Source organism: Lynx canadensis, chromosome C1, assembly GCF_007474595.2.
Source record: "Lynx canadensis isolate LIC74 chromosome C1, mLynCan4.pri.v2, whole genome shotgun sequence".
In the NCBI taxonomy this organism is placed as follows: Eukaryota; Metazoa; Chordata; class Mammalia; order Carnivora; family Felidae; genus Lynx; species Lynx canadensis.
The window spans coordinates 23,868,040-23,929,224 of NC_044310.1; the positions used below are offsets into that span (position 1 = coordinate 23,868,040).

The window sequence follows — 61,185 nt, forward strand, 5'->3', positions numbered from 1 at the left end:
CTCTTTCCCAGGCTTTTCATCCTCCTCAGATTATTTCTCTGTCCTTTGCTCTCCACATTCTACCTGCTTGTCCCCAGAGAAAGGCCACAACACAGTCACCAAAAGCAAACTCAGTCTGTTCTGGCTCCCGATCTCAAAGCTCCTGGCCACCCACACACCAAATTCTAGATGCTGGTCTATTTCTTTCCCTCTCTTTCTGAGTCCAATCAATTGCCAAGCATCTCTATTTTTTTCTTCAAAACATTTCTCACTTCCGCCTCCTTCTTCTTTCCCATCTTTCCTCTTGTCACTCTAGACCAGGTCTGATCCAGGTTTAATGGCTAATTCCAATCCATCGTGAATACTGCAGCCCATGTAAAAAAAGATCACTTTTTAAGCATGCCAGATGTGCTCCTTCCACCCGCTCCCATCTCCTTCAAAGTCCCTTTAAGGCCTGTTCTGTGAGATGTTGAGGACATTCAAGGCCTCCCATCTCATTTTATTTTTTATTTATTTATTTTTTAAGTTTATTTATCTTTGAGAGAGACGGACAGAGTGTAAGCGAGGGAGGGGCAGAGAGAGAGGGAGACACAGAATCCGAGGCAGCTCCAGGCTCCGAGCTGTCAGCACAGAGCCCAACGTGGGGCTCAAACCCACGAACCGTAAGATCATGACCTGAGCCGAAGTCAGATGCTTAACTGACTGAGCCACCCAGGCGCCACCCCCCCCCCCCCCCCCCGCCATATCTCATTTTCTAGATTTGACTTTCACTCCGTGCATGCCTCACCCACACCCATCTCCTCTTTGCCTTTTCTGCTACCTCCCCCTGGAACACCATTTCCTCCGTTCTCTCCTCTATTCAGATTCAATCCATCCTCTAAGGTCTGGCTCAAAACTCAACTCATTCCTGAGGCCAGCCCCGCCCACTCCGGTCCAAGGTTATCGCTTCCTCCAAGTTTCTTTGGATGATGATGTGGTGGTGGGCATGGAGGGCCGCGGGTGGGAGGAGCTGGTCAATTGCCTGCCACACTCCTGCCTGTACCTTCTTCACCTTGTACCTAAGGGCAGATTTGCTATCTCCCACACCCTCCTGAATAACACAGCATAGTGTCACCGTGTCACAGTGGTTTGGAGCTGGACGGGCTTGTGTTCAAATCCTAATCTTTCCCACTGGTTGCAAGGCCTTAGCAGGTGACCCAACCTCTTCAAGTCTCGCTTTCCTCATCTGAAAAGCAGAGGTCACAGTGGCCTCATAGAATTATCGGAGAGATTAAATGAGAATGTGTGCACATGGCTTTGCACAGCGCCTGGCACCCAGTCTACATTCAATAAAAGGTAGAGATTATTATAGTCCCTGGCACCCTGCAGTCCCAACATTACTTATGCAGCCCTGCTCATTTGCATAGCCAAACAGGAATTTCCATAGACTGTGATATTTTACTATAGGTATATCTGCTTTCAAAACAGCTCTCTTTTTCCAACTTTCCATTTTTATAAATGGCACCACTCTTCCAAAGTCTCTCCCAGACTCCAACGTTGGCAGTGGACTCAGCTTTTTCTGCGCTTTCATGGGCCAAACCCGTTGGCACTTAACCATGAGCTGTCTCTAGAATGTCTTAACTCCCCACCGGGACTGTAAATGCTCTGAGAACAGAAACTCTCTCCTGCTGCCTTGATATCTAGTACACTGGCAAAGAGCAAGGATTAGATATATATTTGCTTTCTGACAAGATGCTATCAATGAGTCAATTTACAGGCGCAGGTGTCAAGGAAGAACTACAACAATCTGAAACAAGGATGAGATATTCTGTGATTATGTTTTTTTAAATGTTTATTTATTTTTGAGAGACAGAGCGTGAGAGGAGCAGAGAGAGAGGGAGACACAGAATCTAAAGCAGGGTCCAGGCTCTGAGCTGTCAGCACAGAGCCCGATGCGGGGCTCGAAGCCACGAACCTGAGATCATGACCTGAGCCGAAGTCGGAGGCTTAACCGACTGAGCCACCCAGGCGCCCCTGTGATTATGTTTTATTCTCTCTTTCCTCTTTCTCTACTCCATGAATTCCTCCTACTCATTCCTTAAGACCCAAATCAATATCCTCTTTTCTGAGATCTGCCATAAGCATTATTTCCTCTCTTTCTTTCACTTATACTACGTATTTAATTGCATAGAGTTTTACCAATTTTTTAATCTAATGTTTAATTGAAAAAAAATGTAAATGACATAGAAAGGAATAAAGTGACAATGAAATTTTATTCTCCTATTCCTATTTCCCAGAGGTAACAACTGGGAACACTTTGTTGGGTATCCCTCCAGATCTTTTCCTGTTGCACTGAGAATTAATATCCTAGCCTAAGACAGAATATGAAAATAAGCTTTTAAAAATAAGTGTGTTTCGGGGCGCCTCTCATCTCCCATCCTTCTAATTGTGTTTTTTGGCTTGATTTTTTTGTGTGTGTTTTTTTTTTTTTCAAAAATTTTAAATGTTTATTTACATTTGAGAGACAGAGAGAGACAGAGCGCAGTTGGTGGGCGGGGACAGAGAGAGAGAGGGAGACACAGAATCGGAAGCAGGCTCCAGGCTCTGAGCTGTCAGCACAGAGCCTGACACACACGGGGCTCAAACTCACAAGCCATGAGATCATGACCTGAGCCGAAGTTGGGCTCTTAACCAACTGAGCCACCCAGGTGCCCCTGGCCTGATTTACTTTAAAAAAATTTTTTTTTTAATTAATTTATTTATTTGGAGAGAGAGAGAGAGAGAGAGAGAGAGAGAGAGAGAGAGAGACAGCACAAGTGGGGAAGGGGCACAGAGAGAGGAAGACAGAAATCCCAAGCAGTCTCCGCACTGCCAGCATAGGGCCCCATGCCGGGCTCAATCCCACAAACTGCGAGATCATGACCTGAGCTGAAACCAAGAGTTGGAAACTTAACAGACTGAGCCATCCAGGCGCCCCTTGATTTATTGTTCAATAATAAACAGGTTTACTTTGAAAAGTATGCATCTCACCTTTAAATGGTTGATCTACCAGTCAGGGCCTCAGCAGAAAACTGAAACTCAGTTTCAGATGATTCAAGAAACTTCAATGAAGGGACTATTCATGAAATGTGGGCACAGTTGGGGGAAATGAAGAGGGGGGTTGAGGTCATCGGAAACTGCCAACAGAAGCAAGTTATTATCATGCTTGCTTGAAAAGACAAGGGAGGGCGTGTGGAAAAAGAGAAGAAAAGACAAGGGGAAGGAAATGGGAGTTTTGTGAACCCAGTGAGACCCTGCGCCATGGCAAAGGGGCTGCTGACAGGAGCTGTTGTCTTGGAAGGAAGCAGTCACTGCCAGAAAATAAGAAAATAGAGCACAGAGCGGAGGAAAACCTCAAACTCTCTCTCTCTCCCTGCATGCCAGTCTCTTGCCAGTGCCTCCCACTGGCAGAACCCAAGAGAGCAATGAGTCCAGGTGATACGGTCCACGGAGCTTGCCTTCCCAGGGCACAGAGCAAACAAGGGCAGAGAATGAATGAGCGTGGGCCACACAGGCAAGGCACCAAGTCCATCAGTTACCAACCACCTTGTAGTCAAGCCATGTCACCTCAGTTATCTCTCCAACTGGAACCTCCACTGTGACGTTAGCCACCACCAGTGTTTTTCATGCGAGACGGTAAGGAAGTAGGGGAGAAGGAGAAACGATGAATGTAAGATATCCATAGTAGCTACAGACCCTGCCTCAGCAGGTGGCCAGGAGGGCTAAATGGTACTCACGGCTGCCTTCTTCCATTATCTATTCCATGTTCCTTACTTCTGCAAGCACATTGGCTGGAGGAGATTCTCTGCTTGATGGCATGACATACACCTTCATTTCCACAGGATTCAAGCGTTTAGTGTTCCTGTCTTTACCGCTTTGCTATAATTTTACATTGATGGTTATTAGGAATGGAAGTACTAAGAGGTATTCTGGTGAATCCCCTGGGAGTGGACAGAGTTCGCCTTGCCCCTGTTGGTAGCAGCAACCTAATTCCCGCTAGATAATCAGGACCAATCACCCTAGCCAATACCCCTTTTCTGCCATTGGCTGAATAGATGAGGAACCCAAAATGAACAGGGGGAAGTCTCAGCTTCCAATTTAACGCAACCAGATTAATGTCTGTTCCCTGACAGAAGCATTCCTTGGGAAATAGGACCTCCAAACCCAGTGAATCCAAGTTGCAGGAACAAAAAGTAAAAATTCTTTTTTTTTTTATGTTTATTTATTTTTGAGAGCGAAATAGAGAGAGCACAAGCGGGGCGAGGGCAGGGAGAGAGGGAGACACAGAATCTCAAGCAGGCTCCAGGCTCCGAGCTGTCAGCGCAGAGCCCGACGCGGGGCTCGAACCCACAAACTGTGAGATCGTGACCTAAGCCAAAGTCAGAGGCTTAACCGACTGAGCCACTCAGGCACCCCCCAAAAACAAAAATTCTATGGGTGAGTTGTTAAGTATAAATGTGAGAAAGCTCACTCCCATTTCCACTCTGGACCCCTGGATTCTGACCATAAAGAAGATGTCACCATATATTGGTTGCTTATTTAAGGCATATACCATTTCCTTTGACATCACCTTAACTTCGCAGGTTACTATTTCCTAGATGGCATTCCCAGAAATCACCTGGCTGTGGTTTGCTAAGCTATTTCTATGCCATCCAGAATTTGTCTTAAGGTGTGACATCTGAATTGGACATTTTTGCTGGTGGGTGGTCTTACCATCTCTTGATGAAAAGGATATTTGGGTTATTTGAGAACACCTTGTATCTTCCTTACCCAAACAAACAAAGCCAAGAAAATAAAAAATGCTCTTGTTCTATAAGGATCTTTTTAGATTCTCCAGGCAAATCCCACCTAAGATACTTGGCTTTTGCCACACTCTTTAGTGCCTAATTGTCACTTATATCTCAGCTCTCATTGTCTCACCCCATCTACTAGAGAACATGTCCACTATGCCTATATCAGCCATTTTCACAGAGATGTTTTAGATATGACAACCTGGTAATTCTGTGACATTCATAAAGTGTGATATGCTCTGTAACACATCAAGAAGGTGTCAAGCAGGCCCGGGGTTGAAGTCAAGGAAGAAAGCTAATGACCCCCCGTGCTTCCCATTTCACATTTTGATCTGATAACTTAGATTAAACTGAGAAGCAGTTTGGGATGAAAGGAAGAGTTGGATTTGTTCAAAATTGTAGGAGAAACACCCTCATTATAATAACCATTTCATACATTTAAGTAAGTATCTGTTTCTTGGAGTCAGTCTCTACACCTAGTTTATAAGTCTAAGAGCTTGGACTCCAAAATCAGACAACCCCAAGTTCCAAACTTTAACTCACCACTTATGTAATCTGGACAAATTATTTAAACTCTCTAACCTCAGTTTCTTCCTCTCTGTAAAGTGAGCATAACTGTACAGTCCTTTCTTTTAGACTTAAAGGCTTACACAGAGCCTGGCATATATTAAGTTAATCAGTAATTGTGATTTGGAGTAGGAATGTACTAGGTATTATATGCTGGACCCTAGGGTGAGTGAAATATTTTAGAAGTCTCTGTGTGTAACAGGGAGATTTACCAAGAGGAAAAGACTCCAACCTAAGTTTCCTTTCGATTGGTTTTTTAGAAGATTAGGTCATTTCCCCTCCCTCCTCCTGCTATCCCCACTCCCAAAGACTTGATAAGCTTTAAGAAAGCAAGCACAGGGGTACCTGGTTGGCTCAGTTGGTTGAGCATCTGACTCTTGATTCTGGCTCAGGTCATGATTCCAGGGTCGTGGGACTGAGCCCCGTGTCTGGCTGGCATTGGGCTGAGGCGTGGAGCCCTCTCCCCCATGCACACTCTCTCTCTCTTTCTCAAAAAAAAAAAAAAAAAAAAAAAAAGGGGGCGCCTGGGTGGCGCAGTCGGTTAAGCGTCCGACTTCAGCCAGGTCACGATCTCGCGGTCCGGGAGTTCGAGCCCCGCGTCAGGCTCTGGGCTGATGGCTCAGAGCCTGGAGCCTGTTTCCGATTCTGTGTCTCCCTCTCTCTCTGTCCCTCCCCCGTTCATGCTCTGTCTCTCTCTGTCCCAAAAATAAATAAACGTTGAAAAAAAAATTAAAAAAAAAAAGTAAGCACAATTGCTTAACGTGAGAGTTATCATGGCAACTTAATATCATAGCAATTTAAAATTAAAATTAGGGGCGCCTGGGTGGTTCAGTTGGTTAAGCCTCCAACTTCAGCTCAGGTCATGATCTCACGGTCAGTGAGTTCAAGCCTGCTGTCAGGCTCTGTGCTGACAGCTCAGAGCCTGGACCCTGCTTCCGATTCTGTGTCTTCCTCTCTCTCTGCCCCACTCCTGCTCATTCTCTCTCTCTGTCTCTCAAAAAAAAAATAAACATTTAAAAAATTAAATTTTTCAAATTAAATTACAATTAAAACTTAAAAAAATATAATCGTTTGGAAACGAAAAACTCATTTAGGTCAACTTAATGACAGAAATAAATTCTGTTTTTATGGGTTGTAAATGTTTTTGTAGCCGTTGATATATGATGGCTAATACCATCATATAATTACTGAATTAAATATAATTACGCCCAGGTCATCTGGCTGGCACAGTAGGTGGAGCGTGCGACTCTTGATCTCAGAGTCCTGAGTTCAAGCCCCACGTTGGGGGTAGGGATTCCTTTAAAACAAATAAAAACTTCAAAACATAAGTATTCAATATAATTATGCCCAAGTTTATAGAACTAGAGGACAAAATATAATTTTAGGGGCTTATGATCATATCCTTGTATTTTATTCCTAAATTAGTCCCACTTATGGTGTAGTGCTTAAAAATTTGAATCTAATTACCTGGGTTCAAATCCCTGAGAACCTTGAGGAAGTGGCATAACCTCCCTGTGCTTTTATTTTTTCAACTTTAACACAGGAATGACAACACCGGCTTCGTAGGACTGCTGTGAGAATAAACTGAACACATGTATTGTTGGCTATCATGGCTTTTTTTCTGTGATTCTGAGTTCCTAATAAGAAGTTAATCGTGGAGAGAAGTAAAACAGTTTCTCCTATCAAAAAAGGTATCTGAAAGTCATAAGTGCTCTAGTGAGCTTGTGTCAAGGGAAAAATCTGATCCCATGGGTAGTAAACCACTACCCAAAGAAACAGACCAACTGTGCCACTCAGGAATCCATTTTATTCACGACTACCCTAGAGGTTAGGGACAAACCTAGCAAGTCAGCTTATTGGAGCAGAGAATCAACTGACTGGTCCCATCCTTCGACTAATAGAATTTTTCAGGACTCCATAAAAAAGCTTAAGGTAGGGGCGCCTGCCTGGCTCAGTTGGTGGAGCATATGACTCGATCTTGGGGTTGTAAATTCAAGCCCCACGTTGGGTGTGGAGCCTACAAAAAAAAAAAAATGCTTAAAGCAGGCACCAAGCTTCTTTAGCACACTGTCCCCCTGGGCTGTGGCCTCACGGATAGTTGGATCTAAGTTGTCTCAAACAGTTTCCCAAGTAGGTCTTTTCCATTACTCAAGGAGTAGCGATTTTTCCCTCCACTGTGCCTTCTCATCCAGTTAGAGGAGAACAGAGGTGTTCAACCAGCATGCTTTGTGCTTTTCGACACTGAATATATTATCAGGTTCAGAGTTACAGCTCAACAGATTATTATTAAGACTGATCCAAGGAGATTAGGGAGAGGCAGTTGAAAGTTGGACAGGCCCCTGAATTATGTTATTCTGTGCCGAAAAACCTTGAATACCTTACCCACACAAATTCAAAAAGCTTGTATTACAAAAAACAAAAACAAAACAAAAAACTGATTTATTTTTTTACAGGACACATACCTCTAAGATCCAGCCATGCTGAACTCACTAAGTTTTCCCTCTCCTCTAAGCCTCTCAGTGCCTGGGATGCCCTTCCATAGCCCTTCACCTAGTTGACTCCTAAGGTCCTTCAAGGTCAACTTAAATGACATCTCCTCCAGGAAGCATTCTTAACCCCTCAGACTGGGGACTGTCCTCTGCGTTCTCATGGCATCTTGTACTTACCCCATTCTAGCATTTACCACACTGATAGGCAATCACCAGTTTTCTTGTCCGTCCCCCACTATCAGCAACCTGAGGACAGGAACCCAAATCTTATTCACCATTATATCCCTAACATCTAGCACAGTTCCTGACATATAGCAGATACTCAAAAACTATTTGTTGAATATTTAGGGTGATAGCCTCTTTGTCTTGCACTTCTGTTCTTCCCCCAGTTTTTCATTTTTTTTCATTTTTTTAATGTTTATTCATGTTTTGAGAGAGAGAGAGAGAGAGAGAGAGAGAGAGAGACAGAGCACAAACAGGGGAGTGGCAGAGAGAGAGGGAGACACACAGTCAGAAGCAGGCTCCAGGCTCCGATCTGTCAGCACAGAGCCCGACGCGGGGCTCGAACCCACGAACTACGAGATCGTGACCTGGCCGAAGTCAGCAGCTCAACCGACTACGCCACCCAGGCGCCCCGACCCCCAGTTTTTCCACAACAGCCAGGGAAAATTTGGCTCCACAGCCTGCACAGCTATACAGGATTCTGATCCCACCCACCTCACCCCATCTCACTTCTATAACTACTCTCTGTGCCCACTCTATTCTCCAGCCATATGGCCTTTCTTCTGTTCCTAGAATTCACTCAACCAGTTCCTGACTCAGGGCCCCTGCACCTGCTGCTCCTTTTTTCCAGAGTGTTCTTCCTGCTATGGCCAGCTTCTTCTCTCTCATCAGGACCCTCTCAGAGAGACCTTCCTGAACTATCCCCACATAAAGTGTCCAACTCCACCCCTTCTCAGTCACTCTTTCACAGTATCTGGTGCCATTGTCTTTCTTTTCTTTTTTTTTTTTTTAATTTTTTTTTTCAAATTTTATTTATTTTTGGGACAGAGAGAGACAGAGCATGAACGGGGGAGGAGCAGAGAGAGAGGGAGACACAGAATCGGAAACAGGCTCCAGGCTCTGAGCCATCAGCCCAGAGCCCGACACGGGGCTCGAACTCACGGAGCGCGAGATCGTGACCTGGCTGAAGTCGGACGCTTAACCGACTGCGCCACCCAGGCGCCCCGCCATTGTCTTTCTAAAATGTATTTTGGGGCGTCTGGGTGGCTCAGTCAGTCAAGTATCTGACTCTTGATTTCAACTGAGGTCATGATCTCACGGTTCATGAGATCAAGCCCTGCATCGAGCTCTACACTGACAGCACAGAGCCTGCTTGGGATTCTCGCTCCCTCCCTCTCTCTCTGCCCCTCCCGTGCTGGTGCTCTCTCTCTCTCTCTCTCAAAATAAATAAATAAACATTTTTTAAAAACCCTTATTTTGACCTGGTTAGTGTACTTGGTGATTATCTGCCTCCCCACTTTAGAAAGCACTACCGGGGGTCCCTGGGTGCCTCAGTAGGTTAAGCGTCTGAATCTTGATCTCAGCTCGTCATGGTCTCAGGGTCGTGAGTTCAAGCCTCACATTGGGCTCTGTGCTGGGCGTGAAACCTACTAAAAAAAATAAATAAATAAGTACCACCAAAGCAGGGATCTGTCTATTTTGTTCACCACTTACCTCAACACAACGCTTGGCATCTATTAGGTAGGTATTTAATAAATATTTATTGAATGGATGAATGCATTTATGCACAAATTCCATACTTGAAGGAGTTGCTTTGGGTGGGTGTGTCTACCCTTGTTCTGACAGAGCCATCATTACTCAAAAATATTGCAGGTGTCATCTTTTAGAATTGACTTCAGGATCACTTTAAAAGTTATACAAGAAAATCATATTCACTACTCTGTCTTTACACCTTTTTCTTTAAAAATCTTTCTCTCCAACTCAATTTCTTTTTTCTTTTCTTTTTTTTTTTAGAGTTTAATTTATTTTTGAGAGAGACAGAGACAGAGTATGAGCGGGGGAGGGATGGAGAAAGAGGGAGACACAGAATCCACAAAGTAGGCTCCAGGCTTTGTGAGCTGTCAGCACAGAGCCCAATGCAGGGCTCGAACTGAGGAACTGTGCAATCATGACCTGAGCCGAAGTCAGACACTTAACCGACTGAGCCACCCAGTTGCCCCTCTTTTCTTTTTTTTAAAGTAGGCTCCATGCCCAAAGCGGGCTTGAACTCATGACCCTGAGATCAAGAGTCACATGCTCTACTGACTGAGCCAGCCAGGGGCCCCTCCCCAACTTGATTTCTATCTTATTCAGTAACTTTGGCTCTGAATTATTTGTTTCCCCAAATTACAGTCATCCGCAAGAATAAAAAGTTGTCACCTTTGAAAATATTCCAAAGAATGGACTTTAGGCTCTGAAGACAAATTTGAAAAGAGGAATTCAAAACTTCTCATTTCAATGTGTAAGTTCTAGAATGTTGTGTTGGTTTCAAGCGACGACCTTATTTTACATTGAAACTCTTTACACTGGGACAATAGTATTTTCACCCCTGGATTGGTTTTGCATTTTAGTTGTTTTTGAAACAGTTCCATTTTTTTTAAATTTTTTTTTAACGTTTTTATTTATTTTTGGGACAGAGAGAGACAGAGCATGAACGGGGGAGGGGCAGAGAGAGAGGGAGACACAGAATCGGAAACAGGCTCCAGGCTCTGAGCCATCAGCCCAGAGCCTGACTCGGGGCTCGAACTCACGGACCGCGAGATCGTGACCTGGCTGAAGTCGGACGCCTAACCGACTGCGCCACCCAGGCGCCCCGAAACAGTTCCATTTTAAAGAATGCCTTTCTAGGGGAAAAAAAAAATCCAATGGGTTTTAGGTTAAAAGGCAGCCTAGGGTCTAAAAAAAATCACTTCTTTCTTTCCTACAAAAATCTCTCCAACCCAGTATTTCACTATTCCTCAAACATCTCACACCTTCTCACCAGTGCTTCCTGTTTTTCCTTCTGACTAGAATGGACCTTTCGTGCCCCAAGCCACGCCCTAGCAAAAAAATGTTTAATGTTTATTTTTTGAGAGACAGAGACAGAGTGGGAGCAGGGGAGGGGCAGAGAGAGAGGAAGACACAGAATCCAAAGCAGGCTCCAGGCTCTGAGCCGTCAGCACAGAGCCCAATGTGGGACTCGAACTCGCAGACCATGAGATCATGCATGACCTGAGCCAAAGTTGGACACTTAATCGACTGAGCCACACAGGCGCCCCAGCCCAAGCAAAATTTTATTCTTTTTGGGCCCAACTCAAATGATTGCCTTCCAGATGTAAGACGCCTGTCAGATTTTTTTATTTTATTTTTTTAATGTTTATTTATTTTTGAGAGACAAGAGTGCGAGCGGGGGAGGGGCAGAGAGAGAGGGAGACACAGAATCCGAAGCAGGCTCCAGGCTCTGAGCTGTCAGCACAGAGCCCGACGCGGGGCTCGAACTCAGGGACTGTGAGATCATGACCTGAGCCAAAGTCAGCCGCTCAACTGACTGAGCCACTCAGGCACCCCAGCCCTAGCAAAATTTTATTCTTTTTGGGCCCAACTCAAACGATTCTCTTCCAGATGTAAGACTCCTGTCAGATTTAATCCCATCATCCTCTGATCTCCCAAACCACCTAGGTATAAGCTCTGAGTCAGAGCTTCTCCATAATTCTAACTCAGCACCTAGCACAGTGTCTGACACATGGTAGGTGCTCAAAATATATTAATTGAATGAGTGCTTCTCTATTATCTAGCACATAATATCTAGTTATTTCTCTCCCACAAGACTGTCAATTTCTTCAACAGTAAGGATCTTACTCTCCTTCATCTTTTATCTCTTTGTTGACAGGAACAGGGCAAAGGTGAGCCCTGAAGAAGTTATCATTTATCTTGCTAAAATTCCAAAGTTTCCATTCACTTACTCCCAGCGCAGCCAGGATCAAGGTAGATTTCCTGCTTTGTTTTTATCTTCCCTTTGGTCCCCAAACACTGCTGACGGCGGAAGAGAGTCTCTAGGTTCTGAAGCTTATTCCCCTCCCCCACCCCAAGCCTGGGCCAGACTGACTGGATCCGGACATAATGTCCCTTAGGTCTAGGTGTCTCCAACTCCCATGTGAACTTCCTTCTCTCCCTCCTGTTCTTTCCCCACCTGTTTCAACCAATCAGTCCCTCTAGAACTGGGTCACGAACTCCGATGTTTAGTCTGGTGGGGAGCAAAAATGCCCAGGAAGTTAGAGGCAGTGCCCTCTAAAGGCAGAACCTAATTATTGCTTGAAGAAATACGAACCCAAGGTTCCCAGAACATCTGATGTTTCAAGAAAAACTAGAAACCCAGAAATTTTTTTAAAAATGTGAACTCTCCCAATGTTTAAGTACCAGCATCTCTTTCATTTGTCGTGGTGGTGGTGGTGGTGGTGCCGGAACCCGGGATCAAATTTCATTTTTTAAAATTAGGCAGGCCAATTAAAATATACACACAGGCCAAATGTAACCTGTGAGTCACTGGTTTCCTTCTGGACTCTAGATCTGTGGCCACGTCACCTCACTGCTCTCTGTAGGCATTCTATTTCCTCACTTGAGCGTCAAGACACCTTTTGAGCCTCATCTGCCATTTTTCATGTACGCTCCCCCTCCCCCGCTCAGTCTAGGTCATAGGATGTGACTTAACTAAACCAGGGACCCATGCCAAGGTTTGTAATGCTTTAATGTCTCTGTACGTGCTGTTGCTATTTCTATTTATCGAGCCAACAAATCTTCATTGATCGGCCAGTCCAGCCCAGCACTCCGCTGGGTGCTAGGGACATAACCTTAAACACCACAGGCAAAATTCTTGCCGTCATGGGGCTTACATTCAAGCGGCAGAGGTAGACATTACTCAATCACACAAAGTAAATTTAAAATGTGACAGGTTTTAGGAATGAGCCATGAGAACATGTAACAACAAGGGCTAATCTGACCTGCCATGGGGATCTGGAAAGGCTTTCTTAAAGAAGTGATATTTTCATATATCTGAAATTATAGCACCCAAGGAAAAGAGGTAGTAGGGAAGGGAGGGGCTGGGTTGGGGGCAGGAGAACAGTGATTGAAGTTTTAGAATAAGGAACCAGAAAGAGTGCATTCTGGGGAAGGCAGGAACTGAGGAACTGAAAAAGGCCAGGGTCACTGAGCACAGGAACTGAGGAGAAAGGCATGAGATGAGGCAAGAAAGCCAGGCGGCATTAGCCATGTGGGCAGGGTGGAGCCAGGCGTGTTAAGGGTTCTGGTCTTTAATCCTGAGGGCAATGGGAAGTCGCTGAAAAGATTTTACAAAGGGGGGCAGGGGAGAGAGACAGACAGGCAGGCAGGCAGACATGATCAGATCCGCATTTTGAAAATATTATGCTGGCTTCTGGGTAGAGAATAGAGAAAGGATCTAGAAGTTCAAATGAGGGGGGCGCTGGGTGGCTCAGTTGGTTGAGCGTCCGACTTTGGCTCAGGTCATGATCTCATGGCTGGCTCGTGAGTTCGAGCCTGGTTCAAATGAGGCATTACAGCATCTCAGATGGAGACAGAGGTGGTGGAGATAGAGAAAAAAGGATGGGATTTGCAATATTTTTGAGGTAATATTTAGGCATGTGTATGGTGGGGGTGAGGCAGTGGAGAGCAGTTACGGATGGCTCCCAGATTTCCAGCTGTGCAGTAAGTTAGGGGCGCTGTTCTCGAAGATGGGGGGCACTGGAGGAGGAGCAGGTTGGTGGTAAAGAAAGGCAACGGGGAGAATGGCAGTTTAATTATTTTGCAGATATTTACTTTGTCAACATACATTTATCCAATGCCTGCTCTGTTCCAGCCTCTGTCTGTGTAAACAAAGACAGAAATGTTTCCTGCCCATAAGCTGCTAGCCTTCTAGTTGGGGGGACAGGTAGGAAAAAAAAAAAGATGATTATAATTCAAATATCATATAGGCCTCACAAGCCTGTGGACTCCAACAAAGCCACAGGAACAGCAATCATCATTCTGAGTTCCCGTTGTTGACCCTGCAAAGTCCCCTTTAAGTATTGTTGGGACACTTCTAGGGACTTTTCACAAGTGGCTGTCAGATAAAGCAGTGGGTTAAGTTATGAGGCACACTAACCCTGCTCTGATCCCCCACTGTCCTTACCAAATGAGGCACCGTCTGTGGGAATGCCAAGAGCACCCTGGGACTAGAACGAGGCAAGCAAGGAGGAGCATGGCCTTGAGAAGGAATGCCTCCTTAAGATTTTCTGGCCCTGGGCTTCCAAGGTGCTGGATCAGGCCTGGTCCTGGAAAAAGGAGCTTATTAACGTTAAGTCATCTGGGCCCTGAAGCAGAGCTGCTAGGAGCTTCGGTTTGAATTCTGTTGGGAACACGTGGGGTTGGAGGGGGTCTCTGACACAGCCAGACAAGGACGTGCCAGGGGTGCAACTGGCTATCTAGATTTGGAACTCAGAATCTACATTCCAGAACCATGAATATGGAAAAGGGAGAATAGGCACAGGGACCAAGCTCACCTAAACAACCAACATTTAAATGCCCCGCCCCCACTCCACCTGGCAACTTCCCAAAGATCCAACTTCCTTAATTCATGTCTGTAGTTGGTCAATCACCCTTTCCTGTGCATTCCTACAGCTCTTTGTAGTCCTCTACTGTAACACTTCTCACTCTACACAGTAACCCTGGTTTTATTTGTCTCCTTCACTCGGCAGCGAGCTCCTTGAGGGCATGGAATTCTCTTATTCCATGTTCAATCCCATGCCATTTTCATCTACCACAGGCAAAGGCCAAAAATATGGGGGGATGATACTCAGAATTGATTGAGGAGGAGGGAGAAGAGAATGCTGTCTCCCCTGCTGCTTGGTACAGTCTTTTTAGGCCATTTCTAGAAATATTGATATTTCTAGATATATTGATACTAGTGCACAAAAATGCTGTCCAATGATGGTCGTTGCATTGTGATTTGCCATACTGAAAAGGTGGAATCACCTTTCCACATTTCCAAATACAGGCACCAGACTTAAATTTCTATCAGAAGGGAACTGGTTAAGGGCGCCAGGATGGCTAAGTCAGTTAAGCGTCCAACTCTTGATTTCGACTGAGGTCATGATCTCATGGTTGTGAGACTGAACCCCACGTCATGCTCTGCACTGACAGCATGGAGCCTGCTTGGGATTCTCTCCCTCCCTCTCTCTCTTTCTGCCCCACCCCTGCTTTCTCTCTCTCAAATAAAACTTAACCAGTTCCTTTCTTCTTCTTTTTTTTTTAAGAGGTAATCGATGATATACGAAGCAGCCATGAAAAGTGAAACAGATGTATATATGCTGAGAAGGGAAGATGAATATTTAAAATCAAGTACTAAAACTGTTCGTGTAGAATGCTGTAATTTGTGTTTAAAACAAAAAATAGGGGTGCCTGGGTGGCTCAGTCGGTTGAGTGTCTGACTTCGGCTCAGGTCATGATCTCACAATTCGTGAGTTCGAGCCCCACGTCGGGCTCTGTGCTGACAGCTTGGGGCCTGGAGCCTGCTTCAGATTCTGTGTCTACCTCTCTCTCTGCCCCTCCCCTGCTCATGGTCTGTCTCTCTCTCTCTCTCAAAAATAAATGAACATTTTTTTAAATTAAAAAAAATAAAAGAAAAAATATAGACTTGCATATAGCTGTATTAAAATGTCTAGAATGCTACACAAGCAACCATTGGACAATGCCCTTTGGAGACGGGGAGTCAAGGCAATGGGCAAGGTTATGGGGGGAATTTTACTTTTCACTATGCCTATCTTACGGTTGGATTTTTCTTAAAACTAGAAATATATAAATTTAAATATATAAATTTAAATCTATATATTTTTATAAATACATATTTAAAATATATATTTTTAAGATTTTAAGTAATCTCTACACCCATCATGGGGCTTCAACTCACAACCCTGAGATCAAGAGTCACATGCCCTAGCAACCGAGGCAACCAGGTGCTCCGAGCATGTATTTTTGTAGGAAAAAAAAGAAAATCTTAGAAAAAAAGTTTTTTAACGTATCTTGGTCTTTCTTTCTCTTCCACTCTCCACATATTAGGCACCAAGTAAGGTGTTTAAGATTGAACAGATGAACTACACTCTTGGAAGAGAAACTCTCCTGTTCAGGGCTGGAGTCCTTCCCCCAGGCACTGGCTGCAAAGCAGGGGAGGTAGGCAGGGCTTGCGGATCACCCATTGGTGGAGATCACACAGCAGGCAGCTACAGGCAAACTTCCATCTTTCCCAACCCATCTCCATTAGAGACTCACACAAAAGTGAAAGTCATCAATAAGGTACTCAATAAATGTGTGTAGTAATAATAACAATGGTCGCTATCACCTCTCAAGCACCTACTAATCGCCAGCAGGGTCTGAGTGCTTTAATCCTCACAGCCTGGAGGTAGGCATTGTTCAGACTCCTGTTTTATCAAAGAGGAGGGAGCAGAGGCTGAGGAAAGGTAAGTAATGTGCTCAAGCATCCAGCAGTCAAGAAGAGCCTAAATCCATCTGAATCACTATGCTGTCAATTACTCCTGCATTCTACACCATAGTAACTGGATCAGGGGAGGAAATAGGGTAAAAGTTACTTGGTCTTTTTGGAAACTCCCCCTCCAAAATACAGTCTAGTCATACTCAGTGAAAATGAGACGAGATTCTAGAAAGCAGGCCTTTCAGATCCACAACCAACATGAAGCACCCCAAACTCTTCACTGGGCACTAAATGACCATTATTTCTTTCGCTCATAAGTTCTGCTGTCAGGAGGTTTACACTGGTATTTGTCCCCAACAATTCTGCAAGGTAGATATCCTTACCTCCACTTTATAGAGGAGGAAACTAAGACACAGACAGGTTGTGCTTTTCCTAATGACATACAGTGAGGACAAGGCATTGCTAGGTTTGAATCTGTCTGCCTCACTCCAAAGTCAGTTCTTTCCACAAGGCTATACTGTTAGTACCTTCAGGTGAACCCGGGGGGGACGATGTGATATTGTGGTCAACACAAAATCAGCTCCAGACCTCTGGGCTTTCAGGACAGGAATTACCCTTCTGGCCCCCGGAGAACCCCACCCCCACCCCCCAAAGCTCCTGCCACCAGCCCTACCCCCCACCCCAGTAGAAGGCTGCTGTATCACTTACTTTGTAAGTACATCACAGCCTCACAACCTATTGCCTCAGAGATTACCTTTTGTGTGTCTCACCTGGAAGAAGAGTTCAAATCTCCCTACAACCCCACCCTTTTCAAGTTAAGGTTTGGCAGCCATCTGGAAAAACTGGTGATTCTGGTCTTAGAAACCCACAGATACCACTACCCAGCTCCTTCTCAGACACTTCTTTATCAAAGTTTTATTAGCCTCAGCTCAAGGTACCTCTATCTGGGCATCTCATTACAGAGCAAGGACACTTTAGCCATTTGTAAAACCACCCCCACCCAAGCAGGATTTTCAAGGACAGCAGCAGAAATGACTTGCAAGAGAGCTATAAATCCATCTTGCCCCCTCTCCCCTCCTCCATGCATTTGCTCTCTCAACCTATTTCTTCAGTCTGCAACTGGTTTACTCCTATTCCTTAAACACATCTCTGACATTTTCATCTTGAATGTTCCATTTGTTCATACTTCCCTTTGCCTGGAACTCATTCTCTCCTGGCCGAAATCTATCTCCTGCCTTGAAGTCCAATCTCACTTAATAGTCACGTATCTTTTGGCACTGGTCACATTACATTCTTTATTACAATTACTCAAAAACATTTTTTCTCCTACCTATAAACTATACCTACGCGAATTCAAAGTCAAATACTGCCGGTAGAGGGAAATACAGAATACATACGTGATGGTTTATGGAGATATTTGTGTTTGTTCTCATTTCTGTGGATAATTTCTTTTCCCCACCCCCAAGAAAGTAGTCAGGCCTTAAATGCTCCCTACTTGAAGGCTTCTAAGTTTCAGATCCAAAAATCAACAGTTTTGAGCAACACAGAAGACAATGTTCAGAAATGGTTTTGAAAAGCACAGTCTTGGGGCGCCTGGGTGGCGCAGTCGGCTAAGCGTCCGACTTCAGCCAGGTCACGATCTCGCGGTCCGTGAGTTCGAGCCCCGCGTCGGGCTCTGGGCTGATGGCTCAGAGCCTGGAGCTTGCTTCCGATTCTGTGTCTCCCTCTCTCTCTGCCCCTCCCCCGTTCATGCTCTGTCTCTCTCTGTCCCAAAAATAAATAAATGTTGAAAAAAAAAATTTAAAAAAAAAAGAAAAGCACAGTCTTACTAGGGGAACTGATCCAAAAGGAAAAGGGAGGAGAGTCCTTTGAATGGGGGAAGCAAAAATCTGTGGAGGGAAAGAAAGGTTAGAGAAAGCACCAGGTTTTGAACCAGTTCATGTTAGAGACCTATGCTCATTTGCATATAGCATCCAAAGATGAGAAGACTGCTGTGGGAGACTGTGCACTATATATATATATATATATATATATATATATATATATATATACACATACACACACACACACACACCCTGGACTCGAGGACAGTGGCAAGGGTCTTTCTGAGCAAAGCTGGAACCATCCACTGTGAAGGGTCCAACAGAAGCAAGGGCATTAGCACTCATATCAATAGAAGGAGCCATCCTAGTGATACAACCATCACGGATTAAGGACCTGGCCTCTTGCTCACTTTTTTGCGGAAGAAACACTGAACTCAGCAGAAAGCAGCCCTATATGTAAAGAGTTAAAATGCTTCGTCTTTTAAGGCGACTTCTCAGACCAACAATGGCTAACGTTTTAGAGCCTACTATACTGGAAAACGGGACACGACTTCTGGGGTTCCCTGTCTCGGTCGGGCGCCCTTTTCCTTGCTAGATTTCAGTTTTCCAATCTAGTTCAAGTTCTCCAGTCTTCCCACTGACCCGTCCTTCCTGCAAGCCCCTCATCTCTGAGTCAGGACTCTCCCTGAATCGTCCCTTCTTCACCCCTAGTTTCCCCCGTGCCCTGTCTCTCCCCCCCAACCCCGTCCCCGTTCCGGCAGTCTCTCCCCTCTCTGCCTGCCCAAACCGCCTCCATTCCCTCTCCTTTCCCTCCCGCGACCCCCCCACTCGGGTCTCCTTACATTTCAGTGAGCCCCCCTCTCCGCCCCACTTTTCCCCCCACTCCACCGCCACGGAGCACAACCCCCCCGCCCCCCAGCTCAGCCGTTGGCGGGGGCGTGGCCCCGCGAGTAACAGGTCTCCCGCCCCACACTCCGCGGGCCCGCGCGCAGACAAAGACATTCCACAGCCCCCGCCCCTCCGCGCACTCGGCCAGAGGGGGAGGAGACACGTGTCCCGCTAGCGCCGAGTCACGTGGAAAAGAAAACGAACGAAGCCCGCGGCCACTTGCGCACGCGCACAAGGCTCTGGCCTGGCGGGCTCTGAGGGAAAAGGGGAGCGGGGAGGCGACTTCTTCGGGCTCCGCGGCGGTGCGCAGGCGCCGTAGCCCGACTGGAGACTTTGTTCTCCGCGGAGAGACCCAAGGGCGGTGCCGGTGGCTGACTGCGCACGCGCGCCGCCTCATTTCCGGTGCTCTCTTTCGCTGGGTCGCTCGGGTCGGCTTCGGTCGCTGTCGCTCCCGCTCTCCCACCCCCGCCAACCGCCGCTTGGGCCTCTGCCGCTGCCGCGTTGCTTCCTCGATTCCTCGATCGTACATCCGCCCCAATGCAGCGCCGGGACGACCCCGCCGCGCGCATGAGCCGGTCCTCAGGCCGCAGCGGCTCCATGGACCCCTCCGGTGCCCACCCCTCGGTGCGTCAGGCGCCGTCTCGGCAGCCACCGCTGCCTCACCGATCCCGGGGAGGCGGAGGGGGATCCCGGGGGGGCGCCCGGGCCTCGCCCGCCACGCAGCCACCACCGCTGCTGCCGCCCTCGGCCACCGGTCCCGACGCGACAGTGGGCGGTCCAGCGCCGACCCCGCTGCTGCCCCCCTCAGCCACTGCCTCCGTCAAGATGGAGCCGGAGAACAAGTACCTGCCCGAACTTATGGCCGAGAAGGATTCGCTCGACCCGTCCTTCACTCACGCCATGCAGCTACTGACGGCAGGTAAGCCGGGTCCCTCTGGGTCGCCTGGCCACTCGGGGGCATGGGTGGCAGTGGCTTTGTTCCTCCCGCTTCCCGCCCCCTCGGGGCCAAGGCAGTCGTGAACTCCTCTTCTCTTATCCTCATCCTGGGGGGATGATGGGGATCCTGGATTCCGCACCTGTCCCGGCCCACGGTGTGAGGGAGAATTTCTAGGCTGCAGTGGAGGCCCGAAGGGGACTTGGCGATCTCTTAGCGCAAAGATCTTGATGGATAGCGCTGCGCTCCCCGCCCCTTTGCCGACCCTTCCCCCTCCCACTTCTTGCAGCTGCCCTGCCCTCCGAGTGTTCAGATTCTTCCAGAAATGAACCTTTACCTCCCCCTACCCTAAAGGGAAAGCTTTCTTCCTTGCGGGTGGAGGTAGACGCCTCTACTGAGGGTGTAGGAGGCGAAGCCGGCCCGAGCGGGGAGGGACCGTGGGAGGGAGGGCCGAGGTGAAATGGGGTGAGGCCGGAGTGCCCTGTCCAGCGCGCCGCGGTCGCTGGGGCCGGGTGGGACTTAGCGGTAACAGGAGCTTAAGTTGCTCGGAGGCAGAAGCAACCTGTGGGAATCGGAGCTTGAGGTTTTCCGAATCAGATTTCCCACTTCGGCAGGTAAAGTGGTGATTGCTACAGAGCCGGAAGGTTGGACCCCTTTATTTTACAACGTGGGGTGTCCACCAGAAGGGGGAAAAATAACTCCAGTGAAATGGGATAGGAGGAGGTAAAGGGTGGTGTGCAGGACTTTCTCCAACAAGATGGACAAAATTGAGAGAAATGGCAGGATGCTCGTACCTGAAAGATTTGGGTCTTTTGTTTTATTTTTTATTTTTTGCTTCAGTAGTGGAATAGATTAGAAATAATAGTCTTTGTTCGCTGTCTGTAGACCCACGCTCCTTTCCTGCCCTGGCCAATCACCTGGTCCCTCTGGTTTCTCCCGAAAGCCGTCTGTTTCGCCCTCACTTCTAGTTACAACGTTGTTTTAATAAGTATTTATGATACCTGAATTTTATTAATCAAGTAGAAAGTTGCAGTCTTCAACACTAAATGAGTAGGTGGACTCTTTGGCAAGGCTGATAGAATGAACAGATAGTTACGAAAAGATCATTTCCCTCCCCTTTGTTCTCTAGCACACTACATTGGTGAGGGGTCCTTACTTTTTAACTCAATGAACAAAGCTGGCTGTGGTCAGGAATAACATTTAGATGAACTGCTTACGTTTTCAACTTGATGCTTTGCTGTTTTTGTAACATAGATTGTTTGAAACATTACTGCTCATTGTGTGCCTCTGGCAATCTTTTTGAAGGCCAGGAATGCTTTTTTTATCTTTATATTTTTCATGCTGTCTTGCATATAACAAACACCAGGTGTTTGAATCGGAAAGCAAGCACATGGGCAGATTTAGGAATGTCAGGCTAAATTCTGAAAGGTTGACTGGTAGTCTAATTTTTATTTTCTCTAATCTTTAAGCAGTCCATATTAAATGCAAGAGAATAACAAACTTTAGAACTTTTAGGTGTTGGCTTGGGTTTGAAATTCTGACCCTTAACTAGTTACCTACTCTTGGGAAGCTTTCTGAACCTCGGTAACTTTATCTGTAAAGTGGGATGGTGAGTTGAGAGAATTAAATGACATGTAAAAGCACTAGCACCATTCCCTTTGGTCTGTAATCAGGTAATGACTTGTCACCACAGTTTTCTTCTAGTTGTAAATCCAGGGTACTGAATATGGTATGAAAGCAAGATATTTTTTGCTTAACCACAGCAAATGTCTAGTATAATGTTTGTCTTTTAAGTAAAAGATGGTTTCTTAGGTTGATCATCAAAAACTGTTGATCATTAAAAGTTACTTACAGGGGTGCCTGGCTGGCTCAGTCGGTAGAGCATGGGAATCTGGATCTTGGGATTGTAAATTGGGTGTAGAGATTCCTTAAAAATAAAAATATTTTTAGAAACAGTTACAGTTTTCACTCTTCTCTCACTGCTTAAATTCTGTTATAAGAGAGTGCTCTTCAATCTTATTTTTCACTTGGACATTTTGGTGTCTGTCTTTTTTCTTTCTTTTCTTTCTTTCTTTCTTTCTTTCTTTCTTTCTTTTCTTTTCTTTCTCTTTCTTTCGTTTTAAAATCAACTTGAAATTTTAATTGGAGAATTGGGGTTGAGGTAATGCCAGCTCATTGAAAGAACAGTCTTAGAAGGGTATATGGATGCTTCTTAGCATGGGTAAGTCTTGATATATGTTGGACCTGGATCATTTTTGAATGATCTGGGAAAGGGAGTGTGAAGTCCACCAACTATGAGGAAGTGAGACTCTGAGAAGACAGAATAGTAGTATTTAAAGTCTGATAAGGATACATGTAAGAAAAATAATACTTAACACTTACTGTGCTAGGCACTGGTCTGAGCACTTTTTATATCAAATATTTAGTTTTTGTGACAATACTATGAGGAAGTTACTCTTATCCTCACTTTTACCAATGAGGAAATGAAGGCACACAGAGATTAATTTGCCTACAGCAACAAGATTTGTAAGCAGCATAAGTAGGATTTGAAGTCAATCTGAATCTGGATCCACACACCTAACCATCCCCACCCACCCCACCCCTTACTGTATATAGTACCTGCAAAAAATTGTACTTTGAAAATATTTTGTACTACTTGCACAAAATACTGTAATGTATTTGAACGCATTGGAGTGGTAGCTAACATGACAGTAAAGATAATAAGGCCAGAAGAAAAAGAAGGAAACCCAGAGAGCAGAGCCTAGCTCTTGGGATTAACACTCCTCCAGGCACCTCTGCTCGTTTCCGAGGAGGTGCCTCAAGATGCAGCCCACTCTTCCTTCAGCAGTCACATACCTCTTCCTGTCCCTTTCCCAGCTTTACTTTATTTTGCACTCACCAGCATCTGATGCACCATTTATTGTAGTTCTGTATTTAACCACACCTCTTTCACAGCTAGAATGTTAGCTCTACCAGGGCAGGGATCTTTTGTCTGCTTTGTTCACTGCTGTATCTCTTGTTCCTTGAAGACTGCCGCACAGAATGGCCTCTTACTAAATATTTGATGAATGAGTATTCATCTTCATTGCATAATGGAAAAATATCAACATAGTTCTGAGGAATTTACATTTTGAATATAGACTTCTGTGTTAGCCAAGTTGATATTCAAGCTGTGATGACAATTAAACGCATTAGCAGACATGCAAGGAATCAGTTTACCCATGCTTGTTTTCTAAAACAAAAATAATTTATTTTGTGTTATATATTTATATAATAAACAAAATGCTTTTATGTGTCTCAGTGTTTTTTATTCTACTTTGTACAATTAGGAAAATATAAGTTAGTGTAAATGACTCAGAAGTAAGTAAACATCTTGAAGAGATTAACAGTCCCCAGAAGACCTTGAACGTATACTTAGAAATCCATCTTTCAAAAGCACCCAGTGGACATTTAAAGACAAAGTCTGTTGAAACTTCGAAATACTTAATTCCTTTCTTTCATTCACAATATGTCATAGAAATATATCCATTTCATTCTACAAGGCTAGCAAAACCTATTAAAATCAGAAAGTGGAATTGCAAAGGAATTCTAGACCGAATATGGGTGTAAGTATCAATAGTAGGATAAAAAGGCAGAGGTTACAACTATTTGCAACAACATTGTTGTTTACTTAGGAAAGTGGTCAGTGATGTTGCTGATTACAATATAGAGATGTACAAATCAGTAGGTTTCTGATACATGAGCAGGACCCAATTAGAAAAGAATTGACAAAATCTCATTTTTAGAATAGTACCAAAAATTAAAAATTAAAAAAAATTTAAAAGAATATATCAATTGCCTTGAAATTAGCAAGAAAACACTCAGAATGTATGTGAATAATCATAAACAATAACATTAAATAATATTTAGAACATGTAATATGTGCCATGAGATATGCTACTCATTAATTCTGTCTCCTGGCCATTCTGTAAGGCAAGAAGAATTTTTTTTCTCAATATTACAGAAGAAGAATATTGTGATCACTTATTGTCAACTTAAAATTTTACTGAAGGTGATAAAGGAAGATCTGAATGAAAAGACACATATGCCATATGTCCTGGGAAGCTTGTGGGAACAGGGGGAACTAGTGTTATGATAGGACTTTTAAGTGGACATGTTGATTTTTAACTAGGTCAAACAAGACTTAGGGCTTGAGAGGATGAGAATTAAAAGGAACCTTTTTTTTTTTTTTTTAAATGTTTGTTTATTTTTGAGAGAGACAGAGAAAGAATGCGAGTGGGTTAGGGGCAGAGAGAGAGGGAGACGCAGAAGCAGGGTCCAGGCTCTGAGCTGTCAGCACAGAGCTCGAACTCACGAGCTGTGATCTGAGCCGAAGTCGGATGCTCAACCGACTGAGCCATGCAGGCGCCCCTAATTAGAAGGAACTCTTAAACATTGTTCGTGGAAGTGTGAATTGATACAGACACTCTGGATAACAGTTTAGCATTTCATCTGAAAGTTGAACTTTTAAATTTCTTAAAATTCAGTAACACCATTCCTAGGAATATGCCCATAGAAACTTTTGCACATGAATGCCTCATTCATAAAATGGTGCACCTTGTTCACAAAATGGTGCAACTTGTTTCACCATTGATTGAATACTGTGAGATTTTCAAAATGAGATCATTACAAGGCAGTGAAAATGAAAACTTATAGCTACAAGCAACAACATGGAGAAATGTTGGAAATCTAATGTTAGAAAAGTAAGTCCCATAAGGCTAGATACATACAATACAATACTATTTTTACAGAACATAATACTAGCAAGATTAAGCAAAATATTGTTAGCATACATTTTTTTCTGATAAAGCAACTTTGTGAAAAACTAAGCATATGTTTACCATACTAAGCAGTTGCAGTTTCTTGGGCATTTATCCCAGAAAAATTAAAACTTAGTTTCACACAGACTTGTGCCTGAATGTTCATAGCAGCTCTATTCATAATAGCCAAAAACTGAAAACAAACCGTATGCCTCCAATAGGTGAATAAACTGGTGCATTCCTACCATGGACTACTACTCAGCAGTAAAAAGAGATAAATGTTAACAACTTGAGTGGCTCTCAAGAGAATTAGGCTGAGTAAAAAGAGCTAATCTCTAAAGGAAACATAATATATAATTCCATTAATTAAACATTCTTGAAAATACAAAACAATAGAGATGGAGAACAGACAAATGGTTGCCTGTGGTGAGAGACAGTTGGCTACAAAAGGGTGGCATGAGGAATCCCTGTGATAGACATGTTTTGCATCTTGACTGTGGTGGTGTTCACATGACTGATTAAAATTCATAGAACTAAACACACAAAAGTAGGTGTAAAACTGATGACCTGAACAAAGTCAGTAGATTGTATTAATGTTAATTTTCTAATTGTGATGCTGTATTGTGTATATGCAGAGTATTATCATGGAGAAAACTGGGTGAAGGGTATATGAGATCTTTTATTTCTCACAACTGCTTATAAATCTATAATTATCTCAAAAAGCTTTTTTAAAAAAGAATTTAGAAATTCTAAAATGTATCCTAAGAAAGAGATTCAGGAGACCATGGTCAATATACCATAATAGGGTTTGCCACTATCTTGGAGTGTGAGAATTGAGCCCCTTAGAGGGCTCTTAACTCAGGCTTTGGGGGATTTTTCTGAACCAGTACCCACCCTCAGTCTGTACTGTATGTGAAATACTGTGTTATCTTTTCCTAGGGAGATAATCTGTAGCTTTCATCAGATTCTCAAAGGGGCCCATGACCCCAAAAAAGATTAAGAACCTATTGGTCTGTGCTCTTGCTTAATATAGTAAGTAATTTGATAAATAAAAAGAACAGATTTTTTTTTTTTTAATACAAAGGTAGTAAGCATATACTGGAATTGGGATTCCAAAAGGTGGTACCAACAAAAAAGGTATAGGGCAGAGAATTATAAAGTTGGGAATAATAAAGTCATGAATCTCTAAGGAAAGTTGAGGGTGTTAACATATGTTTCTTTCAGTAAGTATTTATAGATGCCTATTGTGTATTAAGTAATTTACTAAAAATGGCAGGTACACAGTTTAGTGATGGAAGCAGTCTGGAAATCATTAACAAGAGAAGGAGTAGTGTGGTTAGAAGAGCAGAAATTCAGAGCAGGGCATGACCCCTGACCTTTTGGAGCAGATATTCTATGAATCTTGCCCTCTTAAAAACACTATCATTGGATGCCTTAGAAAATGTTGACCATTGTCGTTGCTTATGCAGCCTTTATCAAATGTTCAGTTAATGAAATGTACATGGTAATCTGTTTTTAGTTAAGCCAATCCAGATAATAAAGTTTGTATATAATTGCCCCAAACTTCTCTAGTATTAACATTTTTGCGTTTATTAAATCTTTTTTTTTTCTTTTTTTATTTTCCTCCTTTTTAAAAGTGAGTAGGGAAGACTAAGAGAAAGGTTGGCTTTTTAAAAAAAATTTTAATGTTTATTTATTTTTGAGAGAGATAGAGACAGAGTGCGAGAGGGGAAGGGCCAGAGAGAGAGGGAGACACATAATCTGAAGCAAGCTGCAGGCTGTTAGGACAAAGCCCAATGCGGGGCTCGAACTCACAGACTGTGAGATCATGACCTCAGCCGAAGTCAGACGCTGAACTGACTGAGCCACCCAGGTGCCCTCAAGAGAGAGGTTTAATGACTTGCTCAAGGTCACATTCCAAGCGTGTAGCAGAACTGGGAATCAAACCCAGTTCTGTCTGGCTTTAAAACTCTTGCTCTTTCCTCTGAGGCATACGTTTAAGAAACAGTTCTCATCCTTTAGAGTTTACAATCTGATTGTGGTAAGATCTACGAAAAAAGGAATGGTTAAGTTAGAGTAAGAGAAATGCCACAAGATTTTGAATTTGCTTCAAGTGTTGGAAGGGAGTAACCTGGATTTGAGTACCTGCTCTGTCCCTAACTAGTTTTGTGATCTTGGACAAGTTACATAACTTTTCTGAGCCCAGGTTCTTTTCACCTGCTAAATAGGGATAGTCCTGGCTGAAAGACAATGAAACAGTACAGAATTTCTGATGTGTAGAAGCACTAGGTGGAATGTGATTATTGGAAGCACCTGGCTAAAAAACAAGTGGGTCACCTCTCTGTATTGTTTACATTTTCACTTTTCTCTCTTTGGCTCTGGGGACATCCAAGGTCTCCAGAGGCACAAGTGAAGATCACTTAAAGGAGTTAGTTTCAGAAAGGTTGTCTAGAAAGTACTTATGCCTGAGGGTTAAACCATTTTTAGGAAGCTTCTTGACTTTTTTTTTCCTTCCCAATACGGCCTACTCCCAGCTCTCCAAGAGAAGTGAAGCCAAGGAGAGAAATACAGAATTGGAAAAGAAAAGCAAGATCAGGCTACTGTACATCTGAAGCACCCACAGAGTCCTTTCATTGCCTTTAACCTCATGACCGTCTCTGAGGGTAGAACTGTACTTCCCAGCATTTTACACAATCAACTCTTCTTGCGGAAAAAAAAGTGCCCTGCTCCCTCTAGAAACTCCTCATTGAGAGGCAGTAATAAAAGCATGAGGTTTGAAGTTATCCAAAGCCTGGGTTTTGAACTATATTCTGATACTTTAATAGCTTTGTGACTTAGAGACTCTTCTCTGAGTTTGTTTCCTCATTTGTAAAATGGGGATAGTACCAGCTACATCACTGAGTTATTTTGTAGGATAAATGAGATAATATTTGTACAGTATTTGATACATAGTAGACACTGAACTAATATTCAGTCCTTCCCCTTCTAAACATGGAAGATGGCCCCTCTTAAAGACATAAAGTTGCCTCTTTGTGTTTTTCTTTCAAGGCTAAACTTCCCTGACTCTTTTTTCAATTCTCAGTTTTATGTAAATAACTTATATTCTCTTATAAAGAATTCTTAGAATTCTCTAAAAATGCCTTAATACTCTTTTAAAAATTGTGAGATAAATTGGACAAAGAGATTCTAATTAAGATATGGCTAGTACAAAATAAAACAGAAAGATCCTGTTAGAAATTCTCAGGGTGCATTACATTGCATAAGAACAAATCTTTCTACTGGTTTCAATTTTTGCAACCTTGCTTCCTATAGGAATACAACAGATCAACAGGCTTTGAGTCTTATCTTCTTGCACTGGCCAAGTAAAGTTTCTGGAAAGTACTATAAAATACAGCAGAAGGGCCTTACTAGAGGGTAGCAATTAGGACATAGATAAAATGAGGCGTGTAATTTGTTCCACATTTTTAGAAGCTCCTCAGTGATGTTTTCAAATCACAAATAAGGCATCTTTGTTCCTAGGACTTTTGAGGATTGAGTACCCAGTTTTTCAGTTTTGGAAATTCAAGAAGAGATGTATTCAAAGATGGTAGGCTCAAAACTAGTGACTAGAAAAAGCTAATATTAGCAGTAAGTGGGAGGAGGGAATAGAGGTCAGGATATATCAGCAGCAAAACAACAAATAGGGTGTTGAATGAAGCATTTAGCCTGTTAATTGTAAGGTCAAATTTGTTTTCTCTTCCAAGCAATGGAACATAGGAGTGTGAAGAGCACTGTTGTCTATAGTTCTTCCCATAGGAGTAAAGGTTTACTTAATATTTACAGTATGGGGGTGCCTGGGTATCTCAGTCAGTTAAGCGTCCCACTCTTGATCTCAGCTCAGGTCTTGATCCTCAGGGTCGTGAGTTCAAGTCCCATGTTGGGCTCCATGTTGAGCGTGGAGCCTACTTTAAAAAAAAAAAAAAGATTCACAATATGATTAGCAGTTTTAATTGTCAGAAAGCAAGAGAGTATGTGTTCTTGGGCATAAGCAGGTTAGCTCACCCCATACTATAACATCTGAAATTAGGCTTTTTAATAAACGGAATACTTTAGTTTGAAATTCTGAATTCTTACGAAGTCTGTCAAAGTGACTTTTCTTCATCTATATACTTCACAGCTGGACTTAGTCTAAACAGTATTTTTAAAAACTGTTAAAGGTATGGGTTTGAATAATGTGTTTGAGGTAGTATACCTTTTTTTTTTCCTTCAGTAATCTCCACACCCAATGTGGAATTTGAACTTAGAACCCGGAGATCAAGAGCCCCACACTCCACTGACTGAGCCAGCCAGGTGCCCTGAAGTAGTAGTCTTTATATTTTAAACCAGTGACTTTCAAAGTGTGGTCCCTAGGTCAGTAATACCAGCATCACCTGGTAACTTGCTAGAAATGCACATTCCTAACACAAATCCTAGACTGGGGTTGGGGTCTAGCAATCTAGTTTAATAAGCCCTCTGAAGCCATTCTGATGCATACTGAAGTTTGAGAACCCTTACTTTAAAATTGTAGAAGATAGGGGCGCCTGGGTGGCGCAGTCGGTTAAGCGTCCGACTTCAGCCAGGTCACGATCTCGCGGTCCGGGAGTTCGAGCCCCGCGTCAGGCTCTGGGCTGATGGCTCAGAGCCTGGAGCCTGTTTCCGATTCTGTGTCTCCCTCTCTCTCTGCCCCTCCCCCGTTCATGCTCTGTCTCTCTCTGTCCCAAAATAAATAAACGTTGAAAAATAAAATAAAATAAAATTGTAGAAGATAGAAACACAGTGTTAGAATAGTATATAAGGAGAATATTATGTGTTATTTAGAATTTTCTAATAATTTTAGGGAGTATAATTTTTTTTTCTTACTCTTTTCAATGGACCACATAACTTTTTAGTTGCCTGTGCGTACCACTCCATCTCTGTTAGTACTCCTGTCATAGCACTTATCTGTACTTCATTGCCAACTTCACAGACTGTACTAATGTCAGTGTGTAAATATAGTGAAGGTGGGGATCATATCTAACTTGTTCTGTTGTAGCTCCTATATTTTGTAGGATAGATGTCTGACCCTTATTAAGTCTTCCATAGTGGTTAATGATCATCCTGTATCTCTCCCTTCATCTGCCTCTCTATAGGAAGCACTCAGACACTTCCAGTGAGTGAGTGAGTACATGAGTGAATGAGTGAATGAATGAATGAATGAATGAAGTTCCCTAATGATAGGAAATCTTTTTGAACACTAAGGTCATATCTGATGAAACTATATTGACCTGTGAATTGAAAGTGCCTTGGTGCATTTTTTCTTTTAGGACATTGAATTTGGACTAATGTTGACTGTATATTAAGCACTTCCTAGGAAATGTTTTTTTGTTTTTTTGTTTTAATGTTTATTTTAGAGAGGGAGACAGAACGTGAGCAGGGGAGGGTCAGAGAGAGAGGGAGACACAGAATCCGAAGCAGGCTCTGAGCTGTCAGCACAGAGAGCCCGACCTGGGGCTTGAACTCACAAACTGCAAGATCACCACCTGAGCCGAAATTGGATGGATGCTGGACCTCTGAGCCACCCAGGCGCCCTCCTCCCTCTCCCCCCCACCCCAAGGGTTTTAATTAGCATATGTACATATGTTATTTTACTCTGTCTTTATAGCAACCTCATGAGGTGGATATTGCTTCTGTTTTACAGATGAAGGAGCCAAAAATTACAGCAATTGAATAACTTTTCAAAGTTCACAAAACTAGTGAGTGGTAGACTAAGAACCGTGTCTTTCAAACTCCTAAGGACTATCATCTAAAGAGCTACTTACTGTCACAATGAAATTTTAACAGCGCTCTCCATTGTATGTTTAAATTACTGACTTTTGTATTTTCATCAAGATACGACTTTGTGCTTTTTCTTGATGCAGACTTTTTTTCGTTCATTTATCCCTTTTTCCCCATCTCTGTGCGTTGGTTTTGTTAAATCCATTTATTCTAAGGAAACATTTGAACGGCTCTGATGTAGCGGTTTCAGGTGGGGGTGGAAAAGCAAACTGCTTTCATGAGAAGCAGGCTTTGGGTTTCCTAGTCAACTCCACACAGCTTTGGTGCTCTCAGCCAGTCTCTGAAATTAACACATTCATCTGAACTGTTTGGTCTTCGACTGTTACTGCTTTATGCAGACTCGGAAACTTGCCTTTAGTTACCAGAACAAAACTAAATTGTGTTTGTCTTATTCAGAAATTGAGAAGATTCAGAAAGGAGATTCAAAAAAGGACGATGAGGAGAATTACTTGGATTTATTTTCTCACAAGAACATGAAGCTGAAGGAGCGGGTACTGATACCTGTCAAGCAGTATCCCAAGGTAAGGCAGAAAAGGCCTCACTTCGTCATCTTTGTAGGTGTAAGAGTCACGGGCTGCAGTAAAGACTTCTGGAGATTATGACACATCAGATACTTGAGCCTGTGAAGCTTCTCTTCCAAATACTGCTTTTTGTAGTATTTGTTCCTGGCAGTTGAAACATCTACATCCATAAACTAACAGCATACCTATAGCCAGGAAGGAAATATAATCAACTTTATTATTAAAAAGAGTTTCTTTCTGAAATGTTTGTTCATCCTCCAAGTTCAAAGAGAAAAACTGAAGAGTTGTTCTCTGTCAAAAAATTGACATAGGGGAAACAATGACATGAAATCTAAGTATAGGAAATTTAACACAAATCCTTGACAAGATGAAGTTAATTTTATTTCTTAACATTTTGCTTTTATATAAATGCTTTCTTGTTTTTCTCCTTCTTTTTCCCTTTTTAAAAATTTTTAATTTTTTAATTTATTTATTGTTTAATTTACATCTAAGTTAGTTAGCATATGGTGCAACAATGATTTCAAGAGTAGATTCCTTAATGCCCCTTACCCACTTAGACCATCTCCCCTCCCACAACCCCTCAGCAACCCTCTGTTTGTTCTCTATATTTAAGAATCTTATATGTTTTGTCCGCCTCCCTGTTTTTATATTATTTTTGCTTCCCTTCCCTTATGTTCATCTGTTTTGTGTCTTAAATTCCTCATATGAGTGAAGTCATATATTTGTCTTTCTCTGACTAATTTCACTTAGAATAATACTCTCCAGTTCCATCCACATAGTTGCAAATGGCAAGATTTCATTCTTTTTGATTGCCAAGTAGTACTCCATTGTACATACATACCACATCTTCTCCTCCCCCCCTCCCCCGCTTTTTAAGGAAAAAGATTAGTTATATTTAGTTTACCTAACAAGTACTACAAAAGAATGTCATTTGTCTGTTCTGAGGTTAGTCACTGCATTACCAATATTTATGTGTGTTAAAATACTAAGGGTTGTAGTGTGATAATATGGAAAGAGCACCAGATTACATTAGGAAACCCAAGTTCAAGTCTAGGAACTGCTACTTCCTAGTTATATAATCTTAGATTATTCACTTTTTCAGTATATCCTCGCATATCCTTCAGTAAAACGGGAATGGTAACTCCCTATTTTACAGGGTTGTTGAAGACCAAATGAGATAACATATATGGAAATGCTTTATAGAACATGGGTATTTAGAAATCGTTTTTTGTTTTTTGTTTTTTTTCAAATTTTTATTTAAATTCTAGTTAGTTAACATATAGTATTAATAGAAATCTGTTTTTATTTTCTGTCAGTTCAATTTTGTGGGGAAGATCCTTGGACCACAAGGAAATACAATCAAAAGACTGCAAGAAGAGACAGGTGCCAAGATCTCTGTTCTGGGCAAGGGCTCAATGAGAGACAAAGCCAAGGTAAGCTCACGTGAGTGAGGCAAGAAAACACTTGTATATGTACAGGATGCAAATCCTTTAAATTTGCCTTGGATATAAGAGATTATAGACCAGGTTAATTTACTTGTTTGGCAACCCGGAAGAGCCTAGGTGTGCCCTGTGGATTGCGTGGTTTTTTTTTCCTTCTTGTTCTTTTTTTTTTTTTTTTTTTTTTTTTTTAACGTTTATTTATTTTTGGGACAGAGAGAGACAGAGCATGAACGGGGGAGGGGCAGAGAGAGAGGGAGACACAGAATCGGAAACAGGCTCCAGGCTCTGAGCCATCAGCCCAGAGCCTGACGCCGGGCTCGAACTCACAGACCGCGAGATCGTGACCTGGCTGAAGTCGGACGCTTAACCGACTGCGCCACTCAGGCGCCCCTCCTTCTCGTTCTTAACTGTATAGTAATAGAAGCAGCAGTAGCAGTTTTCATGTTAGTAAGCTTGTCTGTGAAAACTTGGAAGGGGGGCTGGATGTACTAAAACTTATCCAGACTAAACACACTAAAATGTGAACAGCACATTCCCTTTCCGGTAATATAGAAAAGTGAGAGCAATAACGTGTGTGCAGGCGAGTCTGAGGACTAGTTGTTTGGGTTTGCTGCTGTTTTTTGTTTTTTTTTTTTTTTTTTTAGCCAGCTGGAATGTGAAGCCCACTAAAAGAATTTGGAAAGGAACCATGAGTAATCCTGACAACAGAACCTAATGCTTACATGTTTTTCCATTTTCTAGCCCCATAGGCTTTTTGTTTGTAAGTGCTAAAAAAAATTCCCACTAAAACGGTATTATCTTCTAGGGTCAGCTGTTTGGATGAGACATAACCAGGGTACAGCCTAAAACTTAGTTATTCAGGGCTCCTTTTATGTAGCCTGAATTGACAAACATTGTTTTCTCAGAGCCTCTTTTTGTCCCCTCATATTTCTCACTAGATGAATACAGTTACGGTTGAAGTGTGTTATTCTAGCTAATGAGATTTACGTGAAATTTCTTCACTCTATCCTGATTTCCTTCCTCCCTTAGAACTCCCCAGACCATATAAGCAAATAAGAAGAGCTTGTGCTGGGACACCTGGCTTGCTCAGCCAGTAGAGCTTGCTACTCTTGATCTCAGGGTTGTGAGTTCAATCCCCACATTGGGGCTACAGATGACTTAATAAATAAAAAAAAGTTAGGGGCACCTGGGTGGCTCATCCAGTTAAGCATCTGACTCTTGGTTTTAACTCAGGTCATGATCTCATGGTTTGTGAGTTTGAGTCCTTCATCAGGCTCTGAGCTGATAATGTAGAGCCTGGCAGCATGGAGCCTGGTTGGGATCCCCCCGCCCCCGCCCCTTCCTTGCTTGTGCTGTCTTTCAAAAATAGATAAATAAACATTAAAAAACAGAGCAGGGGGGTGGTGCTGGGTGGCTCAGTCAATTAAGCATCCGACTTTTTTTTTTTTTAATGTGTATTTGTTTTTGAGAGGGAGAGACACAGAGCTTGAGTGGGGGAGGGGCAGAGAGCGAGGGAGATGCAGAATCTGAAGCAGGCTCTAGGCTCTAAGCTGTCAGCACAGAGCCAGATGTGGGGCTCGAATGCATGAACGGTGAGATCATGACCTGAGCCAAAGTCAGATGCTCAACCGACTGAGCCACCCTGGTGCCCCAAGCATCCGACTCTTGATCTTAGCTCAGGTCATGATCTCATGGTTTCATGAGATCAAGCCCAACGTTGGGCTGTGTGCTGACAGCGTGGAGCCTGCCTGGGATTCTCTCTCACCTCTCTCTCTGCCCCTCCCCCACTTGCACTGTATCTCTTTTTCTCAAAATAAACATTAAAAAAACTTTTTTTTTTTTTAAATAAAAGTTAAAAAAAGAAAAGCTGGTGTTTAATGGCTCTACTTGGGATTTAAGAGCAAATGCTTGGCAATGAATAGATGAATGAATGCATGCATGCTTGGCAAACTGCTATATCTGAATGGAGACTGGAATTAAGTGAGTCTCTTCTATACCATCTAATAAGAGCTCCAGTGAATGCACCGAATTCATGACGGTAGTTAACTGTTTAGCAGACCGATTATAGGTTTAGTATGTTGTGTGAATTACTATTCTCCAGACCTTGTTTTGCTTTCTTCTTACACTTTTACTGTTTCTCTCACCTGTTTAGGTTATTTTTTGCCATCTCATTGGACTGGAGGTAATGGTATCATTTTCTCGCATTCACGTGATGATGTTTTTCTGCATTTTTTCCATAGGAGGAAGAGCTGCGCAAAGGTGGAGATCCCAAATATGCCCACTTGAATATGGATCTGCATGTCTTCATTGAAGTCTTTGGACCCCCATGTGAGGCTTATGCTCTTATGGCCCATGCTATGGAGGAAGTCAAGAAGTTCCTAGTACCAGTAAGGAATCCCACATTCTATATCTTTGAGCAAGAGAGAACTGGGATCTAGTGTTGTTGCTAAGGCAGGGGTTCTTAATCATGATCTCTGCATAATCATGATCTCTGAAATTGCATATCAAATTCTACATTTATGTTCACTTTTCTGCGGTAGTCTGTTAGTTGTACCTAGTTCTTAAAGCACTGTGCCCCAAACCCACTCTACCCTTTAATATGGTTTTAGTTATATAGCAGTGTCTGTTGTCAGTATTTTGAGTCCACAGTGTGTCTGGCATTTTAACATCTGGTTAAAAAATATTGAACAGAGTCTTCACTGAGCTAAGTGTATTGATACTTGTGTGGAACCAGGAGGTGATGATGATAAAATGGCTAAGATGGTCATAAACCCCCCTGTACTCAAGGAATTATGTTCTAGACTCTAGAAAGTGTAGAGGGTTAACTAACAGCAAGAAGCTTCTAACATCCAGTGTTCATGGATTAAATTAAATTAAAAACTAGGTACATTCAGGACTCTTTCTCCTGGAGGAATTTACTTACATAGAGTTTGATTTGAAAGAGGCATGATTGTTAACAGGCTTGACTATCGATGATATTAAACACATTGGTGTGCATCTCCTTCTGGAATGTAACTGAGGCCCAGGAAGAGTTGGGACAGACCAAGTTACCTGTCTTGCATAATTATTACCACCTGGTCAGAGGGTCCATTCTTCGAATAAGTAGAAAATGGTGTGATTCTTGCCTTTCAGCAAGTCCTGCTAGTTGTCAGAGTTAACATACTACAGTTGAATATTTAATGACCAAGGATGAATCTGGAACCTTAGGAAGCATTGAAATACTATTAACTAGAATTGGGTAAGCATCATGTTTGCATCACTAAAACTAAGAGGAGTTGAGATACGGTTCTTGGTTTTCTTGTGTACGTAAAGTGAGGAGTTGGTACTAGACGTGGTGTCAGCAGATGTGAGAATAAGTAGAGCAAAAATTTACAGGCAGTGTGTACCTATAATGTCGAGCTCCACGAAGTCCAGCCCCGTCTCAGATGTCTCAGCAGCGGCTTTGCTTCCAAGTACCTCCTCTTCGTTAGAATGTTTAAACACGAAACAGCCAATTTAAAATATCCGAGAGAAAAAGCCGGTAAATTTTCCCTTGATGGAGTTCTTTTTACTCGTTTTGAGGTGTTCTATTGAAGCATCCTAAGCCACCCGGTTTCTGAAGGAATAGGGGGAATGCCCGTCTCCTCTTGATCCTTAGTCTCAGCATATTTCTCAAAAGGGGTAGCTTTACAAGGCTTTCGTGTAAGTGGATCTTCTGAAAAGATGCCTGCCAGGCAGATCTGGGTTTCCTCAGCCAGAAGAATCTAGGCACGTGGGCTGTCATTGGTCATTTGACTCTCCTGTGTGGGTCTCAAGCGTCAGTAATGTGTAAGGTAGGAAGGAGGTGAAGATTAAGCAGGGGGCATCTCTGTGGTAACTAGAATCATCTATTCTCGAAGCTCTGTCCACCTGGGATATATAAAAAAGCATGGAGTGTTAAAACTGAATGGCTCTCATCAGGAAATATTGAAAAGATATGCAAATGGCATTTGACTCAGTTCTTCTCTCTTGTGAAGACAAAAAAGTGACCCTATTTTTGCATCCATGACCAGAGCCTCCGTTTTCCCCTTAGAACCATTAACTGTACCAGAGAGGCTTCCTGGTACAGTAGGAAGAGCACTGGACTGGGACCTTTATCTGCGTCATCTTGGACAAGTTATTATTTCACTTTTCTGAGCCTCAGGTTCCTTGTTCATCCCAAACATTTGTTAAGTATCTGGTAGGTGCCTAATACTATGCTTGGGTCTGAAGTTACAAAAATGGCTCATTTCTCACAATCTAGTGGAAAGACAGACAATTCTAAAATGACGTGGTAAGTGCTTGGGTAGGGAAAATACACAGTGCTGTAGAAAAAGAGGAGGGAGTGGGGGTAGCATCAAAGAAAGTTTTTCAAAAGAGGTAGTATTTTAGATTAAGTCTTGTAAGAGTAAGTTTGAGTGTTTCAGGTGGACAAAAAAAGGCAACATAGTCTGATGATTCAAAGCCTAGATTTGCGAGACAGGTAATTTCTGAATTCATATCGAGTCTGCCACTTACTAGCTCTATATCCTTAGGCTGGTGGCTTTATATGCCCTGATTCTGTTTCCCAACTGTAAAATGGGAAGATCTGCCTACTTAATTCAGGGTTATCTTGAAGATTAAACTGCAGAATCTATAGAGAGCTTATTATAAAGTGCCCAATGCATAGAGCCTATCTGATGGTAGTGGCTTTTACTGTTCTAGGAAGAGGAAGCAATTTGTACGAATGGATGTACAAGTATGCCAGGTTCTGAACTACAGGTTACTTTACATGGCTTGAAAGGAGGTTGTCCATGGAGAGTGGATGGAAGTGATCTTGAGAGCTAGGTAGGGACCAATGATGAAGAGCTTCAGCTGAATAATGAGGGGGTCTGCCATCAGGACTTTCCTCGAAGAGGTGACAGGTAGGGTGCCATTTGACTTCAGAGAATGCATGACCTGAGTCTTCATCCAGGCATTCAGATCTGGTCTTAGGATCCAAGGCTTATGTGGGCTGGACGACTTCTCAGCGGAAGGTGGAGATGTAGCACAGTACTCCTCATTATCTTTCATTTGCAGGATATGATGGATGATATCTGCCAGGAGCAGTTTCTAGAGCTCTCCTACTTGAACGGAGTACCGGAGCCCTCTCGCGGACGTGGGGTGCCAGTGAGAGGCCGAGGAGCGGCACCTCCTCCTCCACCTGTTCCCAGGTAAAAAATAATGGAGATGACTAGAAACAGGATGTAAATTTGACTGCCAGTAGCATCTCTCTCTTAGTGGTGCTCCAGCTTAGAAGGGGGCCTCAGGATTTGTACCATCAAGAGTGGAATAGTAGATGTTGGCACTTTGGTCATAGTCAAGTGCAGCTGTCCTGTTGAAACTTTTGCTTTTTTAATTTTGGACAGTTCTAGCATTTTCAAAATGGTCTCTGACTTTAGAATTTTACCTGTGACTGACCTTTAATAGAGTGTTCAGACTTCCCGAAGTAGTAGTCCGCTGATGAGACATTCACAGGTCCACTGTGGGACTGGGTCCTTTACCCACCCATACATTCCTGTGTGTTGTAATAATAGTCGATTTAAGGCATCGTGAAATCTGAACATTAAACTAACCTGTGTTTTAAAAGCTCTATTTAAAGTAAATTTTCCAGGGCGCCTGGGTGGTTCAGTCCAACTGAATGTCCATTGAATGTCTGACTCTTGATTTCGGCTCAGGTCATGATCTCACAGTTTGTGAGCTTGAACCCCGTGTGGCCCCATGTTGTGCTGTCAGCACAGACCCTGCTTTGGGATTCTCTTTCTCAGTCTCTCTCTGCTCCTCTCGTGCCCTCACGTGTGCTCTCTCTCTCTCTCTCTCAAAACAAATACTTTTTTTTTTTTAAGTTTATCCTTTAAAAACATAAAAATAAATTCTCCTTTGCAGGGGCCGTGGTGTTGGACCACCTCGGGGGGCTCTGGTGCGTGGTACACCAGTGAGAGGAGCCATCACCAGAGGTGCCACCGTGACTCGAGGAGTGCCACCTCCACCTACAGTGAGGGGTGCGCCAGCACCAAGAGCGCGGACAGCAGGCATCCAGAGAATACCTTTGCCTCCACCCCCTGCACCAGAAACATATGAAGAATATGTAAGAAGTTTGAACAATGTGCCATTTCCCAATACCTAGAAGGTTGCCAAAGGCAGTTGAATGACAGGACCTAGGCCCTTAACATAAGTGGCAGGGACTGCCTGTAAGATCTGGAGTCTGCTCTCTTGTACGAGAGGATTTTTCCATTTTAAGCGTGGTTTACTATGTGTGAATAGATTAAACAGGAAATAGGCTGTGCCTTGATATATACAGTGTTTTACTAAGGGGTTTTTTCGCTAGTTACTACTGATAATGCTGAAGTTCAACTTTTTACCTTGTTTCCTGCCCACGTTTGGTTTGGTTGGTGGTCCAGTTTTGTTTCATTTAAAAAGAAAATAACCCTTTCTCTCTCAGCCATTCCACAGTGGGTGTTAATTTTGGAGGGAAATTCCGCATTCTATTAATCCAGAAGCCTGCCATACTCCCATGGGATGTAATTACCTCCCCTACTCTGTGTGATTCTGACTTTCGGTATCCTTTTATTTGTTCTAGGGATATGATGATACATATGCAGAACAGAGTTATGAAGGCTACGAAGGCTATTACAGCCAGAGCCAAGGGTGAGTAAGGCAACAGAAGTGCCATTTCGTGTCCTAGGGATGGATGGAGGGAGCTGGAGCAACAGAGATTTAGGAAGCACACATCTAGGGAGCGATGTGGCTTCTCTTTGGAGGGTATCTCCTTTGCTTTCCATGTCAGTAAGGCACACGGATCTGTTTCATTTAGATAACTGTGAATCTTATGGTGTAGAATCTGGAAATAGCAGATGGAAAATTCCTGAGCCGTGACCACATGGAAATAAAGGGAAAATGCCTTTAAAATTGTTTTGATTTATTATTTAAAACTATCACAGCCACATTAAAGGTGCATTAAAGTTTAAAAGGAAGCTAGAATCCCACTACCATAAGTGAGGTTATTTTCTGCACTTTTCTTAAATAACGTTTTTTGTGTATATGCATTGTATCTGTGATTGATTGTAAGTGTCTCATAATTCTACAATGGGGACAGAACAGCATGTTTGTGTATTCTTTTCCAGTGAGCCCTATAAATGTGTGTTTGTGTGCACTGTGATTAAGATGGTCAGTTTAGAATTTTGGTTTTTCACTTTATGTGGTATCCATTTTTCTCTGCTATTGTCATTTTTTTATAAATGCATAGCGCATACATGTTTTGGAAGTATTTTCTGGTTTGGAGATGGAGCAGAATTAGCGTTTTCCTGTATTATACATGTAGTAGAATGACTGAGATGTGGGGGAAGTGAAACCAAAACAGACTTAACTCTCGAGCTCTCTAACACTCTGTCTTTGACTTTCAGGGATTCAGAATATTATGACTATGGACATGGGGAGGTTCAAGATTCTTATGAAGCTTATGGTATGTCTTTATTTCCGTGGTGGGCAGAATGTGCAAGTAAGTGCCAGGGAGAGTGCTGGTGACTGGATTATTGGGGGTCCGCCAGTCACCCACCTAAGGAGAAGACTTCAGAAAGCTGAGATGTTGGAGATGTGACAATAGCAGTGCTGCTCTTACTTAAATTGTGTGGTGTGCCATAGAAAGAGGAGCTCTTAAGGTGAGATGGGGTTACTGTTACTCTTGGAAAGTTAAGCGGATGTCTTAAACTAGGGCCCGGGTCCAGCTTGGCCTGGTTGGAACAGCAGACTTTTAAGCCAGTGTTGATCGTTTTCTACTTCAGGTCAGGAGAGATGGCTAGGCCTAAGTCATGTTGCAGGGCCTTTGCTGCTAGTGCTTAGGCCACATTGGTAGATAACAAGAACTTCATCGTATCTAGCTTTATTCTCCAGCCCCACTTTGTTTTTTAAGAACAGTATTAGCTTTCATCAAAAAGAATCTATGTAGAGGAAATGTTAGTTGAAGGGGAGCTAGATGGCAAGTAGCTGGCCAGGGCAGGTTGGATGCAAGAATAGTGCCTGTCAGTCTCAGATCTGAGGCCTTAGGGGCTGGAGCCAGGTCAGGGCAGTACTGGCATCAAGCTCCTTACTGGCTTGGAGACACGTCAGGTCAGTCCTTGATCCCAAGAGAGCTATAGAGGCTGGAATGGCAGCAGGACCAAGCTGTCTTCCCTGAGGTTTAGTTGAAAACACATTGCTCAAGAGTGTCCTCAAGAGCCAGTTATGGGGGCGCCTGGGTGGCGCAGTCGGCTAAGCATCCGACTTCAGCCAGGTCACGATCTCGCGGTCCGTGAGTTCGAGGCCCGCGTCGGGCTCTGGGCTGATGGCTCAGAGCCTGGAGCCTGTTTCCGATTCTGTGTCTCCCTCTCTCTCTGCCCCTCGCCCATTCATGCTCTGTCCCTCTCTGTCCCAAAAATAAATAAACGTTGAAAAAAAAAAAATTAAAAAAAAAAAAAAAAAAGAGCCAGTTATGGCCCTGGGTTAATGGGCCCCATAGGGAGTGCCATGTGGCAGTGGGTGCAGAGAGAGCAGCCTTTGAAATGCAAGGTATTTTCAGCATACCTGAGGGAATTCCAGAGTCCTTGGCAAGGGGCTCATCAGTTGACAGGTCATCTTAACAGACTAGTTAACAGTCTCCCCTTACCCCTGGTTGAAAAGAAGGGGTGGGGAGCCTTTTTGAGCTGAGACCAGCTGAGCTTAATTCTTCAGCACAGTATGTAGTAGCCAGTCAGTTGCTTGCCCAGGGAAATAGTTTTTACCAGTTCTCGCTAAATGGTACTGGACAGTTGCCATCGGTAACACTGCACCGCTCTGCTCGCATGCCACTATTTAGAAGGGCGGTGGGATTGCCCTAGGGTATTTCCCTCCATCGGCGAGACAGTACAATGGGGCCTCTGTATGTGTTTGACTAAATTACATTTCTGTTTTGCCAGAGAAGAGACTGGACTGAAAGAGGCAGGCTGCCTCTTTTGCTCCTGGTATGATGTTGCCACAGTTAATCTGTTATGATTTCTGCGTTTATAAACAGAATTAGAAAAATAAACCGTCTTATTGGTACCAGAAGCCACTTGGAAAGTGATGGATGTACCTATTACACTAAGGGTATAAACAAGCTTAAATAGGATTCTTTGAGACTTTAGATCCACATAGAGGTTTGAGACCTATAGTGATGGAGGCTCTTATTTGTGAATGCAGGCAGCTGGAGAAATACTTCAGGGATGAACTGGCTTGGGTAAAGTATGGGGGCGAGTGGGAAGAATAAGCTCATAGACACAACTCTTTTTCCTAAAAGGTCAGCTATAGAAGTAAGTGATACCTCCCTCGGGCTTTTCCCTGTGACAAAGGAAAACCATTTGAGGATGTCAACCATGGTGTCTGGCTTCTCTGGGCTATTGCCTAAGAAAGAAAATAGTGAATTCTCTTCATCAGTGCTATAAACACATTCTGTTGTACTTCCCTCCACCAGAGCAGTGGACCAGCTCTGTTGGTGAGGAGGCCTCATGAAATGTGGCCCTTGTTTGCTTCTCCCAGAGAGCCAGAGGACACGCCTCAACAGGGAAACCTGACTTGCTGTTGGAAAGGGAGCTGCCTACTTCCATTCTGAAAGACTTCCCAAAGTTGCCACGTTACCTGAGGCTTTCTGCCAAATTCCTTTGGGAACAGGAAAAAGGGCGTCGTGGACCCACTGAGACTGATTTTGTTTTACTGTCTTGAGTAAGGTGTCGGGTTTATCCAGGTATTGGGTTATCCTGGAGTAGAGATCATGTTGCCTGTGGAGAACCTCTTTGCTGTAGATGACTCCAGGTCTTTTCTGAGCTGTTTCTCGTCTGCCCACTCCAAATTGCCCTACAGCTGGAAAATGAACTAAACTGTTCAGGAGGTCCAAGCAGAGCAAAAAAGCAAGGACCACTGGGAGGTGGCATGCCACTGGAAGCGAAGCAGTGTTTCTGGTGATCTTTACCATATACTCTACTCCTGCTCATCCCAAGATGCCAGTGGCATGTGGTTTATTAAACTGTTCTTGCTTTCCCCACAGGCCAAGACGACTGGAATGGGACCAGGCCGTCGCTGAAGGCCCCTCCAGCTAGGCCAGTGAAGGGAGCATACAGAGAGCACCCATATGGACGTTATTAAAAACACACATGAGGGGAAAATATCAGTTATGAGCAAAGTTGTTACTGATTTCTTGTATCTCCCAGGATTCCTGTTGCTTTACCCACAACAGACAAGTAATTGTCTAAGTGTTTTTCTTCGTGGTCCCCTTCTTCTCCCCACCTTACTCCATTCTTAACTCTGCATTCTGGCTTCTGTATGTAGTATTTTAAAATGAGTTAAAATAGATTTAGGAATATCGAATTAATTTTTTAAGTGTGTAGATGCTTTTTTTCTTTGTTGTTTAAATATAAACAGAAATGTACCTTTTATAATAAAAAAAAGAAGTTGAGTAAAAAAAAAAAAAACCACAAACCTGTTAGTTTCAAAAGTGACATTGCTTGCTTTAAAGGTTCTGAAGTTTAAGGCTTGTTAACTTTCTCTTAGTTTTGATTTGAGGCATCCCGTAAAGTTGTAGTTGCAGAATCCCAAACTAGGCTACATTTCAAAATTCAGGGCTGTTTAAGATTTAAAATCACAAACGTTAACGGCAGTAGGTGCCACCATGTAAAAGTGAGCTCAGACGTCTCTAAAAATGTTTCCTTTAAAAGCACATGGCGGTTGAATCTTAAGGTTAAATTTTAATATGAAAGATCCTCATGAATTAAATAGTTGATGCAATTTTTAACGTTAATTGATTTAAAACAACAGCAACAACAAAATTAGGTTTGTAAAACTGACTTTTTCATTATGTGGGTTTTGAAATCTAGCCCCAGACATACAGTGTTGAGAGATACTTAGCCGGGAGTACGATTTGAAGAGGTTGATTTGGGGAGAGGGGCTGGCCACCTGGATTGAATTTGATGCAGAGCTTTTTAGCCTTGAAAAACCTTTCAATAGTAATACTAATAATTAAAATTTCAGTATTTAAAACGACAAAGTGTTTTGTCCATCTGAGATTCTGCACTCCATGTAAAGCTCACTTGGACACTTAGAGCCACAAGCTGATGATTTTTTTTAAGTTGACAGTTGTCAATATTGAACTGTTCCCAAGGTAGTTAGTGAAGTATGTCTCAACACTAGCATGATATAAAAAGGGACACTGCAGCTGAATGAAAAAGGAATCAAAATCCACTTTGTACATAAGTTAAAGTCCTAATTGGATTTGTACCGTCCTCCCATTTTGTTCTTGGAAGATTAAATGCTACATGTGTAAGTCTGCCTAAATAGGTAGCTTAAACTTATGTCAAAATGTCTGCAGCAGTTTGTCAATAAAGTTTAGTCCTTTTTTAATCAAAGTAAATGTGATGAATTGTCATTTTTTTTTGGGTGGACAATAAAATAGTTTTCTCTTTCAAATAAACTTAAATTAATTCTAAAGTTAATGGGCTTGTTAAAAATTTGGAGACATTCTTAAAAGTGGTGGGGGGGATTTTATTTTAAGTTTACCAAAAAAAAGTTTATCGAGTTGTTAAGTTTTAGTTTAAAAATAACCAAAGCTTTTTCACCCCCTGGAAGTTGTTGACAGCAGTTTTATCCGTCCTATATCACAAGCTCTAATTTCTGGAGAGAAAAAACCCAACTGAGCCGAAACTTGGATTGGTTTCCATACATAGGCCTCAGTATTTAAAGTGCCAGCCACCCTCGCTTGCACCTTCTGTAGAGCCCCCAGGTGGCCCTAAGAGTGACTCCAAATAACCTCTGTGAGCTTGGAAAGAGATAGCACCTGCCTTTAGATACGACAGTTCAGCAAACCCTGGGTGCCCTTAAGGGTTTCCCTTCCAGTCCCAGAAATGCTGTTGACAAATCAGCTGGGCTGGGGCAGGATCTGGCATGTTAGGCTGGCTCTGAACTCCCTCCTGAGAGACCAAGAGAGGAAATGATGGAATTGGTTGGCCCTGTTTCCACTCCCTCCTCTGTTAATTCTCGGGGTTCTCATGCCTTCCCTAAGGGAGCCACCTAAACTGCTCGGGGGTGAAAAATCCTCTTGTATGAAGTGCCAAGCTGCCTGCAGCAGTGCATGATGGACATTTTTTTTTCTTTTTAAAACACACCAACAAAAAAATGTATTTGTAGATTGTGATAAAGTGTAAATAACTGAATTTTCAACCATGGTTTGAAGTCAGCTTTCAGGGCATTATGTCTTGTTTTGATGAAAAGAGATCACTCTATACCCCCCTTTTTAAAGGAAAATTATCGCAAGAGAATCAGGATGTGTAAAGCTAACATGCATCGCAAAAAACCAAAGGTAACCTAAATGTCTGATTTTAATAGCACATATTTCTCTTTTACATAAACTGTGACAGCAACTTGCATAAACAATTCTTTAGCTGTTAATTTTAATGTTAAAACTTTGCAAAACTTGTTTAATAAAAATAGCTGTAAAAAGAAAAACCATATGCTGCCGCATAAATTAGCCATAACTCTTAATAATCCTGCCCATCACAAGTGAACTGTAATGTAACCTGGGCACAAAGTCTGACATCTTAAATGACACATTGTAAAATTTCAATGAATGTAGATTAGACCTGCTGCTCCCCAAAGTCAAGCTTTCTGCTCAGCTATTTAAAAATGTACAAGGATGAGCCCCTATAGGTCCCCATATTGATATTCACAATGAAATGTTACTTAAAATTTCTTTAAAGTTGCATGTTTCTCTCCTGTAATGTGTAAACTGCATGCAGGATCTCTATCTTTTATTTTGTATGTCTTTAAAACTTCCTCTTCAAAAGACTGACCTCTTACTTCTCCGTTTTCAGGTGATTGAAAACTCCTGAGGCATTTCCTGGAGTAGAATGGGTAGTGAAGACCCATGTCAGGTAGGTTAAGGTGATTTCTGCTAAGGATGTGGGACTTTTATCCTAACTATAAAATAGTTTTGCCAGGCGGTGGCCTGGAAGGTGATCAGTGGGCACACTTTTCTTGCCTGTCATCCGTATCCTATTTACAACACAACTATGTTTATATTTTGGTTTACGATCCATACTGAATTTACTTGTTATGATCATAGTGTCAGCTTCTATTTATTAAATCCCACTCTATCCTGTCAATAACTTACGAGGTGGGGCAGTGTTTCATTTGGAGTTCATTGGTTATAAGCAACAAAGTGACTAGATAATGTAAATAAAAGGGTATTTATTAGAAATGTGTTAGGGGCTCCAGATTTAGTGTGAAGGCTAGAAAATCTGGCATGGGAACCAGATAGCAGAGAACTGGGACAGCAGTGGTAGATCATTGGAATGTTCTTGAAGACAGGACTAGCTATTTAGGTGCTATTGCTAGAATGAATGAACTCTAGCTGTGTTTGTTTGCTTTCTCCCTTGAGATTCAAGTTCTAGGGAGGGAATGTGAGACTGTATTAGCTTGAGTCACATGTTCATTCTTTACCAGGATGTGGGAAGAAAAAACTATGCAAAAGGAAGCCAGGGTGTTATTAGGAAAAAGGAACGGGTGCTGGGAAGCCAAAAAACAATTGTCCACTAATATTTGTATATTACAGAAGTAACTGAGACTTAATGAGGTTAAGTACTTCCCAGAGTCATATAATTAGTATGACTAGTAATCGAGCCCAAGTTTGTTGCCAGAACCTAACATCTTAACTCTCTATATTATACTGCTTTTAATCTAAGGAAAGAGGTATTTCTCACCCTGAGGAGACCCTCAGAAGGGATAGTGTGGCATAGTAGAAAGGGCATGAGACAATGACAAAGAGAGTTGAATCTCCAAGTTGTCTTTGTTAAGTGACCTGACACAAACCACTTATTTCCAAATCTAGGGAGGAAGATGGTGATAATGTACACCTTAGAGTGGTTGGCAAACTGAATGAGTTTTAGTATGTATAAGGCCAATCAATTTGGTGTCCTATATATAGTAAATATTGGTGTTCTGGAAGAAAGGTTAACCCCCTGATTTGGGTAGGCGAGGGCTCCGGCAACTGAGCAAGCCTTCCTGCGGATTAAAGCTGTCGAGGAGCTAGGTGGATGATTCATCCCTCTGCTCCCAAGAGAGTTGTTAAGGTTAAGAGGGCACTGAAGGGAAGGGACCAAACTAGGTAGGCCAAAGGCATGTACAGCCTTTGACGGTGATATCTGCCTTCTTGGGAGATCATGTCTTCCTGACCTGCTTCTCCCAGGAGCCTCTGAGGTCTGGAGACTCCAGAAGACCGTGTGTGTTGGTCATGGTTCTGGGCACCTAGGAGTCCTAAGTCTGATATTGATTACATGAATGGCAAGGCAATTTTAGGGGAAAGTCCCTGAATACAGAGAATTAATCTTGACTCTTCCCTAGGGTAGTCTTAAGAGCAGAATTGGGGGGATGCTTCTTTCTTCATTTGGCCTACAATTTGTGCCTGGAAAAACAGGTTTTTATTGTTGGCAGATCTGGATCTGCAGCAAGTGGTCTGCTTTTTCTGAGTTTGTAGCTTAGTCAGTTAGTCCCAGTGTTTTCTATAGCTTTCTGTCACTACCTGTGAATTTTTATTATTACAGTCCTGTAAGCTTTAGATAAGCCAGGCAGGATTGGGGACCTGTCCTGACTCTGCTTCATCATTTGTCTCTGTTTTGACGAAAACAAAACCTTTAATCCCTCTCTGGGCCTCAATAAAGTTGATAATAGTAGTTAACATCACTGTGTGATAATATCCTAAGCAGTTAATAAGAATTCTCTCATTTGGTTTTCTTTTTTTTTTTTTTTAACGTTTATTTATTTTTGAGACAGAGAGAGAGCATGAACGGGGGAGGGTCAGAGAGAAGGAGACACAGAATCTGAAACAGGCTCCAGGCTCTGAGCCGTCAGCACAGAGCCCGACGCGGGCCTCGAACTCACGGACCGCGAGATCGTGACCTGAGCTGAAGTTGGCCTCTCAACTGACTGAGCCACCCAGGCACCCCACATTTGGTCTTCTTTACGTTTCTCTCTTAACTGTTATAAAACTTTGGGAAACATAAAATTTACCATTTTAACCATTTTTTTAAGAGTGCATGTGCGCGCACATGAGCAAGGGAGGGGCAGAGAGAAAGAGAGGAAGGGAGAAAATCCCAAGCAGGCACCACGCTGTATGCATGGAGCTGGACATGGTGCTTGATCCCACAAACTGTGAGATCATGACCTGAGCTGAAATCAAGGGTCAGTCGCTTAATTGACTGAACCACCCAGGCGCCCCATTTTAACCATTTTGAAGTGTACAGTTTTGGTGGTTTTTAGAATATCCACAATGCCGTGCAACCATCACCACTATTTAATTCCAGAAAATTTCCATTACCCCAAAAAGAAATCCCATACCTGTTAGCAGTCACTCGCAATTCCCCTCTCTCCCCAGCCCCTGGCAACCACTAACCTACTTTTTGTTTCTATGGATTTGCTTCTTCTGGATGTTTCACATAAATGGAATTACATAATATGTGCCTTTTGTGATAGGCTTCTTTCACTTTGCATAATATTTTCAGGGATCATCCATGTATCATTACAGCATGTATCGTTACTCTTTTTTTTTAATGTTTTTATTTATTTTTGAGACAGAGAGAGACAGAGCATGAGCACGGGAGGGGCAGAGAGAGAGGGAGACACAGAATCTGAAGCAGGCTCCAGGTTCTGAGCTGTCACCACGGAGTCCGACGTGGGGCTCGAACTCACAGACTGTGAGAACATGACCTGAGCTGAAGTCTGATGCTTAACCGACTGAGCCACCCAGGTGCCCCTGTATCATTACTTTGTACTAGTGATAGGAAGCATACTACTTCCAAAAGCAACCCATTTCATTTAAGACCGCTGCAAGTATTAGAAGTGTTCCCTCACTTTGAATGAGTCACTCTGGTAACTTATACTGGTTCTACCTTGGACACCTGAAGAAATAGCCTGTCAAGCACTTGAAGATCCTTTTCATTCGTGCTTCTTTTCCAGTTCCAGAAGGTTTTTTTGTTAGACTTCCTAGATCTGATTTTCAAGAACTAGTAATTTGGATTTTATGTGCTGACAGTTGTTGGGTTTTTTATTTTGTTTTTGTTTTTTTGTTTTAATGTTTATTTTTGAAAGAGAGAGAGAGAGAACGTGAGTAGGGGAGGGGCCGAGAAAGAGGAAGACACAGAAACCAAAGCAGGCTCCAGGCTCTGATCTGTCAGCACAGAGCCTGATGCGGGGCTCGAACTCACAAACATTGAGGTCATGACCTGAGCTGAAGTCAGACACTTAACCGACTGAGCCACCCAGGCACCCCTATACTGGCAGTTAATGTTCACTCAGATCAGTATTAGTCCCTGTAAAACCTCTGCTGCAAGCCAAATGCTGCCCGTAAGCCTACCAGCTTACAGCCTCTGGTTAGCTTCTATTAATACAAATTAAAAGACATGTTAGGATTATTGAGATATCATATGGAGATGTGATCCCCTATTGAGAATCACATGGTTGTGATTCACCCATTTAAAGTGTACAATTCAGTGGTTTTTAATATATACAGGATTGTACAGTCATCACCACATTCAGTTTTAGAGCATGTTTATCACCCCCCAAAAAGAATTCCCATGCCTCTTAGCCATCTCCCCCATCCACTTGCCTTCCCCAGCCCTAAGCAACCACTCATGTACTTCCTACCTCTGTTGACTGGCCTGTTCTGGACATTTCGTGTAAATGGAAGCATACAACATGGGATCTTTTTTGACTGGCTTCTTTCACTTAGCATAATGTCTTCAAGCTCCATCCATGTCATAACACGTATTAGTACTTTATTCCTTCTAATGTCAGATACTGTTTCATTGGATGTATATTGCACTTGTTATTTATCCATTCACCCACCGATGGGCATCTAGGTTGTTTCTGTTTTTTAGCCATAGTGAAAAATTCTGTGGGGCGCCTGGGTGTCTCAGTCGGTTATGTGTCCGACTTAGGCTCAAGTCATCACAGTTCATGAGTTTGGGCCCCGCGTTGGGTTTTGGCAGCATGTGGAGCATGCTTGGGATTCTTTCTCTCTGTCTCTCTGTCTCTCTCTCTGTCTCTCTCTCTCTCTCTCTTTCTTTCTCCTTTCCCTACCCTGCTTGTGTACTCTCTTTCAACATAAATAAACTTTAGGGGCACCTGGGTGGCGCAATAGGTTAAGCATCCACTTTAGCTCAGGTCATGATCTTCCATTCGTGGGTTCGAGTCCCGCTTTGGGCTCTGTGCTGACAGCTCAGAGCCTGGAGCCTGCTTTGGATTCATTCATTCTCTCTCTCTCTCTGTCTATCTCTCTCTGTCTCTCTCTCAAAAATAAGCATTTAAAAATAATAAATAAACAAACTTCAAAAAAATACTGGGCACCTGTGTGGCTCTGTTGGTTGAGCATTGGACCAGCTCAGGTCATGATCTCATGGTTCATAAGTTCGAGCCCTGCATCAGGCTCACTGCTGTCAGCGCTAAGCCCACTTCAAATCATCTGTCCCCTTCTCTCTCTGCCCCTCCCCAGCTCGTGCTCTCTCTTTTAAAACTAAGCATTTTTTATCAGGCTCTGGGCGGATGGCTTGGAGCCTGGAGCCTGTTTCGATTCTGTGTCTCCCTCTCTCTCTGCCCCTCCCCCGTTCATGCTCTGTCTCTCTCTGTCCCAAAAATAAATAAAAAACGTTGAAAAAAAAAATTAAAAAAAAAAAAAAAAAAAAATAAGCATTTTTTTAAAAAAATACTGTTCTGGGCATTAATGTACAAGTTCTGATGTGGACATATGTTTTCAGTTTCTTGCACGTACACCTAGGAGAGGAATTGCTGGGTCAGACGGCAGCCCTTTGCTTAACTGTTGGAGGGACTGGCAGAGGCTGCACCATGTTCCCACCAGCAATGTATGAAGTTTCAAATTTCTCCACCTCCACTTGTTATTTTCTGCTCTGTTTATTGTAACTATCCTGCTGGCCGTGAATTGGTATCTCATTGTGGTTTTGATTGGTACCTTCCTTAATGACTAATGTTGTTGAGCATCTTTTCATGTGCTGATCCCCTATTTGTAGGTCTTTTGTGGAGAAATTTCTATTGAAATCTTCTATCAATTTTCACATGGGACTATCTTTTTATTATTAAATTGTAAGTTCTTTATATGGTCTGGTGCTAGACCCTTGTCAGATAGGTGATTTGCAAGTATTTTTCTCCCATTTCATGGGTTATCATTTTATTTTCTTTGGTTGTTTTTGTTTTATTCTGTTTTAAGTAGGCTCCATGCCCAACGTGGGGCTTGAACTCACAACCCTGAGATCAAGAGTCTCATGCTCTACAAAATGAGCCAGCCACGCACCCTTCTCTTTACATTCTCTGAACCACAAAAGTACCATTTTGATGGAAGTCTGAACTATCTATTTTCTTTTGTTGCTTGTGCTTTTGCTGTCATAGATAAGAAGCCACTGTCTCATTCAAAGTTCCAAAGATTTATACCTATTTCCATCTAGTTTTATTTCATACATTTAGGTCTGTCGCCCATTTTGCATTAACTTTTGCATATGGTGTGAGGTGGGAGTCTCATATTCATTCTTTTGCATGTGGATATCCAGTTGTCCCAGCATCATTTATTCAAAAGACTGTTTTTCCCCGTTGGATGATCTTGGCACCCTTGTCCATACTGGCACACCAATTGACCACAGCGATACAGATCTACTACCTTTTAAAATATGTATTACTGAAAGTTACTGATATAATTGGAGTAATTTCTGACAAATAGTAGCTACTCAATAAATAATAGCTGACTGGATTATTTTGGCATCACTAAAAGCTAATAGTCAGTCATGGGGCTAGGATTTGATCCCACATATGGATATCTCCAAACCCTGTCTTTACCCTGCGTTTATACTTCTGGCTGCTAAAGGGGAAAGGAGGCTAGCTATTCTAGCTGCCATGCCTGGCCATATGTAGTTCTTCCGAGGCTTAGAGGCTGTGCTCTGCGTGCCCTTCCTTCCACTAGCAACATCCTTTGCTCCTGTCCCCATTTCTCTCCAGGGTTTCTGTGGAACCTCCAGGGTGTTCATGGCAATGACTGTTGCTGCTAAAGGAACACTCTCACCCTTTCTTACCTAGGGATACTACAGTTATTCAAGTAGCCTTAGGGTTTGTCCCTTCTTGCTTTCTCTCCCACCCCCTTCCACCCCGTGTCCCAAGCCAAGAATGAAGGTAAGGATGCCTCAGCAGCTGCTAGGGCTCTCTGGCCACTAAACATGAAACAGACTCAGACTGTGTTTTGTTTTAGGAACAGCAGCCTGAGAGTCAAGACCCAAAAGCCTCTTGCCTGCACATACACAGAGTTGCACTGTACCATGTGAATAGGGGAGTAGGGGTGGTGTGGTGGTAGATGTTTCACTGAGGTGGGGCGCCTGGGCGGCGCAGTCGGTTAAGCGTCCGACTTCAGCCAGGTCACGATCTCGCGGTCCGTGAGTTCGAGCCCCGCATCGGGCTCTGGGCTGATGGCTCAGAGCCTGGAGCCTGTTTCCGATTCTGTGTCTCCCTCTCTCTCTGTCCCTCCCCCGTTCATGCTCTGTCTCTCTCTGTCCCAAAAATTTAAAAAAAAAAAAAAAAAAAAAAAAGGTGTTTCACTGAGGTTTTTGAAACTTAAGTACTCCCTGCCTGGTCTCAAACCCCAAAGCTGTATGTCCCTCAAGGCTCACGGGCTCCATCTTTCTATGTTCTTGTGCCTTGTGAGAGCCTGTACAGGCTGCTATTTGCTGGCAGTGTTACTGTTAAGTAGTCATTTAAATTTTTCCTTGGTCTGGGGCACCTGGGTGGCCCAAGGGTCCGACCTTGGCTCAGGTTATGATCTTGCAGTTTGTGGGTTCGAACCCCACGTTGGACTCTGCTGACAGCTTGGAGCCTGGAGCCTGCTTCAGATTCTGTGTCTCCCTCGCTCTCTGCCCCTCCCCCGCTCATGCTCTCTTTCTCAAAAATAAACATTAAATTTTTCCTTGGTCTGTTTCCATGCAGTGATCTTGACCCCACTTGGGAAGGGAAGGAGAAAGTGACATAGGGAAAATAAGCAGCTCTTCCTGGCTAAGGGAGGAGCTCTTAATTCTAATTTGAATGCCTCCTGTGTGTCCCTATTTGGTAAATGAGGCAGCTGATACTAGGAGAGGTGAAGTAATTTACCATCATTGCGTAGCAAGTTGTGGGGTGTGCCTCTCAGGATTTTTATATACTGAAGTCAATTCTCTATGCTGAAAGCACACTACTTCTGTAAGATGACACCATATTTCATTGATACTGAGGCCATTTTTTATAAGCTGTATCAAGTACTGCAAAGAAAGAAAAAATACTGCCAATTAAACCAACACAATAGTTTGTTTTTATATCAAGTGTAAGATGCATCCTGATTTCAGCTGTTAAAATCCGAAAAGAAAATGTATCTTAACTATTGCATTTTGTCAGTTCTAACATTTATTCTTTGCTATGTGTATGTATTACCTTATCCACCTATAAAGTAGCTATTATTGTCCGATTTTTACACAATGATGAAACTGAGGCCCAGAAAAATTAGGTAACTTGTCCAAGGTCATGCAGCTATTAAGTAGCAGAACTGGAATTCAAGCTCAAGCCGTCTGATTTCAGAGTCCACGATCAGTTTCAACTACTAGATTGTGCTGGAATTTTAAAAAGAGTTTTACTTGTCAGCTAGAACCATCTCAGCCTATACAGTATTCTCTATTCTGGAAGGAGGCTGCTTCTGCAGGCATATTATTGCTGCTGCAGTGAACATTGCTGAGACCACATAGGTCCTTATTCTGGCTGTTACAGGTCCCGGGTCTCCATCAGTTTATAGTGTCTACCTTTCAGAAGCTCAGTCTAATGGAAGAGAATAAGTCTTCAATAGTCACGTAGTGTGTGGTTGTGCTCTGTTGCTGAACTGAATATCAAGGAGGCTGGGGGAGCCGTCCGAGAAGTCTTAGGGAGCATCGGAGAAGGGGAGTGACATTTAAGTCGAGTCTTAAAGGATAACCAAGAATTTGCCAGGCAGACAGATTCACCTAGCACCTTATTATGGCTTTAAACAGACTAATGTCAGTGCCTGCTGCCTCGAGAGGTAGTTTCACTAGCTTTGGAGCCTTAGGTGAGCTAGCCTCCCTGAGTCTCAGTTTCATCATCTGCAAAATGAGAGGTTATCGTTTATTGGACAACGTTGTTGTAAAGATTGAGTGAATGCCTGCAGAACGGTCAACGTGACCTGTAGTAAGCACCCAGTAAATGTTAACTATAAATAGAGGCTGGGCGAGTAGGTTACTGCCCATTTTGAAAAGCTAAATGTTAGGCAAAGAATTTGGTCTTCATTCTAAAGGTTAGGGAGCTGTTAAAGGCCTTGAGCATGAAAGTGACTTGAACACACCTATGTTTGCAGTTGAGCCCAAGGTAGGTAAGAAAGGAAAGCAGAAGGGCAGAGTTTGGTAAAGTGGCACCATTTCTTTGCCAGAGAGTGAAGGGATGTTGTCCCCTCACCTTGCCTTCCTTCTGCTCTCCTCTTACCAGAAGCCTTTTGGTTCTTAACCTTTTTCAGAAAGAATAATCCTGTCTCCTCTCAGACGTTTGGGCTATTTGAGGGTGGGATGTTAGGCCTTTGCCACATGTTATGGGAGGCTTCCCACATCCTGTCCCTTTAACCCACCCTGTGAATTGGAGACAAGAACTCAGTCCCCTCTGATAGAAACTTCACTCTTAAGGAATGTTGCTTCCTCACTCTAGGACCTGAATGCATGAAGTCTCTGCCTCCATTTTAAGGTCTTAATTCTAGGCTAACTCCACTGGAATTATCGTATGCAGCGACCCACTTAATTCTCACAGACAACCCTGTGAAGCGGGGATTAGGCTGGGAAACTGATGAGTCCGGGCTAGGATGACCAAAGGGCCCAAGAGCTGGAGTTTAGACCCATGTCTCTGCTCTTACTTAACTGCCTCCTGGTCTCTTCTCTGTACCTACAGTGGCCACCAGAAGATCCGCTTACACTGAAAGTAGTTCCCAGCTTTGGTGTACAGGATGGATACCCCGTGCTGTGTTTCCAGATTCGTGAAATTAAACGAATTGAATATTTCTAAGCCTTCCCTTTCTCTCTCCACAACCTTCATGTATCTCTTGCTCTCTGGATTAATAGTCATTGCATGTTTAAAGCTAGCAAGCATCTGATGAATATTTAATAGCCTGAGCAGACAGGCTGGATACAGCTGTCTGAGACAGCAGCTGTTGGGGGGAAGGGGAGGAAGTGCACTGCCCTGCCTAACTACTTGTTCTTTTGTTCCCTGGGCTAGCTCTTGTAGGCTCCTTAGGAACAAAGGCCTATCTATGGTGGGCACTGCACCCTAGTCCTGTTGTGACCTGATTGCTCCCTGAGCTTCCAAGGAGGCTGCATTCAGGCAGCAGACCAAACCTTGTGGGGACTGGGGAGGTTGGGGGGAGGGGGGGTGGGTAGTGAGCAGATAAGTTCACTGACCTCTAAAAGCAATTTTCTGACCCCTGGGGCTGAAAGTCGTCTCCTCTGTAACCTGTGCTAGCACGAGGGCAGAGGCCATGTTCTCATCCACTGTTGCGCCAGCTGCAGCTCTCCATTCTAAGAGGAGGGAGACTGTCTCTGGAAGGGACTTGGATTTCATAACCATGCTGCTGAGGGTCAGCTCCTTGACATTCCTTGACCGCACATAGCAGCTTCTCAGCAGTGGGTATAATGCTGTGGTGAGAGTCTTTGGCTGCTGTCTCAGGCAGGAGATGGGCAGCTAGGAACTTCTCAGACAGGGACACAAGCTATCCCAGTGCTTCTCCCCACCTACCCCCAGGGAGCTTGTTGCTACAAGGAGGCCTCGTCATTTCCAGGGCAAACTTGGGGAGGATATGGAGCCTCCTGAAAAAAGCCAGCTCATTTGAGACGTGTCCAGGCAGAGTCTGAGACACAGCCAGGCCATCAGCCCGGATCAATCACCTAAGTAGAACACGTTGCTAAGAAATTGGGACATCCTCCTGTTCTCAATACTGCATTAAGAAGCCTGTATGAGCTGTTGTTCCCTTGTTAACCTCTGGAGCCCACTTAGCACCTCAGTCTCTTCTCTCCAGACACTGTGGTGTGAGAACTTGAGATAGAAGAGTTTGGGTTTCAGATACAACTAATTCCTCTCAGGCTTTTGGCTCCTGCAGCCTTCATGCTTCCCATGCATGGCCAAGCTTTAGGTACAGAATGGACGCTCTCCGTTTCTTAGGCTCTCTGGGGTTGGAGTTCAGAAAAAAAGCCCTGCATCTGCCTTTGAGAAAGAGAAATACCTTGTGCTCTGATAGGATTCTTCATAAGCTTCTTTCCAGAGGTCAGTATAAATGGCCGCCCCTTTCATTCATTTTATTAAAGGCATTAGCTGGGGTGCCTGGGTGGCTCAGTTGGTTGGACCTCCGTCCAACTCTTGATAATCGATTCAGGTCATGATGTGGGGTCATGAGATCAAACCCTGTGTCGGGATCCTCTCTCTCTCTCTCCCTCTGCCTCTCTCCTGCCTTGTGTGCACTCGCTCTCACTCTCTCTCAAATAAAAATAAGTGCATTGGCTGATATATATTATTAGAACACCTACTATGTGCTAGACACTGGAGATTCAGTGGCAAGTAAATAGGATAAAATTGGTCCCTGCCTTCACGGAGCTTATATTTCTCAAATATAAGTCTGTCCTCAAGACAGACACTAAACAAATATTAACCTCCTAAATAACATACATCATCTCAGTTTTGACAAGGGCTATGAAAGGAAAGAACAAGGTGCTGTAAGGACAGACAACAGGTGCACTAGCCTAGCTTGGGGGTTTTCTTTAAAGAAACGATGTTTAAGCTGACATCTAAAGGAAGGGTTAGCTAAGCAGATGGTTTGGGTTTGCGAGATGGTTTGGGGAAAGGATACACAGCACATTCTACCCAGAGGGCAGGTTTGAGGCAAGGTAGGAACCTGGACCTTATTCTGAGGCCGTCACTGAAGACCACTGAATCCAGGAGTGAGGTGTGGGGAGCAACATTATTAAATTTAAACATCACTTGCTGGGGCGCCTGGGTGGCTCAGTCAGTTAAGCATCTGATTTTGGCTCAGGTCATGACCTCACGGTTCATGGGTTTGAGCCCCGTGTCGAGCTCTGTGCTGACAGCTCAGAGCCTAGAGCCTGTTGTGGATTCTGTCTCTCCCTCTGTGCCCCTGTTCTGCTCGCACTCTGTCTCTATCTCTCAAAAATAATAAATAAACATTTAAAAAAAAAAAAAAACTTGCTCCTAAGTGGAGAGTGGATTATGGATTTTGAGGACCTGTTAGGAAACCTTATTTTAGTCCAGACAAGAAATGAGGAAGACCTATAATAGGGTGATAACTGAAAATGTAGAGAAGTGAATGGATCCAAGGACTTTCCAGAGCTACAATAAACATAGTTTGGTGCCTGATCAGATGTGGGAGAAGAGGACGTGATTAAAGAGGGTTCCTACTTTGCTGGCTGGAACGACCAACAGAGCGGGGGGTGCTATTTTTTTAAAAGAACAGGAGCGCTGCTAACAGGCTTTGGCATGAGAGCAGGGCCCTGCCCTGTGGCCCAGGCTTAGGATGTGTCTATCCTGCAGATAACTCTGGGTATTTGGGGCTGTGAGGCCAGAAAAGATGGACCCCTGAGCTTAGGACCGAGGTGCTAACAATAGCTGTAAGAAGATGCCTATTTTCCTCATTCTCCTTCCTCCAAAGTCTTTAAAGAAAGCTCTTTATCATTTTCACATCTCTGGGAAAGCAAAACCCATTTTCCCCTCTGTATAGCTGGAGGCCCCAAAGCTTGTATAGCTAAAGGCCTAGTGGTTTCAAAGCTTGTATAGCTAAAGGCCCTAGTGGTTTAGTTGATTCTGCCCTGAATCACTCAGCTCAGGCATAGCCAAGGATGGGAGGTACATGAGGTGAGGCTCCATTTTCATTGCCTGACTAACAGCAAAAAGACAGTTCTTATAAGCTGTGGGCTCCTACTGCCTACCCATCTGTGCACCTAGACACCTGTACTGAATGAAGTAACAAGAGTTGCGCTGTGGGATGAGGAGATTGTAAGGGAGGCAGCCTGGCCGAATGGGAGGCCAAGAAGCCCCCTGATAGGGTAGCTTCATGTCTCTTAATTTTCTACTTGTGTCTTTGCAGCGATCAGAGGACTCCGGAAACCAAGAGAGCTGCCTGCTGTGTCAAGGCTGGCCTGAGGGCATTTGCTGAGCACAGAGAAACCCAGGAGAGATCACCAGTCTTTTCCCACTCCACCTCTTGATCTGTCTGATTTGCCCACAGAAAGCCAGCCAGGATCCCCTAAGAGAGTCTGTAGGCCCAGAATGGAGTCCTCAGGGCTGCAGGGAACTGTGATGCTAACAAACCTGCTTAGGACTTTAAAGAGCTGAAGGGCACTAACAGTACCCCAAGCACAGCTTCCTAGATCTGAATAAACTGGTCACTTCCACTGTGTCCGTTCCCAGATTGCCTGCTTCCCCCTTAGCCTCCAGCAAAACTGGATGGAACCACCTCCTGTTTCCCGCCATACCACACCTGCGCTATAGGTGCCAGCCTGGGAGCCCTCTGGAGGTGCCCAAGGCTGGTTGTCACCTCTGTTACAGTCTGAGGAAAGCCAAGTGAGAAGGTTCATTTACTTTGAGCAAGTTATTTAACTTCTGAGCCTGTTTTTCTCTTCATTGCTGATTACTAACCTTGTCCAAAAGGCTCTTAAAAGGCAGGGCTTTTCCTACTTCACTTCTGTACTGTCTAGCCCTTCCCCGACACGTCTCTGGCACCGAGGAGCTCAATAAAGTTTGGTCAAGTGAAGAATGGTCCCACTCTGGTAGCTTCTGTCAGCTCTGGGAGAGAGCCAAGGCACCTTGTCTAGCTCCCGCTCTTCCTCCAGCTATATTGAGCTAGCTCTTTGGCCTAACACTTGCTCTTGAAGGATTAGAAAGTCAGCCTTTGATAGCCTTCTAGTTTCCAGTGGCCTGTGTCTAGGCTGATTTTATCCTGAGCTACCTCAGAAGTTAGGGACCTCTAATACTACATTCTTCCTTTAATAAAATAACTCTTATGGTCATTTATCCTAACAAAGGAACTAGGAAGAGGGCTGGGTTTGGAAAGAGAGACTGTCTGCATTTTAATTGCCTAGGACATTCTAATGAGCTTGGATTCGTTCTTAGCGGGAAACAGACATTGAAATCAGTTGATTTACTTTGGGCAACTTATTAAACCTCTGAGCCCAGTTTTCTCTTCATTATTGATTACTATAAATAAGAGCTAATAATTTATTAAGTGCTTAGACTGTACCAGGCACCATGTCAAGTATTTATATGCACAATTTCACTTAATCCTCCGATCCATTATACTCATTTTACAGATGAGGAAACAGAAGCTCACGGATAAATAACTTGTGTAAGGCTAAGAAAAAGGAGCTGTCAGACTTCATAGTCCCTGCTTTTCACCTGTTTGTACCTCTTAACCACCACAAGTACCTTGAAACAGTAAAGCATTGTGTTTGTGTGAGACATTTGTATAGGGCGACCAACCTTATCCAGGTTTACCTAAGACCTAAGAACCCTAAGAAGGTTCCTGGGATATTAGACTTTTAGTGCCCAAACAAGGAAAGTCCCAGGCAAACCAAGATGAGTTTGTCAACTTAGGTTTGCATTGAGACACCGTCCAGAGCTGGCCACTGAGGCTGCATTTTCCTTGGCTTCTGGGTCTCTTAGGCGTCACCTTGTGGCTAGAGTTCCTTTATCTAGCATTTGAGGACTTGTTTCAGTTCAGCAGGCAGAGGAGGAGTTTGGGGCAGGGAGTTAGGGATTCACTTGGCATCTGAATGATAAATGGAGGCACAGAGCCTGGGTCACTATCTGAAAAGCCAGCACCAGGTTCCTAGGAAGCCACGCCCTCAAGCCCCCCCCCCCCCCCCCCCCAGACACAGGATGTCTACTTGGGAGCTGTGGAATTACAGTAAAGCTCACAAGAGCTAAAGCCAAATCCTACATTCAAATCCTAGCTCATCACTTGCAGTGTATTTTTCTGGGCCTGTTTACTCCTAAAAGGATAGTAATCCCTGTCCACTGAGTGGGCTCTGAGAAGCAAACGGAATGTGTGTGAAATACCTAACATGGGGGTCTATGCATAATACTGCTCAACACTTAAGTTTCCTTCCTCCTTTTTCCCCGGCTTGTGATTCTTACCAGAGTCCTGTCACCTGTCACGTCTGTCACATACAGCCTCCTCCCATTACCACTTGCAGCCCTAGGGATCTTCCTTTGAGAGCCCTGACCTAGTGGCCTTGGCCCACCCACCCAGCTGCCCTTCATGTCAGTCACTTGCCCTGCAAGCAGAGAAGGGATGACATCAGCCTTCCTCCCTTCCCCCAGATGAAGCCTCTGAACTGTTTTGAGCCATAAATATTTTAGCTGGGCCTTTCTCTGGCTGTTGCCAGGGTGATGGGCTCTCAGGGGACTGGGGTGGGAGTGTGGAGGCAGGGCTGGCAGCCTGGGGCCTCGCAGCGGAGCTGGCCCTGGAGGGGCGGGTATGAAGTCTGGCCAAGAGCCAGTGCTTGCTACAGCAGTTCTGAAGGCTATGGCTCTGTCTGCCTGCCTTCCCTTTCCTGGGCCCCTCCAAGCTGCTCCTACTGCTTCCAGTCCCAGCTCTGCCCTTGAGAGCTACGTGATCTTGAGTAAATTGCTAAGTGTCTCTGGGCCTTTGTTTTAACATCCGTAACAGAAAAGTCCCTGCTTAACTCTCTGCAGGTTAAGTGGAGAAGACAAAGAAAAGGAGGTTTTATGAAAATCCTATGAAATATGAGGTTAGTTGTGATTGGAGAAGCTAGGCCTCTCTTGATAGACCTTAACAGCTGGAGTCCCAGAGCAGTGTGGATGCCACTCTGAAGACTGTTAGGGCAGGGGCGCCTGGGTGGCTCAGTCGGTTGAGCATCTGACTTCGGCTCAGGTCATGATCTCAGGTTCGTGAGTTCAAGCCCCGCGTCCAGCTCTGTGCTGACAGCTGGAAGCCTGGAGCCTGCTTCGGATTCTGTGTCTCCCTCTCTCCCTGCCCCTAACCCACTCGCATTCTGTCTCTGTCTCTCTCAAAAAGAAAGAAACATTAAAGGCTGTCAGGGCACTGCCTCTCCTCCGCTTCCTCACACTGCAGCTCCAGCTCCTTTTCTAAGGTTCCCAGGTCTAGCTGGGCTACCTGGCCTGCACGAGGTGTTCTAAGAAGGAGTTGGGCCCAGTGACTTAGGAGGAAAGTTGGTGAAAGCCTTTTTTTGTTTGAGATATAGATGCTCAGACCCCCAGATGAGATTAGGCCCTCATCCTCTACCCCCTGCTTACATCTGGCCAGCTGCTGAACTCTAGGTTGTGGATCGATCTTGTGATTGGTCTAAAGAAGAAAAGAGCCAGAGAGGGGGCACCTAGATCCATGGCCCATTCATACCATTAAGCAGCTCTGGATAGGGTGCAGGATTCCACATGCCCTGCCCAACGGGCCCCACCACAATTTTCCTGTTGAGTCCGGGGCTCTGATTCCTTTGTGCCAAGCTCCCCCTGG

The 61,185-nt window shown here is 43.6% G+C and overlaps 1 protein-coding gene across 2 annotated transcripts; it reads left to right on the plus strand.

Moving 5' to 3' along the window:
- Positions 1–19,451: 19,451 nt before the first annotated feature.
- KHDRBS1 (KH RNA binding domain containing, signal transduction associated 1) lies at positions 19,452–58,443 on the plus strand. Of its 2 annotated transcripts, XR_003971117.1 has the most exons (11): positions 19,452–19,970; positions 31,013–31,137; positions 32,454–32,570; positions 34,820–34,966; positions 37,635–37,768; positions 38,481–38,682; positions 39,175–39,242; positions 39,998–40,056; positions 42,628–42,820; positions 45,443–45,502; positions 57,778–58,443. XR_003971117.1 is itself a non-coding variant. In XM_030326900.1 (9 exons), the coding sequence occupies exons 1-9, from the start codon at positions 19,589–19,591 to the stop codon at positions 42,723–42,725; spliced, it is 1,332 nt and encodes a 443-aa protein (XP_030182760.1). In that variant the 5' UTR covers positions 19,452–19,588; the 3' UTR covers positions 42,726–42,940. The 2 variants fall into 2 exon arrangements, 1 of the variants encoding a protein (XP_030182760.1); XM_030326900.1 differs by lacking the exons at positions 45,443–45,502; positions 57,778–58,443 and having other exon boundaries at positions 42,628–42,940.
- The last annotated feature ends 2,742 nt before the right edge of the window (positions 58,444–61,185 follow it).

Excerpts from the sequence above, each read along its gene's own strand:
- KHDRBS1 (XM_030326900.1), top strand. The coding sequence starts at position 19,589 with ATGCAGCGCCGGGACGACCCCGCCGCGCGCATGAGCCGGTCCTCAGGC. Across the intron at positions 38,683-39,174 it reads CAGAAACATATGAAGAATAT|GGATATGATGATACATATGC; the intron begins GTAAGAAGTTTG and ends TATTTGTTCTAG. Across the intron at positions 40,057-42,627 it reads AGATTCTTATGAAGCTTATG|GCCAAGACGACTGGAATGGG; the intron begins GTATGTCTTTAT and ends CTTTCCCCACAG.